The following is a 72,089-nucleotide window of genomic DNA, read 5'->3' as shown; positions in this document are numbered from 1 at the left end:
TGCCAAGTCGCAGAGGACACTCTGCCCCACGGCTTAAAAACCTAGTGAAGAGCTAGTGGACTCTAGCACACCCCACAGCCCTGAGTTCCCCGGTGGGCAGTCAGGCCTGCTTCAGCGAATCTGGACGACAGCCTGCTCCTGTCTTGGACAGCATCCTTTCCGAGTCCGCCTGGCTACATGGGCGCGTGCAGGAGCACACACACACACAGAAGCCAGGTGCTCCCCTGTGCGTCGACACAGGTCACCTTTGGAGAATTTTCTTTCTGTTCACCTGAACCAGATATTTCCATGGTAATCGCAAACACACAACCATAAATGATCTATTGTCAAGGTGCCTCTTGGAAAGATGTGTTCTAAATGGGCTGTGGCAGACAGAGTTCTTCCCCTCTTCACCAGGCATGAATACCTCAGCCCCCAGAGATAGGAGGCCAATTCCTTCTCAGTTGCTATAGGGACTGCAATGGCAGGCTGATGTCCCGAGCTCTGCCCCCCTTCCCTCTTACTGCAGCCTGAGTCTTCCTGTCTTGTACAGGGGATGGCGAGTATCCCTCCATCCCCACAAAGGGTTAACTCACGTGATATGGTCCCTTCCTCATCCTGATGTCTTACATTGCCTCAAGGATTCTAACATTTCCAATCTGATTCTCAGTTTGGGATTAAAAGAATGGCTGTGTGTGGTGTGTATTCAAGTCTTCATTCATTCATTCTTATATTCATTCACTAAACATGTCTTTGGTGTTTTCATCCACCACCTACTCTGCCAGCCAGAGAAGAATAAGACACGCACTACCCGCCTAGCTGCTTGGCACTGCATGGAAACAGACTCCTAAACAGATTATCAGAACAGAGTGACAGTGACAGTACTACATCCTGGATTTTGTTCTGATACTTTGTAACAAGCCTCTATTGAAGCGGATTGTAGTATCAATTTGATTTTTCCGGCATGCATGCTGTATTTTACGTAGGTGTGTGTAAAACTACTTATTATCAGAAATCTTGAGTTTATAAAATTGTTGGGTATTTTCTGTGAAAACAAACAAATCTGGAAACCGGTGTGGCAGCTGAAGGTAGAACAACCAGCCACTTAACACCTGGCCAATTTATCATGTCACAGAACAGGTGTGGAGAGAGACGTGCTTGTCTGCAGCAATTAGTGAAACAATCATCTTAAAAATAAAAAAATAAAGAGAACCCAAGAGGGGGACCAGAGTAGCAGTTTTATTTGGGTAATTAATAATCATAAACAAATGAGCTGAAGGTTGCCAAAATTATCAAAATAATTCACTTACTAAATGGTAGGCAGCCCACCTCAGCTGTGAAGCCCAGCCAAGCTGTGACAAATATAACTCAGGAGGCCACTGCCACAGAGGCTCTTCAGAGTTTGAGGTAAGGGTCTGTGAAATGCTATAGCAAACTCACCAGCTCACAGAGTATTTTTGAAGAGTTGAGAATGATCTGTGAAAGCCACACTCTCTGCCTTGGATGAGTAAGGTTATTAAGTGTATAACAAGCCAAAAGAAAAGAATAAATAGCAGGAGATGGATGGGTGGGTGGATGGATTTCACAAAACAGGGTTTCTCTGTGTAGTCTTTGGCTGTCCTGGAACTTGCTCTCCAGATCTGACTGGCCTGAAACTCACAGAGCTCTGCCTGCCTCTGCCTGCCCAGTGCTAGGATTAAAGGTGTGCCCCAAAACTCATCAGAAACTGACAGGGGGAGCTAAGGCAATAAGCAGGATGGAGTTCTGGTGAGCTTTCTCTCTATGGAGGAGCTTCCTGGGGCTGACCTTCCAGCTTCCTTCCCCCTGTGGGCCACCTTTATCTCATGGATCAAGTAATACTATCCTCTATTAGAAATGGTCCATCTTCTAATTATTCTCAAGGACACAAAATTTATTCTCAGGCTATTTTCCCTGTCATAGAGTTAGGGGCCCAGCCTATCTCCCCACAAGGAGTCTTAAGAGAACCTTTGACATAAATCTGCTTGGGTTTGTAGGGGAAGGTACAACCTGTTATGTAGGACTGTCCTCCAAGCCAAGCAACCACCATCTTGGAGAGTGCAGCTGCTCCCTTTGCAAAAGGATTATCTCAGCTGGGACTGTTGACTGTTTACACCCCTCAGGGAGAGATGGGGAGGGTCAAGAGACTCTCACCTGAGAACACAGCTGCTGCCATCACCTGCTCCGTGCAACTCTCTCTGCCTTAATTGCACATGGCCTTGGGGAAGTGCTATAGGCCAGGAAGACTGGGGAAGGAGGAAGCGATATCTAAGTTGCTCTTACCACAGATGGCTAAAAAACTTTCCAGGTGCAGCCAGTTGGGGAAGGGATACCCATACCCCCCTTTTTTAACTTTTATTAATTACACTTTATTCACTTTGTATCCCCCCATAAACCCCTTCCTCCTCCCCTCCTAATCTCACCTTCCCTCCCCTTTCTTCACGAATGCCCCTCCCCAAGTCCACTGATAGGGGAGGTCCTCCTCTCCTACCTTCAATTCTAGTCTATCAGATCTCATCAGGAGTGGCTGCATTGTCGTCTTCTGTGGCCTGGTAAGGCTGCTCCCCCCTCAGGGGGAGGTGATCAAAGAGCAGGCCAATCAGTTTATGTCAGAGGCAGTCTCTCTTCCCATTACTATGGAACCGCCCATACATTTCTAAGTAACACCTCCTATGATAAAAGGAAGCCCAAATGGAATGAGAGTGCCTTCCTTTGTCTCTGAAACCTTAGAAGGAGGGGTACACGTTGGTGCTATCTCCCTGTGGGAAGGAATTTTAGCAATACAGCCCCACTTCCGGAGCCAGCTTCTCAGTGAGCCCCAGCAGCACGTCAACTTATCAATAATGTACATGACAGGGCTCATCAATGCTTTTGAGATTTGACTTTGCTTTGGAATCACCTGGTGGGCTTGTATAACATGAATCTCTGAGCCCACCCCCAGAGCTCCTAAAATAGCAATTCTGGAATAAGAGACACCCCCCCCAGACATAGATGATGAGTGAGTTCCCACATGGCTCTCCTGCTGCTAGCCAGGACTGTGGTTTCAGACCCTGGATTTCCCTGAACCTCACCTAGAGAGCTTTTAAAACGATGCCCAGGCCTTAAAAGAGCAATTAAATCCGCATTTGCAGGGGCATATCATGGGCAGCAGTATATTTTTAAACCTCCCAGATGATTCTACTGCAGAGCCGAAGCTGAGACCCACCAGATAGAGTCTATGTCCACGGAAGACACGCAGGCAACTCTAAGTCACGTGAGAATGCTTATACGGTAGAAGAGAAAGATCTGTGTGGATCCAGCCTGGCATTACCGCAGCCATCTTGACTCTAAACTGCCACACTTGCTCCAGAATAAGCCTTCAGCTATTTTTTTCCTACATAGAGTCCCCCAGCAAACCATTAGAAGTTATATAGAATTTCCCAACCAGTCCCTAGTTCCAGGAATGTGCTGGACTCACTGATACTAGTTAAAGATAAGAAAGGCATATTTCAGTCAGGATACAGTTGCTTGTGTGCTAAGCCACAGACGGGTTCCTCTTCTCCCGACATGGGGGATCCAATTGGCTTTGCAGCCTCTACAGAACATACACTCTGTGGGCCTGGATCTAACTGCTTGTTTTCCTTCAGTTCCATAGCCCTTCTGTCCTCACACACTAGGACTACATTCTCCTGGAACAGACTCAGTGAAAACTGGGGCTCTCAGAAGTTGAACATCATTTTAGGCTAACTCTGATTCTCAGAAAGTTCCCAGCAAAAGCATTTTATCAGGAGATCAGGAAATCTGGTTTGCAATGCAAGAGTGTCTTAGGGTTTCTATTGGTGTGACACATCCTTGGACCAAGAGCAACTCAGGGATGAAAGGCTTTATTTCAGTTTACAGCTGTCAGGTCATACATTATTGCTGAAAGAAGTCAGGAACTTGAGGCAGGAATTGAAGCAGAGCTCCTGGAAGAACATTGCTTACTGGCTTGCTCCCTGTGGCTTGCTCAGCTTGCTTTCTTTATATATCCAAGGACCACCTGGCCAGGGGTGGAACTACCGCAGTAGGCTGGGCCTTCCCACGTCAGTCATTAAGGAGACAATATCCTACAGCCTTACCTACAAGGCCTTTCTCATTTAAAATTCCCTCTTCTCGAAAACTGACCTGTGCATCCCATGATTTTTTTAAGAGCAGGTTTTGGAACTTGGGGGCTGTGATTTTCAGTTCCTGTGCACTCACCCTAAACTGGAGTCGTGTGTGCTGCATGATGGATGAGCCAGGGAAACGATTAACAAATCAGTATTTCCTTTGTATTTAGGGATTGCTTTAAACTGAGGGGAAAAAGCTTTGAGGTGGGATCAAATAGTAAACTCTGATTATATGAGGGAGAAACAGAGGAAGGTAGAGTTAATCTCTGGTTAAAACGGAGCATAATCCCAACTTCTACCCTTAAATTATAATTTCCAGATGTTTACATACTCTGCGTCTTAACATTTGACATGTCCCCCTTCTCCTAAAGCTATGGTTTATTCCTTGATGTCTTTTACCTTGGACACGGTAGCTTGTGCTTTGGATTTGGGTCGCTACCTTCCCAAAATAAGTTATTGCTACATTTCAAGCTTGATTTTTTTTTTCACCCTGAAATTTTGTCTTAAAGAGATACTTCAAATCCTAATTCTGAGTCAGAGCCTGTATTTGGCATTAAGACTTGAGGGTTTTTTTGTTTGTTTGTTTGTTTTACTTCACATTGACTATGGCTGGGCACTTGAGAGGTTGGGATGAAGGCCCCTGGGTGGAAGTGGTTCCCTAGAGCCCACCCAGCCTGTTCAAAGTCCCAGACTTTCCGCCCACCGCTAGCTGGTGGAAACTCCATCTGGGTTCCTGGCTGTATTTGAATACTTGTCTTCAGCGTTAAGATCTCAGTGTATATTCATTTCCACAAAGTGCGTTCTGGGTGTTGGGAGGCCTTGTTAATTCACGTGCGTAGTAGCTCATACATCATGTGTCATCCATCTTACAGATTGTAAGGATTAAACAACAAATATACATCACATTTTCACATTGAAATCAGAGAAACATCTGCCAAAATTAAAACCTCAGTAGGAGGCTGGTAAGCATGGAGCAGGAGCTACACACCCGAAATAGCAATTTGCAAAACTCACCTGTCACCTGGGTTTCTGATTCTTTGTTGAATGGCCAACCCACTTGTCTTCATTTTCTGAGATCCGCCAGTAGATAAGTCTACCCAGGGTCATGCTGGTAAGATTTTTGTCCTGGTGCTGTTGCTGTCACTCAAACTGCCCAGCTTCTCAACCCGGAAGAGAGGACTTGGGCTCCAACCACCATTCACTCTGGTGCCAAAACAGTGGAATTCAAATTCACAAAACCTGGGCTTAACCCACAGAGGTTAACCCAATAAGAGTAATCCTTCATGGCCCTATTGAGTTTTCTTGAAAAATTTCCCTTTTTCAAACAGCCACATCACTTGATTAAAACAATGTGTTAAGAAAAAATTCCCCCTCCCTGATATGTCTAGGTTTATAGCAAGCTAACAACAACAACAACAAAAAAAAAAGACAGAAAGAGGAAAACTAAAAGGAAAACCCCTTTGATCAATTAAATGGGGTTGAAATGAAGTATAAAGACAAAATTATGAGAATTGGCAGTTTGTGAAAGGGCTGGCAGTATTTGTAGAAAAACGGAGGTGAGCCAGAGAAGACAGCTTAACTAGTTAAAGGCCAGCCAACTAGTCAATTGGTTAACTAGTTGTCTACAGCATTATTAGCTAGTTGTACTTCCTCCTGAACACCAGAGTTCAGTTACTAGGACTGAATTCTGGGTTGGCTTGGTCTACGAGGTCTAAGGAAGGTTCCAGTTATCCAGTACTGTCTGGTACTGCTGTCTCAGTTGGGTTTTCTATTGCAGGCATAAAATACCATGACTAGAAGCAACGTGGGAAGGAAAGGATTTCTAGTTCAGTCTCTAGTTCTGCATCACAGTCCATCCTAGAAGGAAGTCAGGGCAGGAACTCCAGGCAGGAACTGAAGCAGAGGCCATGGAGAACACTGCTTGCTGGTTTGCTTCTCATGGCTTTCTTCACCTGCTTTCTTACAGCTCCCAGGACCAGCAGCCCAGGGGTGACACCACTCACAGTGAGATGGGCCATATCAATAATCAATGAAAAACATTTACCACAGGCTTGCCCATAGGCCACTCTGATGGGGGCATTTTCTCAATCTAAGTTCCCTCTTTCAAAATGACTCTAGTTTGTGTCAAACTGACATAAAACTAGACAGTGCAAGTACTTTGAGTTGATTCACTGTAAAAAGAATTATTCAATCTGGGGAAAAAAAAACCTGAGAAATTACCTCCCCAAATATAAACTCACAGGACAGAAGGGGCTTGTAATTTTGACTGTGTGAACTTATAGTTTCCTTCTGTAACCCACTCTCAGCCTGTTCTGCAGAAACATTGCTATGGACCTACAGGGCCCAAACTTCTCATCTTTGATCTTTCCAGCTCATCCATCCCCAATGGTTGTGCCTGTGATGAACAGGAGACACAGAAACGGGGTTCTGCTTTTAAGGCTCAACACAAACAGGGATGAGGTCTCTCTGCCGAGCCAAGCACATCTCTTCTTTCTTTATTGAGTGGAAACAGCAGCAATGGTTGAAAGCAATTGATGGGTACCAATGTGGCCACACCTGAGAGGCATGAATACAGGAAAAGCTTGTCCTCACAACTGGGGAGCCCCAAGAGTGGACACCTCAAGCTCCTTAAACTTCATCCCTATCCCTCTCCACCTCCTGGGTTCAAGAAACCCAGACCCTCTGGGTGGATTTGAATAAAATTGTTTTCTTTTGTCCGTACCCCTGGGAGCTGTAGAAGAGCTGTCCCTTTTCTGAGGTTACCTGGATCACTGCTGCTGTGGACTAGAAGACAGACAGGAGTCTTCCGTCATGACATCTTCTCTCTCATCTGTGCAGCCACCCTGCCTTGTTGTGGCCTCTCTCTTGTCTAAGGACAAGAGCATGGATCTGTTGAGTTTTAAACTCATCTACTGTGGTGTTGTAAACCTTTGTCTTCTCAAGTGTTTGTTGGAACTTTTTCAGCCATATAAGACTGTGAAGCAGATAACAGAGAAAATCATGACAAGCATTTAAAAGAACTGTATGTCACACCAAATACGCCCTGGAACCAGTCTCACTCCTGGGTCTTATTTGCTATGTGGCTTTTACTACGTTTGTTGTAGTAATGAATAAAAAACGAGTGTTGGGCTACATAATGGCTATTATTATTTGCCCCGTGATTATCATGGTGGTATTATCTAAAGCGCTATCACAAATGATACCACAGTCACTTGCTAGATTTATAATTGTTTTGTTTACCTTGGGCTGGGCAGATATTTTTCCTTAGACTGTCTCAATATCCTCTCCGTTCATCGTCCAGCCCCTGTCCAATGCTATCCACCTTAATCCTCCTCATCTGGTCTATCTTACATACGTAATCCCATGATACTTGCTTATATTCTTCATCTGGGCCTTTTTACGCCATTATTGAAATCCTTCCTCCAGGCCCATGTGATTTCTTCTTCAGGCTAATTCATCCTGGATTCCTCCTTCTTCCTGTCCTCCTGTCCCACACATGAGTCTCCTCAAAAGCCCAGGAACGCTAGCCACGCCTACCTTATTATACCCTGCCCAGGTAAAGGCTGTTTAATCAACCAATCAGGTATGTCTTAGGCAGGTTTGCACAAACAAGCATGTATCTATCTGGAGGGCAGTAACCGGATCTTCAGGGCCAGTAATTAGCATTAGACCAATCTCCAACATACGTTACTTCATTTCTGAGCCCAAAGCTAACAAGAAATACATACTCATCAAGGTGGGAAAGTGAAGATAGCTATGTAAACATCTTAGCCCAGAGCCTCTGGTACAACATAAGACTTTCATCAGAGTTAGCTGTTATAACTGCTCAATTTCAGGAAAGTATTTCTGCATTTTGAAGGGCCCTCTGGAGAGAAATGTATGTGCAGTTAGCGGCTGATAGAGTGCCTGACAACTGGATTGGCCTTACCTACAGTGCTCTTCCCTGTTGAGTTAAAATGATGGTCCCTGGAACCATCTGGAGCCCCTCTGTAAGGAGTAAGCAGCCATAAATCATGGTTGGGCCTCTGTGGGGAATGTGCAAGCCCTTCATCTGGGAAGCAAGTCTGCCCCACAGGCAATTAAAATCCAGTGTTGGAGATAAGAGAGGCCTGCTAATTAACACATAGCATGTGTGGTCATGAGCGATTGAGCAGCCCACCTGTGATCTTGCACTTGCCTCATCCATTCTGAGATTGGAAGCTCCTGGTGCTGCCTCCTGGGACCCGATGCAAACTCCTGAGGTCCCAGAAGGGAAAAACAAGCCAGTATGTCTGCGAGCTTTCATTCCAATGCCAGCCTCCTTTACCGAGGGAGCTCACACAATCCGAGGTGACAGTCCCTAACAGCTCCTTGTATAAAAAGTCTGGCTGTGAGAAGGCAGTGACGAACCTATTGGAAACAGAAAAACAGGACTTGCTGGGTCTCCACACGCGAAAACTGCCCTTCAAGGTTCTGGTTGTTAAGTGTGAAAGAGTGAGATCAGAAACATGAGAGGAAGTGAGAGGGCTGGCAGCTGGGAATGAGATAGCCAAGCCGACCACATAAAAGTAAAGATGGGATTCTGAGAAAAAGAACTGTCTCAGCAGGCTCTGGCCAGCTCCTGTGAAATCCCCACCTCCACCTCTCCCCGGAGCACAATCAAGACATCACTGCCCTTTGCCCTAGCAAACTTGTCCAATTTATGGGTAGCCACAGCTTTCTACACATTCCTTTATCTGACGCCTCTGATTGTAACAGGGTGAGCTGTGGGTTCATTTCTAGAAAGTCTTCTGATAACCCAGGAAGGAAACCACACAGAGATGGAGAAATGGTAGCCACGATTTTGGTACCACACAGCCGTGTCTCCGCTTGGTCGGCCCTCCACTCAGGAAGAGGCACTTGACTTCGGCTTTCTTGCCTGCTGAAAATAAATCTTGACTTCTTTCTCAGTCTGCCCTTCCCTGCCATGTGAATTCTTCTCCTTCGGAGCATTAGAACCGAAACTGACCCCACAGTTGGGACCAGAGAGAAAGAGGGAGAAGGCATCTCCCCCACAGGAACGCGATGGTGCACACAAAAGCTCAAAAGGAAATTGCAAGGTGCACAGTGGTACTGGAGAGATGGCTCAGCCGTTGAAATCACTGTGAGCTCTTCCAGAGGACCTGGGTTTGGTTCCTGGCACTCACACGGTGGCTCACGGCCACCTGTGGGTCCAGTCCTGACTGACAGACCTCTTACATACATGCATCCACTCATACACAAAAAAAGTAAAAGCAAGTTGTCAAATGCACATGCGACTCATCATTTAACAATTCAGTCTTCCTGAAAAAGAAGGCAAGAGGCTTTTACGTCTGGGCTGCTAGGTGATTAGAATGTAGTGGCGTTCTCAGTACTAAAAGTGAGTTGAGCCTGGATCCATTATAAAATATCACATTGGGGTGGTGGAGCCAACACTGGTAGAATAATCTGCAATAAGATGTCCCATGCGTGCTTGAGCCAATGTGCTAGCAAATGTGCAGCAAAACAGGACTGATATGATTGAGACACTGCGTCTTGATTTTCATCAGTCTGACCTTAAATTTAAATAAACATGGATGACTGGTAGCCGCCATTTTCTGTAAATTGTAGAATTATTGAAGAATGGGTCAAATCCAAGGTTACCTGCTGAAGAACTTTGTGACGTTTCAGAATGCATGGTACCTACTGATCCTTGATCTTCTCAATACACTCATAAATCTCGACACAATATCCACACATCTGATCACGATCGACTGCCTGAGCTTTCTGATAGGCTTGGATTTCCGCCAACAGGAGGAGCTGACGCTTATGTAACTATCAAAAGGAAAATCGAAAGAAAACGTTGTGACATAGAATTCTCAAACGGGGAGACACTTCAGAGGTTTTGCAGGGTGTACAAAATTCAGATTGTTCTGGTGTGTGGGGAGATATCCAGGGCTATTACGAGGCCCAAGAGATGGCAGCGGTGAAAGGCCAGACATGTTAAATGTCCTGCCATACCCAGGGCAGGCTCCTCGGGGTAGCATTCAGTCTGCTTCACTGCCAATCATGCCTCCATTGTTACTGCTTTCCGTCCAACAGTTTCTTCTAAAAACTAGGAATTTTCCCCAGGAGATTAATAGAGCCAGCTGCTGGTAAAGCCCAGTTTTCTAGGTCATGGCCGGGGAAGCCAGATACAGCTGGGGCAAAGTGCACCAGTTTCTTCTAAGAAATTAATAATGCTTCTACACAACTCAAAATACTTACATTTTGAGTAAAATTCAAAGAAAATGGCAACCTTCTGAAAGTGTAGGATGCCCTATAGCCTGGCACACTGGCACCTAGATAGAGTGTTCTTCATCTCTTTACCTTAGTGACCAAATGCCAGTGAGCATTTGAGTTAAAGAGTCTCGGATATTTACTGCTTGTCCCTTTCAAAAAAGTTTATTCTTGTAATCCTAGGACTTGGGAACCAAGCAGAGGGATCTCAAGTTCAAGACCATTCTGAGCTATTGTAGTGAGACTCCTTAACAAAAAAAGGGGAGGGGGGAAGGCTTGCATGTAGCTCAATGCTAGAACAGTCACCCACCATTGTCAGACCCTGGGTGAAATTCCCAACTCCACACTCATACACAGACCCTAAAAACTGTGATCTTAATGATCAAACGGCACAACTTTCAAGCTCCTGATATGAAAACCAAGGACTATGGGAGCATTGATGAGCTAGTACAACAGGAGCTAAGGAAAAGAGCCCCAGGGAAGCAGATGACAGAGGATAAACATTGGACAATGACATATGTAATCGATCGAATTGTGTCTTTTTAACAGATTCAAAGTTCTAATCTCCCGAACCTCAATAAGGCAAATAAAGACATGATTAAGTTTGAATTAGGTTGTTTGGGCTAAGGGGGTAAGGCCATGGATTCGACCTTTCCACAGAGAGAGAAAAAAAGTGAGAAAGAAAAATGAGGTTATTCTCATGCTCCTTATTCTACTTAGACTGGTTTCCACTTAAGCGACAAGGGCACACCCAGAGACTCTAGAGATGCCATGAGTATAGAGACCACCATGTGAAGACACAGCAGGAAGTGGTCATCTTCAAGGCAAGGACAAACATCTCAGAGTAAAGCTCCCCTGCTGATACCTTGACCTTACACTTCCAGCCTCCACATCAGTAAGAAGTACATTTCTGTTGTTTAAGACTCACAGTCTAGAGTCTGGAGAAATGGCTCAGTGGTGAAGAGTGTTTGCTGCTCTTACAGAGCACCAGAGATCCATTCCCAGCATCCATGTCAGGATGACCTATGTAGCTTCAGTTCCAGGGGATCAGACACCCCCTAGCTTTCTCTCTCTCTCTCTCTCTCTCTCTCTCTCTCTCTCTCTCTCTCTCTCACACACACACACACACACACACACACACACACACACGAAGTATTTGTTATGACAGCCCCTGAAAAAGTAACATGGGTTAGGAGGGCATTTTGGGTCAGTGGGGTGAGCACAGCCAGGTCCTTGGGCACATAAAGAGTTAAGACACTTGCATCATCAAATGGTGAAAATGTAGCATTGGAGACTTAGAGTACAGGAGATGGGGAGTTAAAAATGAGAAGGAAGAGGGGCCACAAAATATCACAGTATATAAACTATAATTAATATTAAAAATAAAAAATTAATTAAAAAAGAAAAAAAAAAGTCACAGTATTTGTTGTATTCGCTGAGCAGAGAGTGAGCTAGGATTTGGCTTCTAGACTGGTAAGTCTGGTGGCAGATGAGAGAGGAGAGATTGAAGATCAGCAGGGCAAGGGAGCTTAAAATTTTTGAGCAAGAAATGAGAACACGAACCATGGCATTACCCAAGGGAAGCATTCAGAGGAAAAAGATTGAAAGGATTATGTGGGCTGAGAGCATTATTTTGTTGGAGACAGAGAAAGTGGCACAGCAGAGCCCATCTGCAATAGAACCCTGTGGCCAAAAGCTTGGCTATTGTCTTCAGTACAACTGCACATCCATTCCTTGCCCCCGAATTACTAAAATTGACATAAAAGGCCCCAAAATTACACTGATGTCTTAAGGCAGATTAAAATACTAAATGTCATACTTGGAAAGAATTTCTGAATAGAGAGAGAAAATCAAATGAGGAAAGAGAGGAATGAGAAGAATGAAAAGAATATTTAAAACTGGTTATAACAACAAAAGATAGAGTCCATCAGCACAAGTATTCGGAAGTGTTGAAATGATGGGTAAATGGGTTACTAGGAAAACAGAGATGGATGGTAGCATTGGAAATGAGCTCAGCTCTCATGAAGCTGTCTTAGGAATTTATTACTCTTATATACATTTTCACCACACGCTTGAGTTTTAAATAGTAACATCCTTGCTGCACAAAACAGGAGTGTCTCATTCTACATGAAAATGTTTGTTCTTGGTGAGGTGATGGGCTTGAAAACCGACAGCCTTGAATAAGCAGATTTCATTTCTAGGTGAGATGGAGCCAAGAGGAAAGAGGAAGAGGTATCAGCCTGATGATACCCTCACTTACAGCAACCTCATCCAAAGGCTCATCCACTGCCTTCAAGCAGCACAGTCCCTTGCTCGTGAGTTGTCATCAGGGTTGGGGTTAGAGGAGAGTCCCCCCAGGTTTCAGTTGGCATGATGAGAGAAAAAGCAACAGAGAAATACACCCTGACTCCTAACGCTTTCACTAGGAAGAGTAGAAATCAATGTCCCAAGGACTTCAGAGCCTTTATATTTGTGGGGAGAGAGAGAGAGAGAGAGAGAGAGAGAGAGAGAGAGAGAGAGAGAGATGGGGTTCATGAAGTCTTTGCAAGGAACCCATCTTAAGTGAACATTTTCATGAAACATAGAGAGAAGGAATGCAACAGTGTCCTTTTAAACCATCCATTTATGATCTCAAAGAAAGTAACAATGGCCAAAAGAATAAAAACAATAACTGCTGACATTTGTTGAATACCAACTGCGTGCATGCCGGACACTACCCTAAACACTTTGCCTGCCCCAACTAAGCTCATCACAGTACTATCACCATTTTACAGGTACAACATAATCACTGTAGTATGGCTACAGTATTATCTCCACCTTGTAGGTAAATAATCAGAGGCATATGGAAATTAAAGATTGTATGAAGACTGTACAATGTAAGTGGCAAAGCTGAGCATTCAAATCCAAGCAATAGACCCCCAGGACAGAACTGCTTAATCATTGTGCTTGCACAATTAACAATAAGGAGCACCGCACTCTATGATGTAGGGTTTCATAGTGACTTAGAGGAATGACTAGATCTACAAGGACTGACATCACTAATTAGATGCTGGCATCTGTGATGGTTAATCTTGTCAAGTCAACTAGACTGAGCGAGATGCCTAGTCGATTAACAGTGCACACTCTTGGATGTGCTTCCTAAGAGACAGGTATAAGAGACAGCAATGAGGAATGAAGTCCTGCCCTGAAAGTTAGAGGCACAATCAAGCAGGCTGGTGACCCAAATGAAATAAAAGCAAAGCAAAGGAGGGAGCCAGACAGCATGCCCGAGCTCCTTTCTTCTTGAACAAGTGCGCTTGATGGAACCATTGTGCGTGGGCCTCAGACTCCGGTCTCTTTAGCCCTTCATTACAGATGCACACCATCTGCTCTCCAGAGAGCATCCAGGCACACAGCCTTGGGCTGAGCTGCGTCATTGCTCTCTCTTGTTCAGAGGCTTCTACCTTCTTAGGCTGAACAGCTCTGTGTTCTTTGCCTCTCTAGCCTGAATACCTCTAGATGAATACCAATTGTATCAGCTCCAGGTCATCTGATGACCTTTTCTCACCTCCATGGGCACCCAGAATGCACATGGTACACATACATACATACACACACACATACATACATGCATTCATGAATACATACAGGCAAAGCACTCATATGTATAAATAAAACTAATAAATCACATTTAAAAAAAATCATACGTTTACATATGGTACAAAAGTGGGAGTGAAATTGCCTAGAGCAGTTGTTCTCCACCTTTCTAATGGTTTGACCCTTTAATACTATTCCTCATGTTGGGGTGACCCCCAACCATAAAATTATTTCATTGCTACTTCATAACTGTAATTTTGCTACTGTTATGAATCATAATGTGAATACCTGATATGCATATCTGATATGTGACCCCTGTGAATGAGTCATTCCAAAGGTGACCCAAAGGGTCATCACCCACAGGTTGAGAACTGCTGGCCTAGAGAGCAAAGGGAATAATAAACAGAAGGAGAAAATTAAAGAAGGAGGGGAATGGGTAACAGGGAATACGATCAAAGCAAATTACGTAATCATACGAAAGTGTCCTTAGGTAAAACAACACCAGCCACAGGGGAAACAATGCAGCAGAGCAACAAACAAATGCCCTTTTAGAATAATAATATACAATATGTGTTCTCTTGATTCTGTTCCTCCAGAGAACCCTGACTAACAAAGCATGCTAAAAGGGGAAAATAATGCTCATTTAACGTAACAGTCACTTAATATAACAGACTGAAAGACGACACAACACACAACCACAGCTACAAAAGTAAGTGCACATTTGACTGAAATATTATTCAATCACAGGGCAAAGGGGGGGGGGGAAACTATAATGATTTAATATTTCCTTTCTACTGCCAAACATTTTGATATTCACACATTTTCAGAAAATGTGCACATTTTTCCTGAATTGTTACATTGTCTCCATCCATATAATAATCAGGAACAAGTTTTTTTTTAATATTCCATCTCCCTCATGAATTATTCAATATTCCAAGCATTTGGTAACGTGCGTGTAATTTACCTTATTGATTATAAGGTTCTGATTCTCTTAGAACAATGTGAGCACCAATTACTGCTGTAACCATCCAGTGACACCTCTGCCTTTCTTCTCCAAGCCATCCTTCCCATCCTCTGAACCACTCCCAACATGGCAACCCCTAGAACATATGGCTTCTGTTAAGTGGGCCAATGACTCTTGCAAACTATCCAAACTGTTGTGTTCGTTCTAGAGAGAAGGGTCTGATCCATGCCACCCACTTAGGAGCCCTCATCAGGACCTGGATATCTAAAACAAAGTGAGTCCTTCTCTCGACATGTGACTAAAATTATAAATTAGCTATCCAGGTAGATCTATTAACAGCCATGTTTTCTTCTCATGAGAGGAGAGCAATCCAGGTGAAATAATAAGCTAGACATGAGGTAGGAAAACAAATGTTATCTCAGCTGGGTTTCTACTGCTGTGATAAAACACTATGACCAAAAGCTAATGGGGGGGGGGGAGATTGTATTTCATCTTACACTTCCAGGTAACAGTCTTTTTGCTGAGGGAGGTCAGGTCAGGAACCTGGAGGCAGGAACTGAAACAGAAGCCATGGAGGAACCCTAACTTACGAGCTTACTAAATTCTCTTACACAACTTAAGTTAACCTGCCCAGTAGTTGTGCTGCGCATGATGGGTTTGGCCCTCACATAACTATTGTTACTCGTTAAAATGCCCTCGAGGCTTGCCTGCTGGCCAGTCTGGCGGGGACCATTTCTCATTTGAGGTTTCATTTCCCCAAATAACTCTGGCTTAAGTCAAGTCGACCAAATAAATAACCAGGACAGGAGCAAAAAGTCAAAAGACCCATAGGACGTTAGTCAAACGTCTCCACCTAAAGCTGGGCTTTAGGAAATGCCAGCGGTCCAAATAATGACACAGAAGCTGTTTAATATTTTAAAGCTTAGTTAGATGGGCAGATTTCCAACCAGCTTTCTAGCTTAACCTGACTAATTCTGGCACTACATCATACCAGGTGGCCATCTCTGCCACCCTGAGTCTGATTCACCTCTGTCTATTCACCTTCCTGCCCCCCTGGCAAAACTCCTGCCTTTGCTTTCCTTTCCCAGTCTTTCTCCCTTTCCCCCTCCCCCACCCCTGCCCCTCTCCCTCCCTCTCACTTTTTGGAGGTTATGCCCTCCATTTTCTGCCCATATATTAGCCATCAGCTCTTTATTACATCCAATAGGCAAGTGAGAAAGGATGAATGTTTACAAATATAAGACCGGTCTGTGATGGGCCATAGAAATAACAATAGCAAGACCCGGCTAGTGCTCAGCTCTCTGCGGGTTTAGCAATAACTGAGTACACAGAGACACACCTTCCACACAATGCACCCCAACAGCCACCTCTGCCCTTGAATCTGCGGGAGGCCATAGCATCTCTGCTTCATTCACTCGTCCTAGCTTTCTATCGCCACAACCAAAGTCATTGTAATTTCTACAACCAACATTGAAGATTCCCCTATGCACTGTTATACTATTGAGAGATTTCAGACAGGAACATATGTGCAGTTGTGATACTTGTGACTCATCAAGGAAAGCGAAGTGATGTAAAGTAGAACAGAAGGCAAAAGGAATTTCATGATGGATAATCACCCACAATTCAAGGAACGGGGTGATTCCAGGTTTTCTCTAGTTTTCCTCTTGTGCCATAAAAAAAAGGAAAAAAAAAAAAGAATAAGGATGAAAGGACCAAGCTGAAGAAAGAGATGGCTCAGTGTGTAAGAGGACTCGATGTGCAAGCATGAGGACCTGAATTTGGATTCCAGAGCTAAGTAAGCAGCCAGGTACGGCTAAAGTGCATGCCTACAACCCCAGTGCTGCTGCGGCAGGCAGAGACAGAAGGATCAGTGAGAGACTCTGCATCAAAGAAATAAGGTGGAATGATAGAGCAAGGCATCTGATCTCTTCACTGGCCTCTCTGTGCACACGCAGGTATGCATACCTGCACACACATGAACACCATATATACATGACAGAGGGAGTCAGAGAGAGAGAGAGAGAGAGAGAGAGAGAGAGAGAAAGAGAGAAAGGAAGAGAGGGGGAGGGAGGAACCCGTGTGGTACCAAGTTATTACTCAAGTTAGACTACTGGAAGAATAGGCCAGCAACCATTTGGAGCACTCTTGAATGAGTAAAACACAATTTGAGCACCCTTAGTGAATGAAAAAATTTTTAGAAGCCCTCTCCTCTGATTGAGATGAAATTTCATCTTTTGAAGCAGGTAAATTCCTTTTCAAGAACTGACCATGAAAATGGTCACCGGGGTTTCTTCTCCACAGTTGTAAATCTCGGGAGTTTGCTAAGGACCAGGCTTTGCCTGTGAAGATCATCTAGCCCTCTCTCTGCTTTTCACACGTGCGGGGGTGCACATGTGTGCATGTGCAGGGGCCAGACGTTGCTGCATGTTTTCCTTGATCACTCTTGATCATATATGTTGGGGCACATTGGAAACAGGAGCTCATTGAATCGGCTGGTCTAGCTGTGGGATCCCTTGTCTCCACCTCTGTCGAAGCTGGGTGGGTTATAGGTGGAGCACCACACCCACATGGCATTTTCTTGGATTCTGGAGATCCAGACCCTGGTCTAACCACAACATACACTTGACCAGTAAGCCATCTGTGCCCCAGATGCTCCCTTCAAGTCCCTTAAAGAACACACTCTCAGTAGCCGTGCTGACAGTGCATGGAAGTGCTCATTAGACATTTCTAGTCTAACAAGATAGTGTCATATTACACCATTACCAACCAATTCAACCGTTCCATAATTTTCTGTATTGATGAGAATATAATGTAAATTATATTCTTAATTTTCTGTATTGATGAGAATATAATGTAAATTATCCCAAGCAGCAGCAATTCCAATGTTTCCATGTAAACCAGCTGATCTGCTCTATAAGTGTTCTGGCATCCTCCCAAATGTTCTAGGCATCAAGTTGGAAAGAACTTAAACTAAGAATGGAAAGGGAAGGTTGGGTTTGAACCTCCAGTAACTCTGAGAGGGTACATGTTAACATCAACTATAAATGATGCTTGCACCATCTACTTCTCTCTTGGTGTGGACAGCTAAACAATGATGGCAGCCATTTTTCTCACATTGTTATATGCTTAGGCATGGCCATTCACACACCTATAACAAACCTATGAAGGCTTGCTTGCTTGCTTCTCTTTTCGGCTCTTGCTATAGTTTAACAAAAAGGGCAAGACTCAAGAGAAAAACTATCCCTGTAGTTTGTGAAGAAGAGTTCTATACTAGCCTTGGTTTCCCACCAAAGGAGAATTTGAAGCAAAAACTTGTCTATGCGATTTGGGGGACTATAGTTTCCAGGTTGTAAAGCACTGGACAGGGAGGAGACAGAGCCAACACTGAGGTATGTTACTGAGTTGGCCACCTCTGCCAGCACCCTCTGCTTAACCTATCAGGATACTCCAGGAGCCTTGGGAACTGCATCTTACAAGTGTCTGCCCTGGAGATAAATCAGAGAACCATGTATCCACACCCCTCTCTCTCCCATTGGTCAAAGGTGGCTCCTGTCAGAAAGGAATGTCTAAAACTTGCATATTTTTAATCTGGAGCTGAACCCCAGGCCTTGATATCAGAAAAGCCATATGGCAGAAAGCTTAGGGTGCATGGCTATAGCATGAGCCCATAACAAGGCTTGTTCTGACTCAACCTGCTTGAGGCACGTTTTCAGGAATGCACAAAAGCTAGCCGATATGAGTAAAGGGATTTCTTTCAATGCAGTTTCTGGGAATGCAGCTTTTGTTAAAAGCCATACATCTGCTCAGAAGCATGCTCCCCAAGTCCCCGTGTGAGTGAAGAGGGGTGCAGTGTTTCCTGGGGCCTGTCCCTGCTGAAGCTCTCATCTAGCACACCCTCCTATGCCTCTGAAAGGAACAGGGGCGCAGATGCGTTTCCCTTTCCTAAACTACATTTGATTGTTTGGAGGGGAATTCAAAGACAGAATACCTCAGGTTCAACAAATATGAGATCACGAATGGCTAAAAATACTCAACATCAAACCAGAAAAAAAAAAAAAAAAAAAAAAAAAGGAATTAAGATGCTCTTGAGTAATGATTATTTTTATAGAGGGCAACTGAGAGCCTCCAGGCCAAATGGTCTTCAAGACTTAAAAGCAACAGAACTCCCCGAGGATTGGTTTTAAATGATCTGTGGACATCATGTTGCCTGGAGAGGTGGCTCGATGGCTAAGAGCACAGACTGCTCTTCCGGAGGATCCCAACCTTTCTTCACTGAACCCAGCAGCCACTCACAGGAATCTGTGATGCTGGTTCCAGGGGACCCAACACTCTCTTCTGGCCTCTGTGGGTACTGCATGCGCACGGCACACAGGTGTATATGCAGGCAAAACATCCATACACTTAAAAAATATTTTTGTTAAAGCAATTATTTAGCTTTTGTTCATTTGAAAGGAAGCTCCAGAGCAATTTTGGAGAAACCATGACAAATGTTGGGAAGGATATGGGGGAAAAGAAACCCTTCTGTATTGTTGGTGAGAGTATAAATTTGTACAGTGATTATGAAAACATATATATATATATACATATATATGTGTGTGTGTGTGTGTGTGTGTGTGTGTGTATGTATGCTTTTTATCCCATCATATCTGATCCTCTAGAAAACTCTGACTAACACACTCACTTTTCCTTGACCACAAAATACTATCTACCCTTTACCATGTCAGCCTGGATCCCATAATCTTTTCATAGTATTCTCCATTTCCTTGGATGCCTGCGTTACCACAGCCAAATCTCAACATTTGTAGAACTTGATACTCCAGTAGTCTGAGGTCCTAATATTTCAAGATTTACTAAATAGAGCCATTTGATGAAATTCAACCTCACCTGTATGATGCTTTGAAGACTAAAAATATCTGGTTCATGCAAACTCCATGGGATATTGATATATCAACAGGAAATCTTTCAGTTACATGTTTAATAGAGGATTAATAACTAGAATAAAGGACTGGAAAAACAAAGGACTCAAAAAAACTAAACATCAAGAAAATAAATACTCAAATCAATGAGTACCAAAAAAAAAAATGGGCCATGAAATTAAGCATTGAGTTCTTACAAGAAGAAATGCCAATGACTAATAAGTAAAAGTGTTTAGCATCATCCCAAGTATAATGGCACATGCCTTTAACCTCAGCATTTGAGAAGCAGAGACAGATAGAGATCTGTGAGTTCAATGCTTGCCTGGTTTACATAGCTTTCTCCAGGCCAGCCTACTCCAGGCTACATAGTGAGATCCTGGCTCAATAAAATAAAATAAGAGTGTTTACAATCTTTAGCCATTAAGAAAATGCAAAATAAAATGACTTCGATATCCTGTCTCATGCCAAAAAGTCATGACAAGTGCTGGTAAGTATGTGGGGAAAGGAAAACCATTCTACCTTGTTGCTGGGAGTATAAACTCTCACAGCCAGTATTTAAATCAGTGTGGTTTCTGAAAAAGTTAAAAATGGATCTGCCCTATGATGCAACCACTCCCTGGAAGGAGCTGCAATAGAGATGCCTGCACGATTTTATTTATTGCTGCTCTAGTCAGAAGGGCTAGGAAGTGGAACCAACTTAGGTGTTCCAGATGAGTGGATTATGAGAATGTGGTACATTTACACAATGGTATTCTATTCAGCTTAAAAATAAAATAAAATAAATAAAATAAAGTTTTATTAAAATAAAATTTGCAAAAAAAAAATGCAACTAGGAAATATTATACTAAATGAGGCAACGTGGGGCCCAGAAATAAAAATGCCTTATATTCTCTCTCATATGCAAATCTTAAACTCACATCTTCAGATAGCTGTGTTTATGTTGAGGTGAACATCAGAAGGTGCCACATGTCACGAGATGCCATGAGGGCTGGGAGGCAGGGAAGAGGTCTGAAGAGAAGTGAGCATGGTAAAGTACAAACAATGGCAAAGTAGGGTGGAATACTGTGGAAAGGAAGACTTAGAGAGGGCTAAAGTAGGACAATAAGTGAAATGCACTGTTTAGGGAGGCTTATCCAAAACTAAGGATCTATGAAAAGGGCATATTGAACCCTACAGCCTTAAACGCTAACAGAATGAATGCCCTCATGCATGTTCCCCTTGCGATGTGGTTGGTACTCCTACCACTGAAACGTGGCACCAATATCCCTATCACTGAGCTTGGATAACCTTAAGATGCCCCTACCATTATAGAATGTCAGACATGATACTGCGTGACTTCTCAGGGGATGCAGCCTCTGCCTGGCTCTCTGTTTAAGTACAGTCACTCTTGAACACCAACTAGTCTATTGTGTACTAAATGTTGGTATTAGTTAGTGCTTCTATCACAGTGATAAAACACCAGTGACCAAAAGCTACTTGGGGAGTAAAGGGTTTATTTTATCTTACAGCTCTCAAGTCACACCCCATCACTGAGGGAAATCGGGATGGGAAACCAGGGGTAGGAACAGAGCAGAAGAAGCCATGGCTTACTGGCTTATCGCCTATGACATACTCAGCCTGCTTTCATATACAACCCATGACCACATGCCTGAAGACAGCATCTCCCCCAGTGGGCAAGGCCCTCCCACATCAATCATTAATCAGGAAGATATGCCTATAGACATGCCTACAGGCAATCTGGTGTAGGCATTTCCTCAATTTGGGTTCCCTCTTCCCAGATGGCCTGTGCTAAGTTGACGTAACACATAACATCTAGCACAGGATGTTATTTAACATGAAGAAATGTAATTGTCTAACAGTCTAAGGTGCTATTTATTATTCCAAGGCTGGTTAAAATAAAGTTAATCAATGAAATTCCACCTCAGCGTGATACTTTTAGAACTGTGAAACTCTGGTCCGTGAAATCTCCACGAAGCTTTGGGATCAATATTAATATTGATAAGCTAGGAACTTTTTGGAAAAAATAATACTCTTTCTATTTTGTGTCAACTTGCTTGGGAGGGCCAATACGGAGCCTAGCACTTTCTCTGATGAGAAGGTACATAGACAAAGCCAACAACAGAGACATAGAAAAGCCATATAGAGAAAAACCGTACTAATGTCTGCTGGTTGAAGATGGAGCCTGGCTAGCAAGTGAACCTCCAGAAGATTCCAGCTCTCACACTTCCTGTCTCCTATCCTAATGCTGGGGACATTATGAAGTAAGATAAACCACACCTGCTGAGTCTAATCCAAAGTCATCAACAGGACTTGTCTGTTTTATTTCACTGAAGTTTAGAGTTGTTTATACACCCATAATGACTAGGAAAAATATAAACATTTGCAGATACATTATCTTTGGTTTCATCTTTCCCTTATTCTCAGAGTGACTTTTGCAAACAACCTGGAGATCATATGATCAGAAAAAGATAATGGGGGAATTATTTCTGCCTATTCACAACTCAACAACGTCAAATTTTATTTCTCTGGCTAGAAGATGAAGGAGGTTCCCAAGGTCATGGATTAAAGCAAAGTGATTGTCATGCTTGTCTTTTCTTCTCAAGGGAGGACAGAACTTTTGCAAAGGGTTCCCCACATTGTTAAGATCCGAAAGCCCACAAATGATGTCCTTGTTTTCCTATTCCACCCACCATGCCTTCCCCTTCACTTCTAAAGAGTTAAAAAGAATTGTAACCAATTGTAACTTCTGTGCCTGGTAATCTTTGAGGCCTCCAGAGCAAGTGGTATACAGGGATGGTTTTCAGCCAGAGAGAAAATGAAGAAACTATAGCAAGGAGTGTGTAGGTAAGGAACAGGCAAGAAAACATTCAGAAATAAGAAGAGAATAAAAGCTTCCCATAACATTCTGATAACCAAGCAATTGTGCTTTAAGCCACGTTTCATCAGCTGTAGAGGTCTCAGTCACCTTCCTTCTCTGCCTCTGTGTCCACTCCTTGATGCATGCTCCTTTAAGCTCTGCTTTTAACCTCAACCCATCTCTGAGCACTCTTGTCCCTAAACTCCAGCTCACATATTCATCTGTCCAACCTGCATCTCTGCTCATCTAGACTCACCGCATCTGAAACATGAACTCCTGGTGTTGTTTCCCAAGCCTGCTCCTCTCTCTGCGGTCTCCATCTTAGTCAATGGCGATTCCTCCCTAACAGCTCGAGAGAAACCCACTGGCACGTGTCAAACCGCTCCTTCACAAATAACAGCCCCTCTGTCAGCAAGTCCCATGGGTCACATGCAAAATCCAACCACTCCTCATGATCTCCACCATGACCAAGCCCACCTAACCCAGCAATGCCTCTTGCCTGAACTGTTATGACCGTCTACTAACTGGTCTCCCTGCTTCCGTGAGGCCTTTTCAGAAGCCATAATGAGCCGTTATAATAACGAGTCCAATTATGTACATTCTCCACTCAGATTCCTCCAGCGGCTTTGAATGTCACAATAAAACCAAAACTCCTTGGGTTGGTGTGTAATCCACTATTGGTTAAGTATGGCTATTGTCTGTCCCCCTGCTCTGCCTCAGCCTGTTCCAAGCTCATTGGCTTCCCAACTGTTCCTGGAAAATGCCCAAGTACCCGACTGCCTTGCTGTTTCTGAATTCCTGCTCTCTCTGGCTAGAGCTCCTCTCTCCCAGCTTGTCTCAGGTCTGTGTAGCTCACTGACCAGAACATTAAATAAATAAATTTCATGTCCATCCTCCTGAGTCAGAGCATAGATTCTCTCTCTCTGTCTCTCTGTCTCTCTGTCTCTGTGTGTCTCTCTCCCTCCCTCCCTCTCTCGATTTACATACTGCTGACTTCCCAGTAACCAGAATCCTTACTGCCATACAGGGTCATAAGTGGCTAGAACAGCACCACCTGTTCGTGAATGAATCAATAAAGAAGGGACTCGGGCAACAGCCAAGAACCACCTGGCTATGACGCAGAAAGCATATAGACCTCTTCAGCGAAGCATGCGTCTGTTCAACTTGGGTCCCAATTGCACTGGAATCTCTCCTGGGTGCAGAGAAGTCACAAGACTAGAGATTCCTAGATCCACCCCCCCCCCTTGTCTGGGGACATAGTAATAACCCACTAGACATGAACTCTTGAGTGCTACAGGTCGGATTTTTTTAAATCCACATTGTGTTTCGGTTTCTGATCTATAGAAGATAATGACAGCTATTTTTAATAGGAGATGCAGTTAAGATCAAGTGAAAATCCTCTCTCTTTCACACACACACAAACACATGATTGTATAATTTGGATTCAGCTTACTTAGCAACTGATACTCACTTATGCTGATTGTAATGAGCAGGTATACTAACATACGGCCACACAATTGGCCAAAATGATGATGTGTTAGCTTCTGCTGTTAAACATACTTATCTAAAGGAAGGAGAAATGGACAAAATGATGGCTATTTTACTTTATCACAGTAAAAATGTTGAAAGGTGATATTTTAGCAGTCTTTTTAAAGTAGTAATTGGGGCTTAGAGAGTTTAACTAACCTGTCAAAACCCACATGGTCACCCCATCAAAAGTTAGAAAGACATTTCTAAAAAAACCAAGTCATTCTCTTCATATTTTTAAAATTAGCCTTTCTACCAAGGGTCTTTTCCAATCTTTTAATGTTTAATTAAAATTCATAGAAAATGAAGAATGCCTCATACAGAAGGATGTGTGCTGTCGAACAGCATTATATGAAATTCTAGATGAGCTGGAGTGATCAGTCCTGTGAGAAGGTAGACTGGGAAAGGGTGAAGTCAACTTACCAAGGAGATACGAATCTTCTTCTGCTTGATGGTGGGTTCTATGATGTATGTGTTTGTCAAAACTCATCAAGGAATGTACTAAAAATGTGTGCATTTCACTGTACATAAATTACATTTCCATTTTTAAATTTTAAGTCATAGAGGAGAAAAAAATGAATTAGCCTTGAATCTCAAGTGAAATAATAATAGCACTGTGTTGGGAGCTTTTATTAAGCCTTAGAAAAAGCCACGAGCCAAACTCTCCTATGCTGGGAAGAAGCTGAAGGATGGCCACGTTAGGTGACATTTTGGTCAACACGGTCATGTGATGAGCCATCCCTCCTCAGCCATCACTGAAGAGGACTGTCATGACCAGGTGGAGCCAGAAGACAATGTTTGGCTTCATTATTCCAAACAGTTCTCTGGATTTTGAACCTCTGGATAGCGTGGATAAGAAGATGCCATAAATACTAGTTGGCTGCAGTGGACTCTTCTCCAAGAGGTAATTTAGTCAAAAATCACAAAAACCAGTACTAATCTGCGAAGCCTAGCGATGAAAAAATAGAGATGAGATATTTTTTCACATGCCACAGTTTATTTTATGTCTGTTTATTCCTATTTCATGCTACTTAGTGCTTTTTTTAAAATTAATCTCGTCTTCAAAGTATTCCTATGAGGCAAACACATAGCTTCCAGCTGAAATGCAGAATAAACTTCACCCTGGATAGCCACTGTAATCTATCTTGAGTCATTTCAAATGAACCTCCTTCAAAATCTCATGGAAGCTTTAGCCACACTGAAACATGTGCTCTATTTTTGGTGCACACAGCTCTTATTTAAGGTAGGAGAATAGGTAGGAATAAAAACGTCACAGAACAGTTACGAGCCTCACAGTGCATCATTTCCCAAATGTCCTTTCTTGAATGATTGGGCTCTCGGCCTCCTTCACATCCAGGCAATTTAAATTCACACAACCATGCAAAGGCATGCAAAAAAAAATAAATAAATAACTCATGTGGATCACAGAAGATACTAGCCACAGTAGAGAAACAACAGAAAATAAATAACAAACTCTTGCTTACCACACCAGCCTCTGACTTTAACAGACAAAGAGCCCCTTGATGATTTCCTCAGATGCACATTAGGCAAAAGGCTTTAAGGAGAAACGCATTTATTTAGCTGAGAGAAAGGTAAAAGTTGTGTGATATGAATCGCGGCTTCTAAACGTGGGGGCTGCAATGACCAGATAGATGTGGGTCACGTAACTGAATGTGAGAGTTGCCAAATGGTTGGCATACAATGGCCACAAATCCATTCAAAATCAGACAACCAATCCTCAACCACACTGCGCCGAGATATCACTGCAGCCTTGGTTCTGAACACACAGCACACATGCAATGCCAACGGCGCTGCCGGGAACATCTTGGCTCAGACGCAAGTCTACTGCACTGTTTAACTGTACGGAAAATATGGCAGCCACTCGGCCATACATGTAGCTACATTCAAGAACGCTTGAAATGTGACTAGCATGACTGAAGAACTAAATTCTGAATTTCATTTTAATTCATTTTCATTTAGTTCAGTTTCATGTTGACGAGCTTTCTGGGGCTGATTCGGTATTTTGGAAAGTATAGCCCAAGAGCGTTAGCAGAGAAATTGAAACTTAACACTGATCTTATGTTTCAGAGAAGTTAGCGTCTCTGTCATGTCCCAAATGGACTTTGGAACATTAAACTTATAACTATGTGGCTTTGATACAGCTATTTGTTGGAGATGCCTGCTATTCCCAGGCGAGAGATTTCAGCCATGTCTGAGGAGAACTTCCCCCACAGTAATGAAATGGGTTGTGACATACGGAAACATCCTCTTTCCTCCTCTTGACACAGGAGATTCCAGAGCATGGCCTTACTCACAGTTGATGCAGTCTTTTACCCAGCTTCAATTCTAAACCACAGCAATAACAAGGTCTCCCAGTGGGAGTCTTGAGAAAATAAAATAGGTGTGACAGCCTGGCCTCACTTTGGCAAGAGTGCATTGATCTAAGCAGCTTCATCCTATGTGGTCAGTCTCTCCACGCTGTAACCACAGAGCTCCACATGCCCCTAGCTGTTGCTATCACAGCCTCTCCTGAAAGAGAGGAGTCCTCTGTGGAGACTACCTCCGCAATCTATGTGTGCAATTCCTTGCAAGGGAGCAGAGCATTAAATTTTCATTATGAGCAAGGCCACAGAACTAGCTAGAGGAGAAATCAGGTGCCGTTGAGTTGACTAGTCATCTGTGAGTTGACTGCTCACGGCAGTTTGTCATAACAAATGAGTAATATCCTGAGGTGCCTTGGTGGAAAGTTACGCTGTGGCCGTTTAGCGATGGCTTCACAGGTTCCCAGATAAGGACCCGTGTTTGCAGCTTCTGTGAAGCATGTGTGCCTTCTCTGTGGCCTGTGGACGCAAGGAAGGACGGGCAAAGGAGTGGAACGCTACCAACGCATTGTCTCTGAGACAACCTACGGAAGCGCAGCAGGAACGGTAGGAACAGATGGGTAATGGTGATCAGCTGCAGCTGTAAATACCGTGGACGGCAGCATGGAAACGACGAGCGAAGAGTAGGGAAATGCGGCGGAGGCATGACCAAGAATAAACGACACGGCAATGGCGCCCATGAGTGGCTCAGCAGGTAAAGGCACTGGCTGCCAAGTCTGAATTCTATCCCTAAGACCCACAAGATGGAAAAAGAGAACCAACACCTGCAACTTGTACCCAGACACACACACACACACACACACACACACACACACACACACAATAAATAAATGTAGTCTTTAAGTTTAAACTAAAAAGACATCAAGGAACAGCAGGGCAGAAAGAGAGCCTACATGACAAAGCCACAAGGAGGATGTAATAGCTACTTATCTTGTTGTGACAAAATGCCTGACAAGGGAAGAAAGGTTTACTTTGGCTCCCAGTTCAAGGGTGCATTTCATCAGAGTGGGGAGGGCATGGTGTTAGGAACTCACGTGCTGGAGACATCACACCCACAGTCAAGAGGCAGGGATGGATAAATGCTGGCAGCCAGCTGTTCACACAATAAAGGACCCTGTCCCCTGGAAGGGAGCTGCCCCAGTTGAGGGTAATTGTTGTAATGGTAAATCAAATGTTTTTCAGCAAAGTTATGGTTAATCTTCACTGGCGACCTGTCTGAGTTTAGAACCCTCTCACAGACGTAACTTTGAGCATGTCTGAGAGGATGTTTTCCTGATGGTTTACCTAAGGATGGAAGGAGGGACGAATCACTCTGAATGAAAGAAATACAAATATACCCTACGTTGTATTTATAAAAGAGAGGGAGGAGACATATTTACTCTAGCTGCCTGGAAAGCCACTATGTAGACGAGAATGGGATGACTGGAACTGTAGTAACCACCTTATAAAAATAGATAACAAATAGCGTTTAAATACACACACGCGCGCACACACACACACACACACACACACACACACGTGCACAGACACACAAATGGTAGAAAGGAAAGACAGAAAAAAATAGGTCTTGATCATTGGGGAACTTGTATTACATGAAATGGCTGGTTATGTCCACTAGGCTGACGTTAGTTACAAAAATGTGTATGTTTCCTACACACATCCATATTCCCTGAAATGTGTGTGTGTGTTTGTACTCGAGAGAAAGACCCAAGCTCTTCTAAAAAACTGTTACTTAGTTTATCACCCTACAATAAACTTGTCATAAACTGGACCAAACATGACACCACAGTTCTGAGATATTGGACAGGCAGGACAGGGTCTCAATCCTTAAGAGGAAGAAAACCTACGGGCTTTAGCTCATTCTTGCCCAGCTCTTTATTTGGTAGTGCTATCTTGGCTTCAGGGTCAACAGATGAAGGGTGAGATGAGAGGAGTCTATAGTTATGCTAGGGACACACAGGCCAGACTTTAATGTGTTTTTTATGTTAACAGGCCAGGGTCATCTGGGTAGAGGGAACCTCAATTGAGTAAACACCTACATCAGACTGCCCGTAGGCAAGGCTGTAGGGCATTTCCTTGATTAATAATCGATATGGGAGGGCCCAGCCGACTGTAGATTGAATAAGAAAGCAGGCTGAGCAAGCAAATAGACAGCAAGGACAGTAAACAGCATTCTTCCATGATCCTGCACCAGTTCCTGCTTCCAGGTTCCCACCCTGATTTCCCTTCATGAGGGATAGTAAGTTGTAAGCTGAAATAAACCTTTAATCTCCAAGTTGGCTTCGGTTATGGTATATCATCACAGCAATAGAAAGCCTGAGACAGTGGCTGAGAGAATAGGAATGGGAATTAGAGAGGACAAACTTGTTTTGTTTGTTTGGTTGGTTGGTTAATTGGGTTTTTTGTTTTGTTTTGTTTTTATAGAAAAAAAAAAAAAACTGGGTGGAAAAGCTTTTCTTCCGGCTGTTGGCGAGAAAACTAGGCTGAGTGTTTAGTGTAACCGGCCAGGAGTCCTTAAGAGCGAGAGGAAGTGCTTTAATGTTCATAGTGCAAGTTTGTCAGTGTGTTGTCAGGAGGAGCCACAGCTCTCCTAGAATGGAGAGATTTTAGGGCTGGGTATGTAGGCCAAGGCAGTAAAGTACACATACAAGACCCTGAGTTCAACTGCAAGTACCACCAAAAGAAAAGACAATGATGCAGGCAAGACTTCACGATCATCTCAAGTGATCCAGACATGTGATGTTGGTGGGCAGAGAATTAGATCAATGGGACCAGAGAGTCCAGAAACAGACTACAAACTCACAGTCAAATTGATTTCATCAAAGGAGTTGAAGTAATTCAATGTGTTACAACAAAACACATGGAGAAATATGAGCAGGAGATGAATCATAAGCCTAAATGCAAAGCTTCTGGGAGACCACAGATGGACTGGGCTTCTTGCTATTTTTGAACCAGCTTCCCAGCTGCTGGTCATGCTGCTGGTCCAGAGACTAGATTTTCCTTTGCTTTGAGACACTGTCTTACTAGTCTCAAACTTTTGATCCTCCTGGCTTAGCCTCCTCAGTGCACTATATCTGTGCTACTATATCTGGAAAGAAGCCATATTTTTCATTTTATCATTACTTATTTTAAAAGATTAATTTATTTTATTTATCTGAATGCCTTGCCTGCGTGTACAAGTGTGCATGATCTGTATGCGTCAGATGCTCTAGACCTGGAGCTATATGCAGCTGTGACTAGAACCTAGGTCCTCTGAAAGGGCAGCCAGTGCTTTTAATCTCTGAGCCACCTCTCCATCCCAGGAAACAGTTTTTGGAGATGACTTATGGCTGGGATATCATACCCAGGAAAAATGTATTGCATCTTTATAGCAATTGTGGCATGCTCCAACTCAAAAAAAAAAAAAAAAGATAACAATGCATTTAATATGTGCTCTTGCTTATACCAGAGCATGAAGCTAAGATGATCAAAGCAATTCTGCCTGTAGCCATTCTGCTATGCTGTGTTTCAAGATGAAATACCTCTGCTATTTCCCTTAGTTATAAAATGCCCGCTGCCTAGAGACTTTTCCATTAGTTTACATCTCCCCTTGCCTCTGCTGGCTGCCCTTCTTTGTGTTGTGTTTAAGTTGCCCATCTGCATTAGTGCAGTCTCCTTAGAACAACAAATGGGCTCCAAAGAAAAAATGAAGCATCCAGAAACTTCAGATTCTCTTACAGGTAGGTGCAGAAGTTGGAAGGATTAGAGCCAGGCCACGGCCTTGAGAGGCCCCGAGTTCAAATCCTGGGCCAGTGTTTACAAATGATTTAATAAGTGAGCTCTCCTGTTTTGGGTTCAGGAATGGCCACACACTGACCACTCGAACACCAGACTCAGACTGATGGGTTTATTGAGCACTGAATAAACACTGACCATTCAGGGACATGGCCTGGATTCAGGAGCCAGACTGTGACACTGGTCTGTTTCTAAGGCAGGCTTTTGATATGAAAAACTGTAACCACGTAACAACCAGGTAACCAGATGTAGGAACGGGGGGAGGGCAGCATTACATCATTTTGACTAGCTAAATATAATGGATTTAGTTCCAACTGTAGTGTTTCTAGGTATGGAAAACGCATTTTAAGCTGATTGGCTAGGATATAGGCTTTGGGACTTTCCAGTTCCCCACTGATCTGGGAGAAAGTAACATAGCAGAATGCTGTGGCCTTAACTCTAATAGAACATACATTTATCTTTAACTCAAGCAGAACATGCATTTATCATCTATTGTTTTATTCTAAACAGAAAGTATTGAACTATTGGGTTGTATTCTGGTCTCAGACAGGTAGGGCCTGAGAACCTGAACTCTATTTAATCCTATAATAAAAACGGAGACTTGGAGGCAAAATGGCCTCTGATATGCTAAAGGCGAGAACAGGGGTTAACAAGGAGCTAGAGTTGTGCTAAGAACTGAAGTAGGCTTCAGCAGAGGGGTTATAGAGTTTAAGCAGGTTACAGCACTTCCTACCACTTCCAGCCTTGCTTTCCCAGTGTGTAGCATTCGTTCTTGTGAAAATTAAATAAGAAAATGTATAGAAAGACTTCAGTCCGTGGCCTGAGCCACAGTGAGGGACTATATTAAGCGTAAGTAGGACAGTACATTGAACCAAATAAGTGAGTATTTTTATGTTTTCATAGGCCTCTCTTTAGCCAGTATAAGCATTAAACTGCGGAGCAGAGATGACAGGGCTTGTGGGGTGGGAAGGAGAGGGCAGGCAATTGGAGAATTACTGCAGAAATGTAAAGAAATGTGGTCCATATTTAGGTCCAGGCAGCCAATATAGAGAGTTTTAAGCATGTGGAGAGAGGGAGGGATTGCATGTGGGCATATTTGAGGCAGACGAGGACTTTCTTCTCACTCGTCTTTAACAGATCATGAAGTACGTCTGGAAGGTGACAGCACGCACCGTCTCTTGGTACCCCGTAAGGAGAGAGTGAGCACGTGGTTCCCAGGAGTTGCAAAGTTTCCACAACTGACCCTGTGACTGCTGTAAGGCAGGTGGGAGAGGTGGGCCCAGTCAAGCGCACCCACCCCTGAAGGAAGAAAGGAGTTCTGCTTACTTCCTGCCTGGGGCAGAAGGTGGTCATCTCATACCACCCACCAATGTCCTCACCAGAGAACCTGGGGCTGATCATGTGACAGATGCTTAAGATGAAATAGGACCAGAAGGAAAAGCCACTGATAGAGAAGCATCAAACTCTGGGTCTATCTTTATAAGTGTTCTCTTTGAGTCATTGTGCCAGAGAGAGGCAGTAAAGCACATTCTAGAGCAACCAATGCACAGCACAGGCTCTTGACTCTTGCTTATGACAGGGAAGAACCATGTGGCTTTCTAAAACAGCTGCGGATCTAATGAGTAGTTTGTGTTCTGACCTTGCAAATCACTGCTAGGAAAATAACAGAGGGCCCAGCATATCCAGCCTATTTCAGCCAGGCATTGTAGAAAGTGGCCAAAAATACTAGAGAGAAAGTGACTCGGGATTTGAAGACAGCAGAAAAAAAATCAATAAGGCAGAAATGGCTTGGTGGAAATAAAAGCTCCGAACTATGATTTAGAAAGCAAGGGTTCTTGCCTCTTTCAAGACCAAACGTATCGACCTATGGAGCTAAGTTTTCTGTAGCTCAGTCTTCTCAAGTTTTTAGTACAGGAATAGGCCTAAATTATCTATGCAGAATGGGCAAAATGGAATTTGTTGTCTTTGGAAGAAGAGGAGGACGATGAAAAGGAAGAAGAAGAGGAAAAAGAAGAGGAAGAAGAAGAGGAAGAAGAAGAGGAAGAAGAAGAGGAAGAAGAGGAAGAAGAGGAAGAAGAGGAAGAAGAAGAAGAAGAAGAAGAAGAAGAAGAAGAAGAAGAAGAAGAAGAAGAAGAAGAAGAAGAAGAAGAAGAAGAAGAAGAAGAAGGTAAACAAAACATGATACATTGAGCCTGATCAAATCTAGAACCAAATCTGCAGTTAGAGCCCAAGAAATTCTTGGAAGAGATAATGAGACCAGCATCTCTCACTTCAAAAGTGGGTCAGAGGTGAATGTGAGCAGAACCCAGAGTCAGGGAATGGCTTTGAGATCCTCAGATAAACTCACTGGTCCCACTCAGCCGCACTAGGGTGGAAGCATTATTTTTAATCTGTCATGGTACCCTACCTGAGGCCATTAGACATTTGTTCATATCTTCCTGGGAAAAGTCGCACAACAGTTATCATAACGGAGAAACTGACATTTTACATGTTAATGTTAGTTGGTACACGTTTAAACTTAAGAAGTTATTGCTTTATAAGACCCAACTGTTCCCAAACAGGAATTCCTACTTCCTAAACCTCCTCAAAGTGAAGCCCAATGAGGAAGCTTTACACAAATGCGTGAGGTAGATGTTCATCCTGCTCATACCTCTGCTTGGCATTGATGCAGGCCTTTGAGGACGGTGTATGGGGCTTCTCTTAGCCCAGACGGGACCAGATGGGGGCCTCAGGTGCTGGACAGTCAGTGGTCACCAGAAACATGCTCTGATCCGGTGTCTCCCCAGTTAGTTGTCTCACTTCTGTGAGGAATATGGAGCACAAACACAGGAGTGTCGAAGCAAAGGCACACTTATTAAGGAAAATGAAGAAAAAGTGAGAAAGTCTCCAGAGGGTGCAATGAGTCTCAAGGGAGAGCTACCAATGGACAGTCAGCTACAGAAATAATCTCTATTGAAATGTGTTAATTCTCTGGGCATGTGTTAAGCCAAGCCAATGAAGACTGACACTGTGCGTGCCCCTCTGGCCCAACAGGTGAGAGAATTCTGCAGTTTGTTGAACTAGGAGGTGGCCCTGAATTAAATCCTCACCCTGTCCATTTTGTCACTTATTTTGTTAGCTGCTGGCCTTGGCACGTGTTGCTGGTTGCCAACCTTGATTTGTTTTGCTGGCTATTAATCATTCTGTATTCTCTCAGTCCCCTAGTTATATGGTTGGCTTGTTACCTCAGGACCTTGCCCTTACTGTCTGTGAGGAGTTAACTCCTTCCTCAGCAGGACTCAAGTGCCAATGCGTAGTAGCTGCCGCAAAGACTGGTGAGAGGTTACAGGGGAAACATTTTTATTGACGTCTGCACGGTGGGGGTGGGGGATCAGCAAGAGAGTTCTGTGAAAGGAGAACACTTTGAGCTACATCCTTTACCTTCTTGATGCTTGATGGGCACCGTCTCAGAGCCTCCTGATTTCAGCATGTTCCTGATAGACCTCCCTCTCCCTACCCTTTGAGGTTTAAAGGGATCAACTAGGAAAATAAGCCTAGTGGTGGTTTGAATATGAATGGTCTCTGTTAGGCTCATCGATTTGAATGCTTGGTAATTAAGGAGTGGCACTACTTAGAAGGCCTTGTTGGAGTAGGTATGGCCTTGATGGAGGAAGTATGTCATAAGGGGTGGGCTTTGGAGTTTAAAAAGTTCAAGCTGAGGCCAGTGTCGCTCTCTTCCTGCTGCCTGCTGATCCAGATGTAGAATTCTCAGCTACTTTCCAGCTTTACTGTGTCTTCCTCTGTGCTGCCATGCTCCCCACCATGAAGATAATGAACTACACCTCTGAAACTGTAAGCCAGCCCCAATTAAGTGCTTTCCTTTGTAAGAGTTGCCATGGTTATGGTGGCAGTAGAATATTGACTGAGACAATTGCTGACAGAGACGGGGTGCATTCAGGGTGATTTGAATGTAAGCTCAGCCTATTGCTAAAGGCCAAGAGTGGTACTGTACACAGGAGAGAGAATAGCTCTTTTTAATAGCTTCTTGAAGAACGTGGGTTTGGTGCATGTTCATGGAGCACCCATTTCTGGCCCTGAACGTGGAGAACCAGGCACGCGCTTTCTCTCACTCCTCATATTTCTGTGTGTAGGGCACTGAGGAAGGAGGGCATTTCTTTCTCCTTTACTGTTACTGTTTTCTGCCTCGTGTCCTCTGAGTGTCTACAAGGACATGCAGCTGTGGAAACATGTAAAAGGAGTTGCTGAACCTACAGAGATGAAGGCTTCATTACTCCAGCACCTTCCAGCCTCTGGCCCAGGCCATACAGAGCACCACTCACCCCCTGTTGAGAAGGCAGGTGTGGTACAGCAGTTCTCGGGGAACAATGCTGCCTCTTTGACACCCATGTCTTTAGTTCTGGATTTCTTTAGCTGATGAATATTGATTAAGTCCGCTTGCCAGATCCTGTGGCTTTTGTAGGAAACAAGCAGACATGGTGCCTGCCTTCACTGAGCTTATATTTGCCACGGGGTAAATGTTTTGAAGTACTAACAGCTGCACCTTTCTTGCTGTACTTGATTCTTCTTTTCCCTTGGGCCCCCCTGGTGTAGCTAGGCTGTGATCATGACCTTAGGAGACAGCTAAGTAGGGACATTTTCTGGGAATAGATGCGACATCAGACGGGCCTAAGTGGTAGGGCACAGCTTAGTAAAGACAAGGCCCTGGCTTCCACCCTTTCTCCCTACCCCCAGAAGGGAAGTGGCACCAACCATAGACAAATGTTACTAGAAACAGGGCTTTAGCCTCTCCAAGATCCTGCCTGAGAAAAGAAGGTTCCTCCGAGCTGAAAGGGAAAAATGGGTTCCCAGAGAAAGATCAGTGAGGAATAAGCCAGATCTGAGTAGACCATGAGAACAAGATGTACCTCTGCCAAGGATCAGGGAGATGTCCTTGAGTCTCCAGCAAGGACCCAGCAAGTGAACGGTCCAAGTAGGGGAATGTTTGCTCCGTGCGTGGCTCGGTGTCCACCTACGTAATGTGATGTTGTACTGAGGATTCTGAAGCTTATCCAGTGAGAGTGAGGTGGACGAAGTCCACCAAGTCATAATATAGTCGCCTGTGTACCACTGCTAGATGCTCCCCAAACACAGACGTAGTGTAACCGGAAGTAGATGTTGGGAAGCAAGGCTTCTCAACCAGCTAATTCCTGGTGAGGGGAGTGTTTTCTGATCCCCCTGCTTATGTTAGAGGATGCATCTGAAAGGATGGCATCTAACTTAGACTAAAAACGAAAAGCGTAATTGTCTCTTGTATTCTATACAGAATGACCTGATAGACCGAATGTTTGTCTTCCCCCGCCCCCCAAATTCAAAAGTTGAAATGACACCAACAACACAATGGTTGGGAGATGGGGCTTTGGGGAAGTAATTAGCTGTCACCCCAACCTCCAGAACTGTGAGCAATAACTTTTTGCTGTTTTGAAGGCATCCAATTTGCAGTGCTTTGCTACAGTTTCCCAGACCGACTGAGACGTCGAATGACTGGCTCTTATTTTTTTCTTTCAGGGCAATTAACTAAAAAGAAGGGTATTTAAAGAATATGGCACACGCGGGCCTCTAGGCACCTTAACACAAAACTTTCTAAAAATGTTATGTATGATTAAAATCCTTCCTTGGGAAACGCTGCCCTTCAGGGCTCAGCGGGGAAGTCACACGGGGCTGGAAAATGGGTCTCAGGCTAAGCCACATGCCGAGCATGTCAGAAAGAGAGACACACGGAAACAGAAGTGTGTCACTTGTGGGAACCAAGAGCTAACTGGTGTGAACCGATGCTACAGTCCCTGGATGCTCTCCTGAGAACGAGAACTTCAAACTGCGGTGGTGATGGTCTCCTCTTTACATTCCTCCTTCACCCTAGTGGGGACCTCTGTGTCTCTCCTTATACAACGTGTTCTTTTCATGTCACCAAATGCCTAGGGATACCGCACTTGATGGATTTCTTATGGGCAAGTGGCTTGCAGCCAAAAGATAATTAGCTCAGCCCCCCAGGTGTGTGAAACAGAGAGCAGACACCTGCTCCTATCTCCATGAAACTTGTTGAGGCGGTGTATGTGTGTGCGTATGCATGTTCATGCATGTTTGGGTGTTCAGGCAAGTGTATGCAAGTACACATGGAGGCCAGAAGTTGACATCGGTGTCTTCCTCAATCACTCTCCACCTCAGTGTTTTGGATGGAGCATTTCACTGACGCAGATGATGCAGATAGACCAGCTTTCAGCAAACCCCAGGGTCCCTCCTCTGTCCACCTCCCCAGAGTCTGGGTTGCAGTCATCTGCTGCTGTACCCAGATTTTGTACGGGTGACAGGGAGCCTAACTCATGCTTACCCTGCATACACTTCGCCTACTGAGCTAACCATAAACTGAACAGTTCACACGGCAGATGCTTTCTTTGTAGAGTGCTGGAGGTTGAAGGTCTGGCCTCAGGGTGCCAAAAGATAGCATGCCTGGTAAAGCCTTTTCCAGGATGCAAACTGCTCACTTCTCCTAGTGGAGAAGTAAATGGTAGAAGACCTACCTCTGTGCCATTCCCTTTTAGTTAATCCCCATTCGCCACGCCTCTACCCTCAAAGGCCCACCTCCAAATACCATCCCATCAGGAATTAGAATTCAACACATGAACTTTGGGGTAAGTAAAGATTCAGGCAGTAACCGTAGGGAATCAACAAATGTTCATGAGCTGTCTTCTCAGTCAGGCATATTGCCAAACTCTGAGGCTCTAAAGGAATTTGAGGCCTAAGGGACTTGGTAACCTGCTCAAAGAGGAGAAGGCTAGTCTTATGTTGAGCAAAAAGAAATGTGTGTGTATAAGTCTGTGTGTGTGTGTGTGTGTATGTGTGTGTGTTCAAACTGTGATCATCTGGAAATTTGTTAGAAATTACCATCTCAGACCCCACCCAATCCCTCCAGAGTCAGACCCAGCTGGTGGAGTTGGCTACCATCCCATCCGTGTGGTTCTGACATGCTTAGGTGTTTGAAAATCATTGATTTAACAAAGAATTCCTTCCTCTAGCATAAATTCTAAAAAGCAGGGAAAGAATGGGAGGAGTAGCAGGGTGTCCATGGCAGCCCATGCCTTTAATCCTAACACTAAGGGAGGCAGAGGTAGATTCAGGCCAGCCTGGTCTACAAATCAAGTCCAGGACAGCCAGGGCTACATCAGGATGCCTGTCTCAAAAAAAAAAAAAATGGGGGAGAAATAGGCCTGAGATTGGGAGGAAGTGCTGCAATTTGTACCAAAACATGGTTGAGGGGAAGGAAGAGGAGAGAGGGGGGGAAGGGAGGGGAGGGAAGAGTGGGGAGAGGAGGGGGAAGGAAGGGGAAAGAAGGGAGGATGGGATGGGAGGGGAGGGATGCTGGTTCTAGACCACCTATGGGAGGATGGCCTGTCTCAAAGACCAAGAATTCACCATGTGTCACTCTTTGGCTCCAAGACTCCAGCTCTATCATTTTCTGGCTGTGGATCTAGGACACTCTTCCAGAACCCTCATTGTGACAAATTGAAAACTGCAGTTATTAAACACCTGCTTGTTCATCACCATGGATTTAAGGATGGTCAGAGGTCACATCTTAGCATATGGTCTGTCTCTTCTTTGCTGAGACTGTTGGCACCCTCACTGCCACAGGAGAGTATGCCGTGTCAGCACTAGCATGAGGATTTACTGAGCACCATGTGGTGCCAGCAGGTCCATCTGAGGTTTCTGGCAGAGAGGCACCTCAAGGGACTCTGGAGAAGACAGACATCTTTAAAACTTAAAGCTGCAAGTAAAGGATGGACCTAAATGCCTGCAGTTTCCCTAGTCAGCGTATATCATAACTAAAGGACCTAACTCAACCGGTTTGTATTTATCTTTGCTTCTAAGTGTGATTGCCCTTCACTGACAGGCACAATCCTGCCAATACAGGTCACACAAAAATGTTCTTCACAAATGCCCATAGCAGCACGGTTCACAACAGCCCGAAGTGGGAATGATATGTGGCAGCTACTTTTCTGTCAGTTTGACAAAAGCTAAGAAAAAGCTTCCATCTGGTTGACCTATAGGCACATCTGTAGGGTATTTTCTTGATTAAGGGTTGACAGGGCAGTGCTTTGTCCACTGTGGCAATGCCATCATGGAAAAGTGTTCCTGGGCTGAATAAGAAAGCCAGATGAGCCTGGCATGGTGGTGCACGCCTGTAGTTCCAGCACTCAGAGAGACAGAGGTAGGTGTATCTCTGTGAGTCTGGAGGCCAGCCTGGTCTACAAAGCGAGTCTAGGACAGCCAAGGCTGCACAAAGAAACCCTATCTCAATAAAAACAAAAAGAAAGAAAGAAAGAAAGAAAGAAAGGAAGGAAGGAAGGAAGGAAGGAAGGAAGGAAGGAAGGAAGGAAGGAAAGAAAGAAAGAAAGAAAGAAAGAAAGAAAGAAAGAAAGAAAGAAAGAAAGAAAGAAAGAAAGAAAAGCTGAGCAAACCATGGGAAGCAAGCCAGTAAATAGCCCCCTCCACAATTCTGCCCCAGTTCCTGCCTCCTGGTTCCTTCCTGAGCTCCTGTCCTGCCCTGACTTCCCTTCATGATGCATTCTAAAGTATAAGGTGAAATAAGCCCTTTTATCACTAAGTTGCTTTTGACAACTTAGTGTTAATCATAGCAGTAGGAAGGTAATGAAAGGGGTTGGAAAGTGGTTCGGTGGTTAAGAGCACTGGATGCCTCTTCCAAGAGGACCCTGATTCAATTCCCAGCACCTACATAGTGGACCACAGCCATGTATATCTTCAGTAGCAAAGGGTTTGGTGCTCTCCTCTGGCTTTGATGGATCAAGGACACATGTGGTGCAGATATACATGAAGGCAAGACATCCATACACATATTTTTTAAAAGAAGAGTAACTAGTACTTCACCGGTGATAAATGTTAAACAAAATATGTTATGTGAGATAGTCCACGTGGAAAGTGGAATGTTCTTCAGAAATAGAAAAGAATAAAGCAGACATAATACGGGTGAGACTCCAAACATTATGCTATCTTTAAAAGGACATCACAAAGGACTAAACACATGATTCCATGTCTATGGGTATCTAAAATAGGTCAATCCATAAAAATTTAAGAAGACAGAAGTAGATTCATAGATGATAAGAGTTGGATAAATAGATATGATGTGGCTATCTAAGTGTATGAGGTTTGTTTTTAGGATGATGTAGATGTTCTGAAATTGACTTCAGAGGCACAATTTATATCTATACACTGGCGCCCAGTGAATTGCAGTTTAAGTGGATGAGTTTTATAGCCTGGGAGCTACATCTTAATGCTTTAGTTGCTTTTTCTCATTGCTCTGACAATTCATTTGACAAAAGCAGTTGGCTTACAGTCTTAGTGGGTACAGTCCACCATGGTTGGGAAGGAACTACAGTAGGGGCATCAAGTGGCTGGTCCCATTACATCCGCAGTCAGGAAGCAGAGAGAGATGGATGATGATGCTCCACCTTCTGGTCCATTACATGGTCACACCCATATTCCTGTTGGGTCCTCTCTGAATAAATTTTTCTTGATCCTCTCACAGATAAGTCTAGCAGTTTGTCTCCTAGGTGTCTATAATCCTGTCAAATTGACAATCAAGATTAACTATCACACTCAATAAAACTATTAACTAGCACCAATTCCAGAACTTTCCATCCCATTCCTCTTCTCCCTAATCATGTTCAGTGACCATCATATGTTATACTCAGGATGCGAGGCTAAGCACTGCACTCAGGGTCAGCCGCTTTCGACCCAGAGAAGAACATGTCTGGTTGCATGCGGGTTAATGCCCCAGGTCCCGCTTCTGAGAAAAAGGTATCGGACGGGTCTGATGCTCTTTGGGTGGATGACACCTAAATGAACATCAGTATAAAGTCCCAATTTATTTCTAATATCAGAGATCAGACCTCTACTCTTGCCTGATGCGTCTAAAACAAAAAGGGGGAACTGTAGAGAGCTGCGGAATGCTGTGCCTTAAAGATGGAGCTGGTTTCCGCCTTCCACCTTCCCAATGGTGAGTGCTCTCTGTCACGAACAATTCCACATTTGGCTAAGGCTGAGGATCTGGCTTGCTTCCATGTATGTGGACCTATCTGCATTGCCCACGTGGCACGCTGGGGTTGGCTACCCAGAGGCTATTTAAGCTGTGGGCTGGCTTTCCCCAGGGTCAGATGATTGTTCAAGGTTCCTGAATAAACTGCATTGAAAAAAAAAAAAGATACTGGCAAAGGACACTGACAATAGGATAAAAGAGAAGCCTGCAGACTGGGAAAAGATCTTCACCAACCCTACATGTAATAGAGAACTAGTATCCAAAATATATAAAGAACTCAAGATATCAGACATCAACAAACAAAACAACTCAATTAAAAAACAGGGTACAGAGCTAAACAGAGAATTCTCAACAGAAGAATCTTGAATGGCTGAGAAGCACTTAAAGAAATGTTCAGCATCCTTAGTAACTAGGAAAATACAAATCAAAATGACTCTGAGGTTCCATCTTACACCAATCAGAATGGCTAAGATCAAAAACTCAAGTGACAGCACATGCTGGAGAGGATGTGGAGGAAGGGGAACCCTATTCCATTGCTGGTGTGAATATAAACTTGTACAACCACTTTGGAAATCAATCTGGCACTTTCTCAGAAAATTAGGAATCATGATACCTCAAGACCCAGCTATAGATATGCTCCTGGGCATATATCCAAAAGATGCTCCACCATACAACAAGGACATTTGCTCAACTATGTTCATAGCAGCCTTATTTGTAATAGCCAGAAACTAGAAGCAACTTAGATATCCCTCAGCTATTCAAAACAAGGAAATCATGAAATTTTCAGGCAAATAGATGGAACTAGAAAAGATCATCCTGAATGACGTGACCAAGACTAAGAGAGACACACATGGTATATACTCACTTATAGGAAAATATTAGCCATACAGTACAAAATAACCATACTACAATTCACAGACCCAAAGAGGATAAGTAACAATGAGAACCCAACCAACGGAGGATGCTTAAATATTACTTGGAAGGGAAAACAGAATAACCATGGAAGAGGTTGGAGAGAGGGATCAGGGTGGGAGAGGGAATGGAGAGAGAAATAAGGGTGGAGATCAGACCTAGGGAGATTGGGCCAGAGAACAGAGGGATTTCAGAGAGAAGAGAAACTATGGCAGGGGCAGCTCTGTGACAAGCTGGAGACCTACAACAGGGGATATGGGATGACTGTAGCTGAGACTTTTAGTAGCAGGGGTCATGGAAACTAAAGAGGCCGCCATCTCACTAGACAGGACTCCTAGTGGAGGGAGGTGGGACACCAACCCACCCACAAAAACTCTGACCCCCAGTTTTTCCTTGCCTATGAAAGGGTTAGGCTAACTTTGTAACCTATATATCTTCTAAAGCCTATAGTTTTGAGTTTTAGGTCCAGGTTAAGCTAAAGCCTCTTAGTACCTTTCCAGAGAATGAAGGAATGTGACCCTATCCGTGAGGACAGATATAAAAAAAGGGCAAGCAAGCAATGACCTTCACTCAGCAAAAGAAGGACCAGACCCTTGTCCTTGAGATAGCGTTTCTTAGCAACGAACCTAGACTTCTTCTGAGTAGCTTTTGACCTCCAGCCAAGAGTCTGCAGCCCCTAATCTTCAAGGATGAGCTAACCACCCCCACCTTCAATTGCAGCTGCATCCACACTTGGCAGGACTGGCCAAGCTTGAGCACCTAAGACTAACCAATTATCTTACTTTATAGCTTCCTCATCCAATCCTAAATCGCCAAGACTGCAACTTCAAATCTCCCGCAATTTTTCTTTTAAAAACCTAAAGGCCTTTGTCTCCCAGTGCCACTCTTTGCTGACCGGCAGGGGTGACCCCATTGTGCAATGGTTAATAAACCTCTTGCTTTTGCAACAAGTCTTGGTCTGGGGGAGTTTCTGGGAAGGGCGCGATCTTGAACTCCTGAGCTGTGAGACCCCAGGTCTTACACCTACAAGATGTGCAGGGATAAAGATAGAGCAGAGACTGAAGAACTGTCCATGCAATGCCTGGCCTAACCTGAGACCCACCCCATGGGAGAGAGCCTTGACACTACTAAGGATACTCTGCTATACTTGCAGATGCGAGCCTAACATAGCTGTCCTTTGAAAGGTTCCTCCCGGAAGTGAATCCAGATGCTGAGATTCACAGCCAAACTTCAGGCAGAGCTGGGGGAGCCTTATGGAAAAGTGGGGGAAAGATAAAAGGACCTGGAAAAGACAGGAGCTCCATAAGAAGACCAACAAAGCCAATTAACCAGGGCCTGGGGGTGGGGGTGGCTTGCAGAGACTGATGCACCAACCAAGGACCATGCATGGAGCTGACCTGAGCTCCCTATATATATGTAGCAGATGGGCACCTTGATCTTCATGTGGGTCACCTAGAAAGAGGAGCTGTCTCTGACATGAACTCTATTGCCTGCTTTTCAATCCCCTCCCCCAAGTGGGCTGCCTCAGCAGGCCACAGGGGAAGAGGATGTGCTCAGTCCTGATGCAACTTGATGTGCTGGTGTGGGTGGCTGGGGGAGGGCTCCCCTTATCTGAGGAGTATGAGAGGGGGGATAGGGTGAAGAGGGAGGGAGGGTGGGACCAAGAGGAGAGGCGGATATGATTGGGATATAAAGTGAAGAAAGGAAGAAGGAAGGAGGGAAGGAGGGAGGGAGGGAAGAAAGAAGGAAGGAAGGAAGAAAGGAGGGAAGGAAGGAAGGAAGGAAGGAGGGAGGGAGGGAGGGAGGGAAGGAAGGAGGGAGGGAGGGAGGAAAGAAGGAAGGAAGGAAGGAAGGAAGGAAGGAAGGAAGGAAGGAAGGAAGGAAGGAAGGAAGGAAGGGAGGGAGGGAGGGAGGGAGGGAGGGAGGGAGGAAGGAAGATAGACAGACATTGGATGAGCTATGACTGTTGTAGTTGAGCATGACAAATATCCTACCTCAGTTATTATTTCAATACTCAAGCAACTTGGATACAGTGTAGATTTGCCAGCAGATAACTGTAGTTTGTTTTTATTCAAACCCAACCTCCTAGCAAATGCTAGTAGCTGGATCACATGTTATGATTGTAGCAAAAATGACCATTGCCCGTTAGTGGTGCATTACAATTTGAGCATAAATCATAGTATCTATGGAAGAGGCAAATGTCTTTTTCAATTTTTCCTTTAATTCTTGAATTCATTAAACATAAATTATAACAGTTATTGTTAATGTTTATTTAGAAAGAGGGGAGTAGGAAAAAAACTCCATCCCTTCTGAAGGTCTTTTTTAAACCATTCTCACACACACACACACACACACACACACACACACACACGAACACACACATGCACATGGACACACACATAATACTTTGAGCCCCTTCACTAAATTATACATGTGAAAAGAAACAACAGTCTAAGAAGTAAATTTCTGCAAGACTACAATGTCAAGGCTTAATCTCCATCGTAAACCAGGACTTACGGAGCGTGAGGAGAGTCTGAAGCAATTCCGCCTACCTGCTTTATTTGCTCAGGCTTCAGGTAGGCCAAAGATATTCACTGGAAAAGGCTCCATAGCTAGTTTTCCTTAATCAAATCAGAAATGTAAATTCCCTTCCCTAATAGTACAGAGCCAGAGGATATGATCTTCATTATAGGAAAGGCTATGGATGCATGCATGAGAACATTAGGAATCTGCGCCAAACAGTATTTTAAGACATCAAGAGCTGGTAAGAATTTGTATTATATTTAACTGCATGTTACAGTAAAATAAAATTGCTAAGAAGTGAGAGCATAAATAGTTGATTCCTGTTAGTTTATCATAGCCTAGGCTATCTGTCTGCCCAGAAATTAAATCTTCAGGGATGTTCTTTGCATAATTTGAAGATTTGAGGTGATGAAGGACTACATCAAGAAGAAAATAGTTGGGGCAGGAGACATAGCTCAGTCTGTACGATGCTTGCACACAAGGGCCTGAGTTTGAACCCCAGCACTCATGCAGAGAGCCAGGCAAGGGGACATCAGCCTATAATCCTGTTTGTGAGGAGGCAGGAGGGGATTCTGGGGATGTGAGGAGCAGCTAATTCTAGCAGAGCCAGTGAGCTTCAAGTTCAGGAAAAGACCCTATCTCAGAAAATAAACTAGAGAGTGGCTGAAGAAGATATGCAATGCTGACCACTGACCTGCACACATGAACACAAATCTACATACCCATGCACACACAAGCACATACAAAAAAAGAAAGCTTTAAAAATGGATAGACACTAACTTCATAGAAACACAGTTGAAGTTAGTTTCTACATTCCTGCAGAAACATAGAAACATAAAAAAATTAATGCAACTTCAAGACCATATCTCAAAGAACTTCTAGAGATTATCAGTAGAATTAAAGAACCAGATATACCTACCTCAATTCCTTGGCTACCATAAAGATGTCTGACAACACCAAATGTTAAAAAGGATATAGACACATTAGAAACTAAACTTCCCATCCACTTTAGGACACTGGTAATTTTCTATAAAGCTAAACTCACATGTCTATCCTGTGGCCAAGATATATCAATCATAGGCACTATCCAAAAGATTGAAGACACATATGCATACAAGGACAAAACTGGGTGCATTGTGGGATAATCGCATAGTGGAAGTGCTATGCTACAGGGACACAAGTCAATCCATGAAGGGTCTGCCTTCCCAAGGTGATCACATCCCCAACATCCCACATCCTAACCCTGTGAGTCGGGACTTAGGATCCCATGAATGAACCTCTCCCGAAAGAAAGAACACCTTTACGTCGAGCCTTCCGCAAAGCTGAATAACTGATGAGAACCTCAATTACTGTGAAGAAATCAGAATGTTAAGAGTCCAGAGCCTAATTATAATTCCTCTTGAGCTATCTTTAACCCCTTAATAGCCACTCCTCACCCATCTTTCTGACTGCTCTAATATCTGTGTAACTACCAGGTGACGGTTTTTTAGAAATACATTTAGCAGACCCATAGCTCTTATCTCATCACAAAATAAGAAGCCACAGCATGCCCAGCCGTTGGCTTACACATCATTCTGGCTCTGACTACAAGGGTGTTTTGGAATGAGACGAATGACAGAGGCTGCAGGTGGAGCTTCCGAGATGGAGCCTCATCCATCCGGACTCAACACAGCAGCTCCCTCTCCCTCACGGAGGTGAGCCTCGTTTAAGCTGGAAACAAAATATTGGTTTTTGAAAGGAACATTAGTCAGTAGAAGGCCTGGGTAATATAGGAGAGTGATATTTCTTTGAGAGGGAAAAAAAAACAAAAACAAAAAGAGTCTCTGCTGCCTGGCTGTCTTGATCTGGAGCTTCAGTGAACAAGCAGCTCTCTGGGTCTCTGGAATTCCTTTTGACCTGGAACCATAATGTTGATTTCCCTGAGGTTCCAGGTTGCCTGCTATAGATCTTTGAACTCATTGTCAGCCTCCATAAACCCAGGCGTGTGTGTGAGAGTGAGTGCAGGCACACCGGTGGAGGTCAAAGGTCAGTCCTTGGCATCTACCTTGTTTCAGAGGCTCTCTTGTTATTCATTTCTGCACATGCCAGGCTGGATCTTGGGCTTTCCCAGCAATTCTCCTGTCCCTACCTCCTGTCTCCCCTAGGGGCACTCTTGGATTACAGAGGTATGAACAGCTGCATGTGGCCTTTACATGGGTTCTGCAGATCTGAACACAGACCATCACAGACCTGCACAGCAAGCACTTTACCCCCCAAGCCACTGCTACAGTCTGCGCTGATTCTTTTCAATGGATCTATGTACGCCTCTGCACTTGGTGCTGTTTCTATAGCAAACTCTGACTGCTACAGAGTTGGTGAACCCAGGGCAGGAAAGGTGGCCCTCGGCTAATCCTTCCTGGATTATGTGGACTTCCTGGCCCAGAGCAATGATGGGGTCACCTGAGGTCCTCGAGCTTACTTTATATAGTAACTGGATTTCAGATTGTGATTCATCTCCATTTTCGATCCCAACTATTTCGTGATTTTCATTCTCCATGGACCCCTGTCTCAAAAAATCTGAAAATTCCGGGCAAGTTTTTCAAAAGCAAATGCAGGGTCATTACCACTAAAAGCTTTCCACGGGTGGGCCTCTCCTAGGAAATCTCATTAGTCTGTTTACCACAAGGTCAATTGTCTACATGTTTATAAAAAATTACATCAGAGTGCTTGTTTCCTTTTCTCTCCCCAATGTTGTCCTAGCAACGCAGAGAAGCGGACCACAGGTCAGCTTCTTGACGCCTATCCACGGCCCAGGACTGACTGGAAGTGTTTCACTCCAGAGCTCCATCCACGCTGTCTCTACTCACTGGGGGCTTTTGATGAGGGACTGGATGGCACCGCTACACACGGACATCCCAAGATTCGGGGAGTTAGGGCATCCTGCCAGTAGCTATTTAGGGAAGAGAGCCTGGGATTTAGTGCCATATAAACAAAGAAATGACCATGAGAACCTAGAATCATTTTCTAGTATTTCACATAAACCACACAGCATGGTGGACCGCGATCCTCAGTGTGTCCCTTCATGTCAGTCCTGGGGCGCAGACAAGAGTCCAGCAGCTGACCTGTGGTCCAGTTCTCTCCTGTCGCTGGGACGACGCTCTCAAGAGGAAAAGGAAACAAACAATTTGACGTAATTTTCTTATAAACATGTCAAAAACTAACCTTGTGGCAAATAGATCAATGAGATTTCCCAGGAGAGCTGCCCACCCCCCACCCAGGATCCCAGTGAGCTCCAGGGATCCATCTGTCTTTGCCTCCTCAATGCTTCGATTACAGATGTGTCCTGCCTCGCCCAGTGCTGCAGATCCGAACTCAAGTCCTTATGGCAAGCAGTTTACTGGCTCATCCTCCCCACCCAGGGAGATGTGTAAAGCTTTGGGGGACAAGCACCTAGCAGTGGAGATGGGTGGTGTTTTAACAGAACAGCAGCCGTGAGGGATGTTGCCTGTCCAGTTCCTGACGTTAGTGTTAGAAAACATACGTGATGTACGTTCCCGGCTTGCTTGGATCCATCGCTTTGTTTTGTGTTTTCCTCTTCATTGTTGTTTGTTTGTTTGTTTGGAAATTTGATTTTGCTCTGTCACAAGACTGGTCTTACACCTAAGATCCTCCTGCCATAGCCTCTCTTCCTTCCAGCTAAGATTTGCAGACTTGTGCCACCATGCTCTTAGTAGGCCACAGAGAAAAAGGATGGTAATAGGCTAGGGTCAGATAGAAGGGGAGGAGGACCTCCCCTATCAGTGGACTAGGGGAGGGACATAGGGGGAGAAGAGGGAGGGAGGGTGGGGGAGGACAGGATGGAGAGGAGATGAGGGAGAGGGCTACAGCTAGCATGCAAAGTGAATAAATTGTAATAAATAATAATGATGATGATGAAAAATTTTTAAAAAGAAACAAATTAATAGACAAAGTAGAATATTCAAAATCAGAAGAATATGCCAAGCTCTGACACACAAGTGTACAGTCTAAGCGTATTTTTTTTTCACTTTAGTATCTACCTGTGCTGGATCAGAGTGTGGGACTCAGGCAGAAAAGTAGACCGCTCCGACCTTGAGTTATTTCACCCATCCCAATCAGGAGATTCTTGTTCAATGTGAAACAACATAGAAGACACAGAGCTATAACCAGCTAAGCAACTGGTGTTCTTAATTACCTGTTTATCCCTACCTTCAACTCCAAGGAGAGATGAGTGGAGAGATGTGGTATTGCCTCTGTCTCTAGCAGGTGTAATCTAGATCCCAAGAACATACAGAGTAAGATGATTTAAAACAACGATGAGCAATTTTTAGACAAAAATAAATAACCCAAGAGTGCTCATGCTTGGATGTGTGAAGGAAACTCACAGAGAGGAAAAAGAAATACAGAATTGCCAGGCATGAGGTCCTGGGGGTGGTTTGTGGGTTTGTTTGTTATTGTTGTTGTTGGTATGTTTGTTTGTTTGTTTTGTTTTTAAAGTTAAATTAGCAATCATTTACACTTATATTTTAAGAGAGGGTACAGTGAGACAACTTACCTCTGCTGTCTAAACCAAGGCAAACAAAAATAAAAATCTTAAGACAAGGTGGATTCACACAGAATTGTGAATGAGGCTGGCAGGCTCTTACACATTTCAGGGGGCATTGTGAATGCACCCGGAGTGAGATGTTGAGAAATTAATTAGCAAAGTGCTTCTAGCAAGCAAGTTAGAACTTCCTGGTTTGGTTTGGTTTGGTTTGGTTTGGTTTGGTTTGGTTTTCCTTTGGGGAGTTAATTTTTAAAACAATGGGTCAAAATTGATTAACATTCTTGGTTCTAGGAGCATATGGGCTATTTATCCCAGAATTAGATAATTAGAATTAGATATCCAGGTAGAGATATCCTGGTTAAATCCTCAGTGAAAATTGCAGAAGGAACCCTTCCACTGCACTCAGCCCACTAGAAGGAAATGTCAAATAAATTCACCAGAAAAACAAATAGTCTAATCAATAAATGGACAAATGAACTGAACAGACAGTTCTCAAATGAAGTACAAACGACCAATAAGTACATGAAAACGTGTTTGACATCCTTAGCCATGAGGGAACACAAATCAATACAGCATTGAGATTCCATCTCAGCCCAGTCAGAATGTCCATCATGCAGAAAACAAGGAAACAGTACACACTCGTGAGAACCCCGGGGCCGGAAGAGGAAGCCTTACAATTGCTGGTGGGAACGTAAATGAGTGCATGCATCCACTGTGGGAGCCAGTACAGAGGCTCCTCAAAACACGAACAGAACAGCCATGTGATCCAGCTATATCATCCAGGGTGTGCTATCTAGGGCAAGCAGATCACAGATACCACGAGTGTCACTGTGTGATTCCTGATAGCCAAGCCATGCAACCAGCCTGGGGCTCGCTGTGTGGAGAGGAGTGGAGGGTTTGTGCATGGTTAAAGACCCCATCTGAGATACCTACTCCCCCCAAAGACCAAGGGTTAAGGACTTGATCACTAGCGTGATGTTATTGAGAGATGGGGTAACCTTTAGGAAGTGGGGAATAAGGTCATAGGACTCAGGTCACTGTGGATATGCTCTTGGAGATCTTGTTGAGACTCTCACCCCCTCCTCTCTCTTCCTGCTTCCTAGCTCTGTGACCCCTTGCTCTCCACCATGATGGAATCTCACCCAGGGCCAAAATCAATGAGAACAAGAAACAATGGACTGAAGTCCCAGACCCCATTATCAGAAACTATCTTTCTTTTGCCTTTTTTTTTTTTATTCATGTGCATGTGTGCAGGTGTGCCTGTGCCCAGAGGCCAGGCGACAGCTCGAGGTGGCACTTGAGTGACATCTACCTCATTTTTGAGAGTCTCCTTTCTGGATTGGAGCTAGCTAATTACGCTGAGCTGGATGACTGGCAAGCCCCAGGGACCTACCCACCTGTCTCTGTCTCCCTAGCACTCTGTATGTCATAACATCAGGTTGTAGGGTATAGAGCTGGGGTCCTCATGCTCACGCAGCACATGCTTAACTGAGCCACCTCCTAGCCTGGTCTTTCCTGCCATCATTGCCAACAAATACCATACTCACCAGGTCAGAGGAACTTCAAGGAAGAAAGGCAGCCTTAGACTGACACCAAAGAACTAAACTCTGAGAGCTGAGCTCAGGGTGTGGCTTTGCCTCAAATGAGGCAGAGAGGCTTACTGGACCCCGGAGAGGCACTAACCTTTCTAAGGGATGAAGGTTGTGTAGATTTAGATCAGCTGGGGAAGCGTGTGTCTAAGCATAGATAACTACCAGGAAGTCACAGCTGTGTGTGTGTGTGTGTGTGTGGTTTTGTGGAGCAGGGCGGGTTGTTTTTGATACCAGGGCTTACTGTTTCTACAGACGGAGCAGAACAGTCAGGCTGGGGCTAAGCCATTCCTTGTAGCAAAAGGTGATAAATAACCTAGCCCAGCCTGACTCAATTCCTCATAACCTGAGCCAGTTACCCAACACTCACATTGCGTTTTCTTTTTCATAGTACTGTGGATGGAGCCCGTGACCTCATGCACTTCACCTCGGAGCTTTATCCCAGCCTACATTTTTTTTTCCTTAGATCTATTCGGTTCTCTCCACCTCCACAAGGGTGCCACATAACACTAGACCTGCAGTGTGTGGATTTGGAAGTATAATCTCTATACACCACTCCTGCCTCCTACAGTCTGTTTTCTACCTTATAGCCAGGGGGGGCATCTTCCAAAAAATGGGAAAGGGGCCAAATCATGCCAGGGTCAAAACCCTTCAAAAGCCTCCTTTGCTATCAGGAGGTAGAGGCGACTCCTTACCATAGTCCACACAACCAGGAATGCTCCGGCCCCCGCCTGCTCTCCAGCCTCCTACTCCAACCATGTCTGTTCTTCAGCAGTTTGCACCGTTGTGTTACCAGTCCTTTGCACTCAGCCAAATTCCACCTGGCTGAGAGCTCCTTTCCACTTAGGACACCTGTCTCAGGCCTTCCGGCCTCGGCACAGGTGCAGATCGTTTCTCTCCAGCCTCACTCTTTCTGGTGGCCCTGCCCAGGTCCTGGAACTCTCAGAGATGTGCGCGAACTTTGCTCACAGTTGTGATTATATGGGGGGGTCCTCACGATTTGCTTTCCGTATTAGCTCATTTATTGCCGTCACAAAATACCCAACGTAGCAACTTAAGGAAGGAAGGGGTGATTTGGGTTCAGTTTAAGAAGAGATATAACCCATCACAGTGCAGACAGGAAGCAAGACCCAGGATGTAAAACTTCAGCCTCCTGTGTCCAGCCAGTGAGCCACCTCTGCCAAAGAAGTTTCGCCTCCCAATGGTTGTGCAACCTCCTTAAAACAGCACCACCAATTAAGAATCAAGTGTTCAAACACATGAGTCTACCGGGAACATTTCACATTTCAGCTGTTACCTGATTTAGGGGTCACAGCCTATGACAAGCCAGGTTCAGCCACCAGTCCTCAATAAACCAATTAAAGGAGCCAAATTAAGGTGGGCAGTGGTGGTGCGCGCCTTTAATCACAACACTCGGAAGGCAGAGGCAGGCAGAGCTCTGTGAGTTCGAGGCCATCCTGGTCTACAGAGTCCAGGCCAGAAGGTATACACAGAGAAACCACTTCTCTTTCTCTCTCTGTCTCTCTCACACACACATATGCCAAATCAATAGTGAGAAGTTAGAAAAGGGAGATTTGGTCAATGAGGACACATTAAGAAGAAAGAAAAGGAGACTCAATGACTTTCCCCAAGATCATCTTCAGGGGTCTTGATCTGAGGATAGGATTTAAACAGAAAACAAGAGGTATACCTAATTAACCAGTCCTGCCAAGGTGTGGGCCCCGACCACCATTGCCTCAGCCCCAAGTCTGCTCTGCAAGGTCATCTGAATTATAAATTTTCCTCCAGGAGACAGATTCCTCCTCTGCATTGACAACGTTTTCAGCCATTTCTTCTCCAGTAGAAGACTGGGCAAATTCTAACTTCTTGGGGTTCATTCTTTCAATGGTCTGATAGGGAAAATACGCCTTTAGAATGCATTCATCCCTGCGGGGCAGTTGGCTTATAAAGCCACAGTGCTTTTATTACTCTGGCTGTTCCTCCTTAGACGCCATCAGCACTCGGTGAGTCTCTCTCCATTATCACAGGAAGCACGGCTCTCAGAAGAGAGCAAACAGGCCAAACGCTGCTGAAACTTAGATGAACGGCACAGCAATGGAGGCCAGAGGAAGACTCAGCTCCGCCTTCCGGTGTCTGGTCCCCAGCTATGGAGGCCAGAGGAAGACTCAGCTCCGCCTTCCTCCTTCAGCCTTCTCGTGTCCAGTCTCTTTTCCCATAGGACTGGGCTAAAGCAGATGTGTACGCAAGGCTTATTTGGAAACTGCTTGATGAGCAGCCTAAACTTGGCTGCAGCCAGGTGAGGTCCTGGAGATAGTCGGGAAAGAAGGCCCTGGCCACTGTCCGCAGGGATTTTTTTTTTTCCCCTTTCAGACATATGAGGACAATTTTAATAGCAGCACATGTCGAGACTCTTAGAATGTAAACACTTCGAAACCTAGGATAATGGAGAAAAATTCTTTAGTTTTGATCATTATGGGTAAAAGAAACAAAAGATGTTTTAAAGACCTCATGGGAGGGGGGGTCAAGGGTGATTATGAGCCAAGTACAGTGGTATATGCATGAAGAATCCTGATGAGCCCCATTGTACACTACCTAAAAATTAAAAGGAGCAGAAACCAACTAAGACCTTATTAGTAAAATAATTCTTTCTAGAAAAATATTTTAAGCAGATGTAACATATATATATATATATATATATATATATATATATATAAAATGCTAGACTAGAAACTCCCTTTTAAAAACTTCTGTAGTAACAATTCAAAAGTAGAACAGGTGAGAACCAGGTACTCTGGCTGCTTTAAGTTTACCTGTTTCAGACCCAGACCTTCTATAACCTATCAAAGTTCCCAAATTAAGTATGCAAGTTTCAGATACTCCACAATAAACATTCATATTATCATTCTAGTCTACTTTGCTATGTGTGTATGTGTGTATGTGTGCTATATGTGTATAATATATGCACACTTGTGTGTGGTTGCATTTCCGGGGGATGCTGGGAATGTGAACGCAGGTCCTCATGGTTGCACAAAAAGTGCTCCTACCCACTGAGAATCTCCCCAGCCCTCTACTGTGCTTTTGAAGTCAACGCTCATTTATTTGTTTTAATTAAATCTGCCCTTATTTCATGTTTTGAGAAATGCCAAGAGATCTCTGAGCATGTAAAGTCCCTTCATATCCAGATTCCAAGAACACAACAGATGGCAAGGAACTTAGAGACCTTGGTCATCAAAAGGCTGAAGCACACATCCCAGCCCATACAGTGAACACCTGAAGTCCCATCCGTCCCCACCTCTGTCACATCCTCTAGATTCCTTGTTCTCTTCCCCACAATGGAAGACCTTCCCATTCCTAATGCCTTAAAGTGGGTTTCTGTATTTTCCATACTGTCTCAGGCATGCACACACACACACACACACACACACACACAAATTATAGCCCCAAGGGGTGATCTTTGTGTCTTTTGTATGTGAGACCTACCACCAGCTACAGTTTTGTGAAGCAACTGTTTCTATCCTACTTCTGTTCCTGCTGTATAATTTTGTCAAACTAATTCTGACAAAATACTAAGACTTCAAAGCATCAAGAAAATTTGCTGAAGTTCATATCCTTTAAAGGTAATGACCTTGCTTAAGCACAAGGTTAGTCTGAAATGGAACAAGTATCATGTGGCTAAACTAGGTTGTTGATTGTTGATTGATTTTAGCAGAGCTGCTGAGGATTTGGTTTTATCATCCAAACACGCACAGTGACCTAAAATAAGGACCGAGAGAAGGAAATAGCTACAGAACAAACAAGACCTTGATTAAAAGATCATCCTTTCCATCCCAAATAAAGACTTCCTTTATTTCTCACTCATCTAATTATAATTCTAAAGTTCAAAAATACCAATTAATAGTTTTCTAAGGACACATTTTAACTTCATCTCTGATTAATGTTCTGGAAACATGGATTGATTGGTTCCAGCAAAATGATCTCCCCTGGTTGCTAAATTTCAGGCATTGCAAGCCTGAAATACAAAAGAGGGGATAAGGCTGTAGATCAGTAAGGTGCTTTCCAGGACCTGAATTCAGATCCTGGGAACCCACGTAAAAGTCAATTGTGACAGAGCAAAAAAATCTTCCCAGGCAAGAGAATGAAACCTCTGTGGCTTGAATGGAGAGCTACCATTTCAGTTGGGCTCATCCAGACACCACCCTCTAGGAAAGCAGGCTCACCTTAATCCATGCTAAAGACCTAAATGGAATAATTAGTTCTCTAATGAGATGCTATACTTTTCCACCCCAGCATCCTCCTGGTGCTGTAGCCTACTGGGCCTCTGGGCTACAGCAATGCAACCATCATGTGGCTTGTAAGTTGGCCTGCCCTTCTGAATTGTTCAAAGGAACATAGATTTTCCTTTTATTGTTCTATCTCTTTTCTAATGGTGCTTTTCTTAACACTTTGGGCTTTCCTTCAACATCGTGGGCTTCCTTTCTCTTTCTCTAAAGCCTTCCTCCCTGTCTTGTGGATGCCTGTCTGAAATGTATGACCTCCATACATTTTTTTCTTTCTCTCTTGTATTCCCCTTTCTCCAACTAAGTAGTTAAATTTTACTGAGCCTGTCCTGAGATGTTTCTTTTCTTTTCCTCCTCCTCCTCCCTCCCTTCCTTTCTTCTGTTCTTTTTCTCCCCCAACCCCACCAGACAGGGTTTCTCCGTGTAGCCCTGGCTGTCCTAGAACTAACTCATTCTGTACACCAGGCTGGCCTCAAATTCACAGAGATCTGCCTGCCTCTGCCTCTGCCTCTGCCTCTGGGATTAAAGGTGTGTACCACTGCCACTGCCGCTGCCACCACCACCACCACCACCACCGGCTTTGGGTGTGTGTGTGTGTGTGTGTGTGTGTGTGTGTGTTGCTTTCATGTGTGCATGCAGTACCCGTAGAGGCCAGAAGAGGACGTCAGATTCCTTGGAACTGGAATTACAGATAGTTATGAGCCACTATGTGGGTGCTGGGGATTGAACCTAGGTCCTCTGGAAAAGCAGGCAGTACTCTTAACAGCTGAGCCATCATTCCAGCCCCAGGATTTTTCTTTTAAACCCTGATAAAATTATCCTGAGCTTCCATTTGAGTCTGTTCTTAAATTCTTTTAATGGGACTGAGAGCCCGAAGAGAGAACCCCGATTTCTCCCTTATTATCTGCTTTTACCTGTAACTCCAGTGCTAGCAAAGATGGAGACAAGAGGACCTCCAGATCTTGCTGGCCAGCCAGTCTAGCCAAATTGGTGAGCTTTGGCTTCAGTGAGAGACCCTGTCTCAAAAAATAATGTGGAAAGTGATTTAGAAAGATACCCAGCATCATCCTCTGACCTCCACACACAAGTACACACATAAAGGTGCACTTTTGTGCAGATATGCCCACAAGCAAACACATATAAAAGTAAACAAAATTCAATAAAAATAAATCCAGTCATTGGAACATTAGGTGATGGTCACCGTTCTGGTTGCTAAAATTCCTTCTGGAGTTTAAACTCTGAGACAGTTTCTGGCTAGATGCTTCAGCCTTAGCCAGTTTGTAAGGTGCTGCATTTGGGGTTAGAGTTGTGAGGTAATTACTGGAGTGAGAGCACTCTTTCAACATTTGTCAGACACCATCTTTAAACCTATATATTATGTGTCCGCAGTCCCCACTCGACCATCCTATGCCAGTGAGGCCTTTGTCCTTGATGAAGCCAAGGTCAGTTTCATAGAGGCATCATAAAGTAGATTCCAAACAATTCCATAGCAGCCACTCTACTGACCTGATACCCATCCCTTGCTAATATCAAAGCAAGAATGGTAAGGTTCTAGAATGTTCTAATGTGGTCTGCATTTCTTTAGTTGTCAGCTGAGCAACCACAGCTCTGGTTTTAGCATTTTCTCTTGGGAGCACTTCCAAATCCCCTGAGAGCCAGTGCAATATTTTTCTTTTGACCTAGAAAAAGGGAACTATAATAGGTTTCCTGCTGAGTTAACGCCCTAAAAAAGAACTGTTTGGTAAATTTAGCTGTTTAACAACATCTCTATTTCCATTTCCATTAAGAAAAACTGTGGCAAAATGAAAAACAAAAATCTCAGTTTGACCTTGCCCAGGACTGGAGTAGCAGAAATCCCTCCTTAGCCTTGGGTCACAGGGGCAGGTTTGGGCGGAGTCTAGACATTGACTCAGCCATTCATTTTTCCCACCGATCAAGGACATAGGGCCTGCTATCTCTCATGGCTGAGTTTATTCACCTCTCAAATGGGCTCGGAGTGAAAGTCCCATGGTAACCCATGCAAATTATCTGCGTGAAGAGACATTGGCTCAAGTGTTTTAAAAAGTAGACACTTAATTTAATAAAACGGCCAAATCAGCCACCAGTACTGGCACTGCCATTTATTCTATGAGAAGCTAATTGGAAGGCTTTAATGTTCTGTAGGTGAGTGTGATGAGAACAAAAAAAGAAAAAAAAAAAGACAACTTTCGCTAAGCTGAGATCATTGAGTTAAATACAATGAACATACTTTGAAAACCATTTGCTTGGTGTCTTCTTGATCAGTTTTCAGAAAGATCCTCAGCTTTAGACTCCCACCTCCTTGGTATATGGGTGGAACACCTTGTCTCTAATTGACAGCTGCTAGAACTGTAAGTCACCTGTAAGAAACGGGCCTAGGGTTTCATGAAAATGGCCACGCAATCCAAAATATTTCAGCTGGGCAAGAGGTTTGACTTGTGCAAAGGGAGGCACATCTGTGCCTCTCCAAACAGGCAAGCACCCCCAGCATGGGTCCAACTGGGGTTCCATTCCTAGTGCAATGGGTCCTCTGCCTCCCTCTGAGTGGTCAGCGCTCAACCTCACATTCCTCCAAGTTTGGCCAATTAGAGCAGCACAGTTGACAAGCAGGGTGCAGTTTTGAACCTGGAGTGCAACCTTGAGCACATATTTTGATTCCAAGAAATGCTGACCCTGGAGAAATTTGAATTCTTCAATATGGGGTCTGGTCTCATTTAACCCTTTGGTAGAAAGCACACCTCGTTTTATTTACATTTCCCACATTACCCGATAGCAGTCCACTTATCGTAAGACGTATCTAGAGAGTAGCAAGTTTGCTCATGAGTGCGAGTTGTTGTTCCGTTATTTCAGCTGGTTACTTGGGCAGGCAGAGCAGAGCGGAGATGCAGCTCGGACTCCCTTCTGATTTAAAAGCTGCTCGCTTCTGACGGCTCCAAGCAGGGCTTTTTATGGTTTTGTTTACCTTGTTCTAAAATGAAATGACAATTCATTTTTCACAAACAAGATAAAGACTCTCTGCAGCAAATATTTCCTTTTCCTTTGAAGTAAATTTAAAAGAGGCTCAGGGATGCATTCTTAGTTTCTTCTTAAACAGCAAGTGGAAAAATCACTCCCAACGCTTTGCCTTCTCTGACTTCTGGTAGAAAGACCTGGGGAGCAAGATCCAGTCCACAGGCAAATGGGCAAAACTTCTCAATGTACTCAACTGTACTTTTTTTTATAAACACAATTTCTGATGGGCTACATTGTGGTGGCCTGTTGCATAGGTTATTGTGTTGTTGCTCAGAAAAGATCTCATTCTGTAGCCTCCCCACTCTCTTGCTGGTCTTAGATCACAGAAATCAGCCTCCTAATCACTAGGATTACAGTATGAGTCGCCCCACCTGATTTAAGCCCTTGTTTTAGAATAAGAAGACATGTTAGCACTTGTACTAATGGGCTGAGTACTCAAAAGTACGAACTCTGAAGCTAAAGGTAGATGTAGCCTCTGACTCAGCAATACCACTGAGTGTAATCAACAGCCTACTCCACAGATCCTTGCTCAGCCACCTTCGTTGCTGCTCTACTCACAGGAGCTAGGTAATGAAATGACCTCAATGCCCTTCAGCTGATGAAATGTGTTTTGAATTTGTGTATAAAGCGTCCTTATGTAGTGGGCAATAAGGATAGAGGCAGAGGAGAAGGCGAGAGAGTCAAGGTTCTGATCTAAACCCAAATAACAGTCTTTAGGAAATAACTCGTTTGTGAGAAAATACTGACACCCCAAAAACTAAGCAAAATAATCTTCAACACTTTCTAGTAGTCAATGAATCTGTGATGTCATAATTCAAAGGAAATAACTTTATATGAGTAAAATGCTTTATATATATATATATATAATGAATATTTGTAGATTCTGGTATAACTGATGACAGAGAGAGCATTCATGATAAGTCTTCAAAGAGCATAAATGATGACTAATCTTGGCTGTCAACTTGACATCACTGAAAAGAGGGAACCTCAATGCAAGAATGGCCTCCATCAGATTGGTTTGTTAGCATGTCTGTGGGGCATTTTCTTGATTCATGTGGAAAGGCCCAGCCATCTGTAGGCAGTGCCAATCCTAGGCAAGTAGGCCTGGGCTGTATAAGAAAAGTAACCAAGCAAGCCAGAGAGAGCAAGACTGACATAGTGAGAAGCATTCTTCTGTGGTTTCTGTCTCAGTTCCTCCTCCAGGTTCCATCTTGAGTTCCTGCCCTAGCTTTCTTTGATGTTAGACCGTCAGCTAAAGGTTAAAATAAGCCCCTTCTTCCCCAGGTTGCTTTGGTCGTGGTATTTATTGCAGAAGCAAGAAGTAAGAAAGAGAGCAGAGTTCTCTCTTCAGAATGCACCTTCTTCCTTGAGAGTCACCTTCCTTGCTTAATTTTCCAAGCTTATTACATATAATGACACCTAAGTCTGTTTCTGGTGATATAACTTGTCGTCGGGAATTGTTTTTCTTAAATATAATACCTTTACTTTTCTATAAAAGTGAAACAATATGTGCATATCTCCTACAAATATGTAAAAGGGAAGAAATGGGGCTTGCCTAGACTATAATGTGTCCTGTAGAATAACACGGGCAGAGCACTCTGCATTTAATTAGACTCTCACCCAGGAACCTCGTAAATTTTTAATACTGATCTGTATTTCAGACACAGAGAAACAAGCTAAGGATAAACACTAGACTCATGAATATACAGCAATCACTGAGAAGATCAAGCAGAAACACCCACACTCTGTCATCCCCATGGATGATGTTATGCTTCACCCCTCTGTGCAATCTTCCCCATCTCTGTGCAATCTTCCCCGTGTTTTTACAATTACACACTCATGAACATCTTCATATCACTAACAAATCTTTTTCTAACTAGCTCCGCTAACAATGTTCGATGCCACAAGTAAGCATTCTCACCAAAACTAGAATAATTATCAGTGTGAAATCAGACAAGTGACTGATATCCTTGAGAATGCAGGTTTCTGGAATAGACTCAAAAGGAATGAAGGTAGGGCTTAAGTGAACAGTGCATATAAACAAGACATTTTGAATAAGGAAAGTGAGGCTGATGAACTATTTTAAAAGTCCCAATTTGATAATAGAAAAACTACTAAGTGACATGACAAAAAAAAAAAAAAATACTGTCTTAAACATGTTAAGAAATGGTAGCACTTAATGTCAGGACACAAAGAGCTAAGCATTATCATATATTGGTCCAGGGAATTGATTTTATTAATTAATTAACTAATTGGTGCTGGGAATTAAGCACAGTGCCTTGCATATGCTAAGCACACACTTTACTACCTAGCTACACTCTGCATCCAAGCTGGAGGGCATTTAAATGATTAAATTCTTTTCTGGAATGCATTTGAGAACATGATGATTATCAAGAGTCTCAGTGATATTTCATACCATTTGGCCCAGTAACTCATCTATGAGAAACCAATCCAAAATACACATTAATATAAAAAAAAAGTTTGTTTCAAATATTATTGAGAGAGAACGACGAATATTACAAAATTAAGAAAAGCTTAAATACATGATGTCTTAACTATAGCATAGAAAGAAAAACTCTAATATTACTTATGAAGTATCTTTTTTCAAGACAGGGTTTCCTTGTGTAGCCTTGACTGTCCTGGACTCAACTTTGTAGAACAGGTTGGCCTGGAAATCACAGAGATCCACCTGCCTCTGCTTCCCCGAGTGTTGTGATTACAGGGGTGTGCACTAAGCCCAGATACTTATGAAGTAGTTTCAATGATACATAAAAAGAGAGATGAGATAGTCTGAATGGTAGAAGCAAGTTTCAAAGCTCTATAAACAACATGATCTCAAGTGTGTTAATATTAAGATATATCACAGGCCTAAAGAAACAAGTGAAAAAAAACCATAACTCTTTTCAAAGAAAACAGAGAGAATGTTTTCATAATGTTATGTGGGCAAAGACCTTATAAGCAGACTGTATACAGAGATAACCAAGAAAAAACTTTTTAAAAGATTGGGCTTCATTAAAATTCAAAACTCACATTCATCAAGGGTTAGCTTGAGAAAAAGAATAAGCAGTCAGGCTGACTAAAACAAAAGAGATATGGAAAGGCCATATGGAAACCTATTATAACCTAACTCGATTAAGAAAATATTTTTTTAAAAATAGTTCAGAAAGAAACATTTTAGCAAGATAATGCTGTTCCTAGAAGCAATGAGACACTAAACAAGGACCCCAGCACCTCCTGCGGTACCTTCTTAGCAGTTGTTGGTCAAGTGCCCCCCCAAAGACCTGATAGTAACTACTTTTCTATTGCTATAAAAAAAATCATAACCAAGAAGAATTTATAGAATGAAGAGTTTATTTTGTCTCACAGTTCCAGAAGTGTGGTGGTTCAAATGAGAATGAGATTCATAAGTTCTTATGTTTGCATGCTGTTCCCCAATTAAGGAAACTGTTTGGGAAGGATTAGGAGGTGTGGCCTTGTTGGAGGAAGAGTTTTACTGGGGTTAAACTTCGAGGTTTAAAAAGCCCATGCCAGACCCAGTCTCTCTCTTTCTCTCTCTTTCTCTGCCTGCACCTTTTGGATCACATGTGAGCTTTCAGCAACTTCTTCAGCACTGTCCCTGCCTCCGTGATCCGTACCAGGATAATCATGGACTAAACCTGTAAAACTGTAAGCAAGCCCCCAAATTAAATGCTTTCTCTTATAAGTTACCTTGGTCATGATGCTCCTCACAGCAATAGAATAGTGACTATGACAAGAAGGGTAGTCTAAAATGGTGAGGAAGACATGGCAGTAGGCAACCTGAGCAGTGTGCTGGCTGATCGCATCTCTAACCACAAACACAAAGCAGAGAGTTCAAACTGGACCTGGGGGAGGCTATATGGTGAGGATATAAATTCTCAAAGCCTGACCCCATTGGCACACTTCCTCCAGCAAGGTTTCAACTTCTAAAGGTTCCATAACCTCCTCAATCAGCACCACTGACTGAGTGTTGGGAAACCCTGCTGCTAACGTCAAAGCCCACCATTCTTGGAAAGCACTGAACTCAGTGCACAATGGAGGACTCCCTTTGTCAGCGAGGCTTCCTTTTCTCTGCCTGGCTACTCTCAATTCTAATCAGAGAAACCTCTCTTTGCAGTGAACAGTGGTGAATGCAGAGTTCATGGCTTCCCAATGCTGAATGTGACAGAAGAGAGCTCAGCCCTAAATTAGTCATTTAAACCATGTCCCCTAAGACTCAGGGGCCATTAGAAGAGTGATAAAAAGCAAATAAGAGACAGAAAACAGGAAGAAGTACAGTGAAATACCACCATCTTGACAAGTCACTGTCAACATAATCATGGACTCAGAGCAGCTGAGGTTACTTGTATGAGGCAGACCCTTTTAACAGTCAATTATGGGTAAGAGAGAGGCTCAGGGGACCCCATCTTTTACTGCTAAACTATTAGTGACTGATAGACTTCAGGTGAGAAGGAGCCACTATCTTCAGTTGTATACTCACTGGGGAAACTCCCCCATTACCCCACAAGCTTCAGTGAGTATTTCCAACCTCATAGCCATACAGATAGTCTTGTCCAAACCCAGGAGAGACACAAACCAAACAAAAAGACATGAATTTTGGGAAGAGGGAAGCTATATGTGGGTGGGAGGAAGATAACATGAGGAAGAGGTAACGGCATTGTATGCAGGTATGAAATTTTCCAAGAGCAAATTCAATTACTTTAAAAAGAGAAAATGAATAGACTTGCCACAGAAATACAGAAAATATCCTTGGCCATGAGTCTGACAAAGGGCTTATATCCAGAACACGTAATGAATTGCTACAAGTTAATAATAACAATTACTTGAAAGTAGGCAAAGACACAGTAGACACTTCAGAAAGAAAAATATACAAATGACTAATATGCTAATTTAAACAGTAAAATTAAGAAAGTATCTACATCATTAGTTACTAAGGAAATATAAGCTAAAGTCCCTATAAGGATCACTGCAGAGCCCATGGCTAAAGCATACATGGCCTCTTTGACACAATGATTTCACTGCTAGACATTTACTCAGAGAAATCCAAACTTCTGTCTAGCAAATGAATTACAACAATACTCAAAATAGCATTAGTCAAAATAACCAACAGCTGAACCCACATGTGCCTACAACTCACAAGAGAACAAATAAACTATGGTATGCTCGTGTAATGGAATACTACAGGTCACTCCTAAGGAATGAACTACTTACCTATATAACAACGTAAAGTCATGATACTGAGGAGAAGAAGCAACAAAAGCAAAACGGTAAATTATGCCATTTCCATGAATTTTAAAGACAGACAACATTAACATCGAGTTAATTGTCAAGTTGGCAGAATCTGGAATCGCTTAGGAGCCGTTTCTCTGGGTGGATTAAGATGGTTGCCTATCCTATTCTTGAGCACGCATTAGTCTCCCAGGCCCTGCTGTAACAAAATAACACAGGCAAGTTGCTTACACAACAGCCGTTAATTTCTTGAATTTCCGATGTTAGGAAGTCAGATCAAGGTGTTTCATTCTGAGCTTTCTTCCCTCGGCTAATACAGGTTCTTCGTGTGTGCAAGGCTCTGTTCTCCAGCTCTCTTCCTGAAATCCTGAGGGTCACAACTCAGTCCTTACAGTCTCCCAGACTCCTCATCACCTCCTGCTAGTCTCTGTCACAAACATGGTCAGCCCGAGAATTAAGGCTTCAGCAATGAATGGGGAGTTGACACAGCTAAGTTCTCAACAGCATGGTTATCCAGATAGATCCACTTGTTAAAATTGTACAGTTAAGATTTGCTTTTCAATATTTATAAAGTCTATCTTAAAGTTTTGTAAAAATAATAATTGAGTTAGAGAAGACCATATAAAATAACTTTTAATTGAAATAAAATTCAAATAGTGAATGATTTTTAGCTTCAAAAAAGTGGGGGTTCATTATGATACCTAATCCGACTATATATGTTCTTATTTACTTTACATATGTTTGAGACTCTTTTAAAATAAAATGCCATGTATGGCGAACAGTACTTTCTTGGAGGAGATGAAAATTCTGTGGAACATTCTCCTGCATTAAGATCAACTTTAGCTCTGTCTATGGTGAGAGTCCCAAGCAGGGCACCTTCTGAGCTTGGCGTATGTGTTGATTACTTTTCTATGGCTGTGGTCAAACCCTTGACCAAAGCAACCTATAGTAGAGTTCATTTGGGCTCACAGTTTCAGAGGGTTCTTGTCCATGATGGTGGAGTGAAGACATGGAAGCAGGAGCGGGAAGCTGAGGACTCACACCTGAACCACAAGCACAAAGCAGAGAGAAGGAACTCAAAACACTGGAAGTCTTTGAACTCTCAAAGTCTGCCTCCAGTGATATATGTCCTTCAGCAGGGCCACACCCCTTAGGCCTTCTCAACAATAACACCCTCTGGGAAGCAAGCAATCAAATGCCAGGGCAATGGGGAACATCATGTTTAAACCACAGCCTACATCTCAGGAAAGGATTCATCCTACAGAGGTACCATAACCATTTATAAGTTATAAATTCAGGTCTCCTTTCTCTTGTTACATCTACTTTTCACTACTTTTTGACTTTATAATTTAACTTTTCCTTGTAGAGGTAAGATTCTATGGGGCAAGGGAGCAATCCTCACCCGGCAGAATGTTTTTAATGAAAATCATTTCATCTAGTGGATTTTCTGAAAGATTAATATGCTTAAAATGTAGTGTGGAGAATGTTATAAGATGAAAAGACTTCCAGCGAATTAAATTAAAATTCTAGTACAATGAGCAAATACAACTAAATGAGTAAATTTGATATGTGTGAATTCAATAGGTAATTCTAAGACAAGCTGAATAAATATTGCCAGAAGCATAGAGAATTCATTATAAAATATTCAGACTACAGAACAATCTTAAAATTCTTTCAGAAAAAAATATGAGACAAATAAAATATAGTAAAAAGGTCACACATATATTTAACCAAAGAACTAGAATAAGAAGAGGTAGAAGAATGTAGTAAAAACAGTATGTGAAGAAGGGTTGGCTGAGAATTTGCAAAAATTGTCAAGCTAAAATACCAAACCTTACAGAAAAAAAAATTGCCTCCAAAATTCTAAGCAAGATCCTGAAAGTGAGAGGTAATGAGAAAAAATTTAAAAGCACCCAAGAGGAAAAAAAAGAAGTATTATGTTCAGGGACTTAGTACCAAGACTTACCAATGACTATAAAACAGAAGCAATGGAAGTTATGGGATCTAGACTTAGCTTACTTAAAATAGAAGGAGGAGGAGGAGGACAAGAAGAAGAAGGAGGAGAAGGTGAAGAAGAAGAAGAAGAAGAAGAAGAAGAAGAAGAAGAAGAAGAAGAAGAAGAAGAAGAAGAAGAAAGGCCTGCTAGAATTCTACAGTCAGAAAAACAAACAAACAAACAAAAACATGCTTCAGGAAAAATAAGTGAAATAAAGAGAACTTAAGGACAACAAAAATGGATGTCTAGACTTTTACTGAAATGCTGCAGGGAGTTTTTCAGCTACACAGAAATGACCCCAAATGAAAACTGGGAAATGGCTGCAAGGAAGAAACAGTGCAGAAAGAGGGGAGAAGCATAACTATGAATGAGTCTTGACGACATAAAGGTGATTATAGCACAGGAGTTATGATTATTATAGAGGTAAGATGTATCACAGCAAAAGCAAATACACACACACGTGAAAGTGGGGTAAAGGGAAGTGTTGGAGGTTGGTCTGAGGAGTTACTAGCCCTCAAGATCTTGTCCCTGCTCTGAAGAGCACATTCTCACGTAAACCCATCCTTGTTGTATAAACCTGCCTAAATTATTATACCTGATTGGTTGATTAAATAGCCTTTATCTGGCCAGGGCAGAATGGGACAGGCATGGCAAAGGTTTCCAGGCTTCGGATTCAGGAGAATCACAGGACAGACAGGGGGGAAGAGTGGGTTGGTGTGAAGTAAAAAACCACAAGGGCCAAGAGGAAGGACTCCAATAATGGCATGGAAAGTCCCAGATGAAGCAAATACCATGGGCTTATGAATGCAAGGTAGACCAGATGAGGATGCAGATGGCATTGGATGGGAGCTGGGAGATGGATGGTGAGGTTATTGAGACAGCGTAAGTGAAATATCTGCCTGGCCTTAGGCAAATAAGGCAATTATAAATCTAACAGGTGTCTGTCGTATTATTTGTGATAGCGGGTTAAGCAATACCACCATGATAACCTAGGGTCAATAATAAATATTATGTAGCTCGCCAACATTCTTTTCTACTTACAACAACAGGAAGGTTATGTTTTCAAGTTCTAACATTGCTGAGAAGAGCTCAAAAGTTTACATCTCATGCTAAACTCAAACAAGCCATGAACACACAATGAGATGGCCAGGGGAAAACAAGAGTGTATAGTGAGCTAGCATGCAGAGGTCAAGTGACCTTTTGAACATCACTGATTAATCTAGAGCAGGGTTCTCATCCTTCCTAAAACCGTGACCCTTTAATTCATGTTAGGGTGACTCCAAACCATAAAATTATTTTGTTACTACTTCAAAACTGTAATTTTGCTACTGTTATGAATCATAACATAAATAACTGATATGCAGGGTATCTGATAGGCAACCACTGTGAAAGGGTCACCTCCCCTCCAAGGGGATGAAACCTACAGATGGAAAACCACTGATCTAGAGGAAGCTAAGGTACTGTGCTGGTTAGTGGTGTCAGCTGGACAGAATTTAAGATGCCTAGGAGCCAGACCTCTCAGTATACCTGTGGGGGCTTATCCTGATTGCTGAACTGAGGTACGAGGACACGCCCACTCAGGGTGGTCCTGTTCGGTCTGTGGGATTCTGGATTGCGTGGGTAGAAGAGGGAACCGGCAGCAGCACACATTTGTTGCTCTGTCTCTCAGTTGTGGATACAATGTGTCTAGCTGCTTTAAGCTACTGCCTTGTCTTTTCCTCCCTGACACAATAGACTATACCTTGAACTGTGAGCTAAAATAAGCCCTTTCTCCTTAAAGTTGAATCCTGTCAAGATACTTTAACACAGCACCAAGAAATTAAGCTAAGACAGAAGTCTTCCCATTTATAATTTATTTTTCTTTCCCTTTTAAATGGAAGCAGAACGCTAGAATTTGCTGGATGGATGTATGAGAGAGGAAAAGAAGAGAGAGATAGAGTGATTAGTATTGACAATAAATATTCAAATATATTAAGATGTGGGCTTTTATAAACATTGTATTTATATGAATCCATGAAACGACAGAAAAATAATTACCCAGGTTATAACTTTCTGGTAGAGTTCACAATGTGTGGGAAATATTTCTAAGAAAAGAAAAGGAATTGCAAAAACATAGCTAGTTCTGGGAAACCCAATTTTCTCCTAAGAGCTGAAACCTTCAGAATAATTTAATGTCGTAAGGAGGACAAAATTACTTTTCAGGCAGTGATGGGAAGCCTGAAATTTTATTTCTTAAGGTGAAGACGGATCTAATTTACTCAAAGGATGTTTGTTTCTAAACCAAGGAAAGAGTACTTGATAATGTGGCTTTGTCCTCTCAGGCTTCACTGTACCAATCTTCCATGAAACCATTCTAGCATTAAAATTGTTTATGCATTAGTAATTGAATCTCCTAATATAGAGTTCAAAGGCAAGGTTTTACTTAAATATATTATATCAAAATCTCTTAGGTTTATACCCTCCCCCCATATGACTGACATCACAGAGGTTTTACACACTAAAATTTCAAGGTAATTCAAAGTTTTCTTATGTAGGGCCACTAATACATTTTTAGAGAAAACACAGCCAGGGAAGAGAAGATGGTTTGAACCTATAATCCCAGCATAGAGAAGGCTGCGGCAAGAGGATTACTGCAAGTGTGAAACCAGCCTGGGTAAGACAGCGAGGTCCACGCCAGCTCTGGGCTCCAGGGTGAGACCCTGTCTCACAAAGCCTTGTAACAGAAGACAATCAATCCTAGGTGATAAATGGCTTGCCACAGAAGGAAAACAGAGAAAAGATTTTAAGTGAATCTAAAGTCTCTACTAAAGTGGGTTATCTTGCTTGTTGGTCTTTTGCTTTGGGTTTTGTTTTGGCTTTTAATTCTTTGAGAATTTAAAACATCGACCTTTCCCCCACCCATTGGAGTTTGATTAACTATCCTTACAGAAAAATGACTCTCCCTGCCATCGAAGCTGTCAGCCATCAATGGCTTCTCAGGTAAGGGCGGGAGCTAAGACCCGCCCCCTCTCTTCTGGACTGTGGATTGCCTTGATCTTGTACAATCTCAGCTCCTTGAGTTCATGAGCTCAGAAGATACTGTTTTGTCCCTACATCCCTGACCTCTGGCTCTGAAGAGCTTTCTCCCTCCCTCTTCAACTACCCTAAAGAGAACTGTGAGTAATCAGAAAGGATGGAAAATAACCTGTTTGAGAGATATGGGATATGGCCAGGGCACTGGACTTGACTCTCCAAAACTCATTCAGGTGATAGGAAAGCCCATAAAGGTGCATAAACTGCCCTGAGTGGGTGTTACCAGATTCTACTGGTAGGTCACAAATGGGGATAGGCTACTACATTTTGGGGGGAAACTGCAGCTGCCATTTCAGGGGAAATATTAGAAGACAGGCTTTTCCCAGGGATAATGGGAGTGTAAATTGGTATGGAAGAAGGTATGTGATGAAGAGCAAGATAAGAATAAATAGCAGCATGACATTATGGTAGATGGTTGGATTCAAGTTTCATGTATACATACATAGCAGCTGACCTCACAGCTAAAGAGAAAATCATACAGAGCCCAGAGGAACTGGGAAAAATGCAAAGGACATAGTTTGGGGGAAGAGTTCAGAGTTCCAATGAATTGACAAAACTTTAATTATAGTTAATAAAAAGAGATTAAGTAAACTATTTCCTGGGTGCTTTTACACCCTGATATTTTGTACCATCCATGAATGCTTCTTCAACATGAAAATCATACTCTGTTCTGGTTATATTTCCTCTACCGAAGCCTTTCCTTCCACTTTCAGGGTAGTGTTTGTTTGTGTGTAGGAAGTATTGTTTGTTTCATTTTGGATATAGATGTCTGAGGGTTTCACTTTGTAGCCCAGGCTGTTCTTCTACTCAACACCCTCCTGCCTCAGCTTCCAGGGTGCTGGGTCCCGCTACAAGCACACACCATCACCATAACCTGTTGTTGTTGTTTTCGTGGCTTGTTTGTATTATATTTTTTATGTTAGTCTGCACAAATTGGTTACATTTTTTTGTTGTTGTCATTGCTATGACCAAATCACTGAAAAGAAGCAACGCAAGGAGGAAGGGCTTGTTTTGTCCCTTGATTTAAGAATGGGATACATGGAATCATGGGGAAAGCAGCTGGTCATGTCATAGAATCGGTTGTCCAGAAAGCAGACAGGAAGCGGACCCAGGCTGCACCATCTCAGAGTCCACCCCCAAATGACCCAGTCCCTCCAGCAAGGCTCGACTTCCTAAAGGTCTGGCAACCCTCAGAAACACCCTCAGCAGCACCCCCTGAGGACTGTTCAAAGCCTTTGAAGGGTGTTTCACACTTAATCCGCAATAATCAGTTGCTGTCTTAAAAAGTCAACTCAGATGCTGAAAAAAAAAAAAAGCTGAGGAAAGCACAGAGAAATGGAAAGTTATCCTGTGTTCACAGGAATTAATAGTTATAATGTTCATCATAACAAAAGCAATCTGCAAACACTATATGACTCCATCAACACTCCACTGACTCTCACACCAGTAGAAAAGAAAAAAAAATCCCAAGAGTCATGTGAAATTACAGAAGACTCCAAAAGTCAAAGCTATCTTAAACAGAAAGAACAACACTGGAGACACCATGCTAATGGATTTCAAAATCTGCCACAAGGCTAGAGTAATCAAGGCAGCATGGTGCTGGCATAAAGATAGGGGTATAGACAAATGGAAGAAAATAGAAAGCCCAGAAATAAACCCACAAGTTTATAGCTGCTGACAAAGGTGCCAGGAACACACAGTGGGGAAAAAGGCGATCTCTTCCATGATGGGGTAGGGGACACTGGATGTCAACACACAGAAGTAATGAAGTTAGACCTGGCCATACCACATGAACATAAATCAACTGGAAAAGAATAAAGACTTAATATGAGGACTGAGGCCATAGAATAGTAAGGAAACGGGAGGGGAGCTCTTGATGTTGTTCTGGCCATTACCTTTTTAGGCAATGCATGAGAACCAAAGGCAAAGGTAGACAAAGGGGATTAATAGCGCGGGGGGGGGGAGGTTTTTGCAGAGCAAAGGAAACCGTCAGTAGGGAGAAAGTAGCAGCTGGGAAGAGAGCACATCTGCAAACTGAGCATCGTAAAGAGGTTTACGTCCAGAATAGGCATGGAAGCCAACTCAGCAGCAAGATAGCAAATAACCTGCTTTTAGAATGGGCAATAAACTAAGTAGATACCTCTCAAAAGAAGATCGATAGCCAGGAGGTGTATGATAGATGCTCAGCATCATTAATCCACAGGGAAAAGCCAACCAGAAGCACCGAGCAGTAGCATCTCACACCCGTTAGGCTAACCGCTATTGAAAAGATGACAGACAAGTGTTGGCTGTGGAGAAAACCGAGCGCTCACACACTGCTGGTGGGGATGCAAACCATCACGGAAGACAGTGCCGAGGTTCCTCAAACAATTAAAAATAGAATGAGCATATGATCCAGCCATCTGATTGCTGGCTGCAGAGCCAAAGGAAATGAAACCAGTACGTCAAAAGAGACAGCCGTGTGACTACCTTACGAAGTTATTAATGACAGCCAGTAAATAGACTCAACCTAGGTGTCCATACAGAAAGACAAGTACCACGTGGTCTCATTTATATGCCGGGTCTGAAAAATAGCTAAAGGAGAGGACACAAAGCTGAAGGTGGAGTCATGGGCAGAGAATCGAAGAGCTGCTGGTCAGTGGATACCAATTTTCCATTAAACTAGAGTAATAAATTTAAGAGACCTATTATATCATAATGACTACAATTTACTAATATGTTATATCATTGAAAGTTGCTAAGGGGATAGACTGCAAGTGCTCTCAACACACAGAAAATTTATGAACTTACATGTTAGTTAAATATATATATATAGCCGTTCCATAACATATGCATATATTAAAATAGAACATTTGGGAAAATGAATATTATATAATTTATATTTGCCAGCCAAAGATTAAGGAAAAGAAAGCGCTTGCCGCCTTTTAACCTCAGAATTCGACAGACTCGTCTCTGTAGAATGGTTCATCTCATGTTCAAAATAGAAGAGCCAGCACGAGTGAAGAGATGCTATTTTAGGACACCGTTGTCTAAGAAAGGATGCAGAAATCCCAGCGGTTCTGTAACAGGGGCTGGACCTTAGTGGACCGTCAGTCAAAGCACCCCTCAGCCTTCTGAGGCTGCAACACATCGCCCAGTGCTATCTCCTTTTCACTGGGGTTGCCCGGCTATGTGACCCAGAGAAAACGTATAGAACTAGAATGGAACCGCTCTTGAGGGTGGGTGTGGTTTGTGGTTTTGCTTTGTACACCTTCAGGGCACCAACTAGAATCAATTCTAGTTCCTGGTTTAGCTGTCTGTAACTGTCATGAAGCGAACTCTTATTCTCCCCATTTTCAGAGGAGGAAACTGAACGATGAGAAGCCAAATAGCACAAGCTAAGAACTTGCTAGAATCTGAGCCCCGGAAACCATAGGACAACTTGTTCCCTGTCCTGTCCTCAGTGTTTCCTCCCTGTAGCACACCAGGGGGGTGTGCTCACTCTGACCTGTGGCTGTAGGTGCCATCATCATCATCATCATCATCATTTGTTTTATTTTAATGAAACAGGGCCACATTGCTACAAGCTAGAACTCACTCTACATAGGAACTCCTGGGAAGAAGCTGTTTGCATGGGCTGATGAGTGGTACACTTTCAGTGACTATGGAGAGTCTGGGATGTTGCTGATCCTGTAGCCTAAGCACAACTCCTTTTGATAGCCCACAAAAGATGCTCTCCTTGCCCACCTTTGTTTCAGTCCTAACCTCCTAATGAACACATTGAAACTTTTGGAACCTCTTAACAAAACCCTATTTCCCACCCATGGAAGGACGAAGAATGCTGTCTGATACCAGCCAAGGCTGTGGCTGAGATTCCTCTGCCTGATGCAATTGCCCATTAATTCTTCCACCAATGTATTTTTCAAAAGGCCTCAGCTTACAGCTCTCTTTGTTCTGTTACTTTCTTTAAAAAAAACTCCATTTAACTGCTTCCACGTTAGAACACTGCATTGGGAAGACCCAAATGTGTGTGCCCGGACTGTGGTCACACATTTTTCACTCCAGCAGACACAATCTTTATCCCCTGTGGGATCCGGCTCTGTGCTCGGCATCCACAGCAACCATGCTCTACTCCTGGGCTCACAGGTATGCACCACAATGCCCAGCTCCATGGAGAGCCTCTTCATGGATCCGAGCAGGCACAAACAAGGTGCTGACTGAGGTTTCATAGCCCAAGGGCAGATGTATTGCCTGGTTCTCTGAGTTGATCTGCACAAAGCATGCATCTGTGCAATACACAAAGGGGTGGAATGCCCAGTGTTTTCAGTCTGCACTTTCTGTCCACAGTCTTTATCCAGCTCTGAGCTGACTCAGCCACAGGCTACCCCCGCTTAACTTAGTTTCCCTGGAAACATGCTGAAAATACTAAGTAAGATTATCAGGTTGGGGCGATGGCTCTATGA

General features: G+C 43.4%; 1 long non-coding RNA gene across 1 annotated transcript; it reads right to left on the bottom strand.

Moving 5' to 3' along the window:
- Positions 1-50,142: 50,142 nt before the first annotated feature.
- Positions 50,143-69,993, bottom strand: LOC132654666 (uncharacterized). The gene is made up of 5 exons (XR_009592334.1): positions 69,788-69,993; positions 57,087-57,288; positions 56,551-56,680; positions 55,217-55,318; positions 50,143-52,459 (listed from the first exon to the last, which is right to left on the bottom strand). It is a non-coding gene; the product is annotated as an uncharacterized LOC132654666 (long non-coding RNA).
- Between the last annotated feature and the right edge of the window lie 2,096 nt (positions 69,994-72,089).

The sequence above is a fragment of the Meriones unguiculatus genome, chromosome 6 (assembly GCF_030254825.1).
Source record: "Meriones unguiculatus strain TT.TT164.6M chromosome 6, Bangor_MerUng_6.1, whole genome shotgun sequence".
Lineage (NCBI taxonomy): Eukaryota > Metazoa > Chordata > Mammalia > Rodentia > Muridae > Meriones > Meriones unguiculatus.
The sequence above is the reverse complement of the archived record's forward strand: the minus strand, read 5'-3'. Positions and strand labels throughout refer to the sequence as shown.